This window comes from Pogoniulus pusillus, chromosome 19 (genome assembly GCF_015220805.1).
Source record: "Pogoniulus pusillus isolate bPogPus1 chromosome 19, bPogPus1.pri, whole genome shotgun sequence".
Classification (NCBI taxonomy): domain Eukaryota; kingdom Metazoa; phylum Chordata; class Aves; order Piciformes; family Lybiidae; genus Pogoniulus; species Pogoniulus pusillus.
Genome location: NC_087282.1, coordinates 3777122 through 3847425, shown reverse-complemented (window position 1 = coordinate 3847425; position 70304 = coordinate 3777122). Strand labels below are relative to the sequence as shown.

Here is a 70304-nt window from a genome sequence, read left to right as displayed (position 1 = left end):
CTGGCACAACTTGAGACTGTGTCCCCTTGTTCTGTTGTTGCTTGCCTGGCAGCAGAGCCCAACCCCACCTGGCTACAGCCTCCCTTCAGGTAGCTGCAGACAGCAACTGTGATTCCTTGAGTTCCATGTGGCTGCAGAGCTGAGACCCAGCAACTCCACAAAGCAGCAGCCTTCCTGCCCAGCTGTTAGACAGCAGGAGGAGGAATACCTGTGCTGCTTGTGACAGAGTATCCTGAGAAAACATCCAGGCTTCCAAACCATCACCACAAACATCTTGGGAATACCTGGGCTGTTTGATACTCTAAGCACAGGCTAAGTGAGTAAAACTCACTCTGGTGAGTTTTACTCACCAAAAGCATTCTGTTTGAAAGAGAATCCAGCCTGTTCTGTGTCTTGCTGCTTCACACGGGGCAAAAGAGGTGTGGTAAGCATTAACCTTTGCTGTACAGTGTGGTTGCCCCCCTCCCCCCCATATCTGGATGAAGAAGATGCTGTTAAATGTCTTAATTACCACTCAAACACACCAACACTTCTGCTGTCTCTGCCAACAGAATTCTCTCTCTGCAGAAGAGGTTGTTAGAAGAAAGCATTCTGCATAGACAGATCAAGTTTTTAAGTGGTGGTCAAAGCCAGCAACCTAACTGGATAAAGATCAGCTTTGCTCTAGGGTTGCTGCCAGCAATCCTGGGTTGGTTTTTTTTGCTGTCGTTGCTGTGGAGTCTCTCCTTTCTTCTGGCATTAATAAATCAAGGCACCTGCCACACAAATCAGCAGAAATCTGGGAAATCATTATCACTTCCATGTGGAAATGCTGCCCATCACAGAGGAACAAATAGGGTATGAAGCCTACATGGGACTTTAAAACAAAGGTTCTGTTTGTCAAATTACTAGAGGAGAAGCTGATCTTACTGTTATGGACTTATCCACTTCCAGGTCATATCAATTAGTTACAGCAGGCTCTGGGAGACTGGAACTAATTTACAACACTCCAATCCGGGCTGCCTGCTTCTCCTGCATGTTTCCAGTCAATGTTGGGGCTTCAGGCTGGTGCCTGGAGCTCAAAATTATCGCCAGCAACTGAAACAGAGCTCAGTGGTTCCACTCTTGACCCATTTCACAAGGACTGCAATAAGAACAGGGCGAAGTCTCTTGTGCAGAGGCTCCAGGATTACACAAAACAAATCTTTGGCAGGAGGAAAAGCCTCAAAACAAAGCACAAAGAAGGAAACTACAAAAATACTGAGAGTCTTTAAGGGCAGTTTGGAAATGTTTTACTCTCCCTGACAGCTCGTTTTGGCAGCAATTGATTGCAGCAAGGAATTGCAAATCAGACGGTGGGGAAATGAAGGGAAGCTGATGATTATCTTGTCAGATCCACCTATTAGCTGGAGTGTAATGTGGAGTGCTTCAGATTTCCACAACAACACTTTTCCCTCGGGATCAACAGGTTTAGCCCATCCTAAAGGAGGTGCACAAGCTTTTTGGTCAGCACATCACCTTTTAGATTAGGAATAGGTGATGTTTAAGGGCTCTCATTCTCCCAAATCACCCTTCTCTAGATGAGAACCTGCAAGCAGCCTCTCTGCTGCAAGGTGGTCTGGTTCTGGCTGTTTCTCATGGCACCCAGCACCCCTGGAAGACACTGGGAAGCTTTCCAAAGGTCCAGGGAGATCCTGTAGCCTGTTGATTTTCTCATAGTGTGGCCGGCAGGACCAGGGAAGTCCTTCTGCCCTGTACTGAGCACTGGGTAGGTTATACCTTGAGTGCTGTGTCCAGTTCTGGGCCCCTCAATCTAAGAGAGATTTTGAGGTGCTGGAAGGTGTCCAGAGAAGGGCAGCAAGGCTGGGGAGGGGCCTGGAGCACAGCCCTGTGAGGAGAGGCTGAGGGAGCTGGGGGTGTGCAGCCTGCAGCAGAGGAGGCTCAGGGCAGAGCTCATTGCTGTCTGCAGCTCTCTGAAGGGAGGTCGTAGCCAGCTGGGGTTGGGCTCTGCTGCCAGGCACCAGTGACAGAATTAGAGGACAGCCTCAAGCTATGCCCCAGGGCAGGCTCAGGCTGGATGTTCAGAGGAAGTTGTTGGCAGAGAGAGTGATTGGCATTGGAATAGGCTGCCTGGGGAGGTGGTGGAGTTGCCGTGCCTGGAGGTGGCTGGATGAGGCACTTAGTGCCATGGGTTAGTTAACTAGAAGGGTTAGGTGCTAGGTTGAACTGGATGATTTTAGAGGTCTTTTCCAACCTGGCTGATTCTGTGATTCTCCCTGGAAGCACAGATCACAGCTGATTCAGGATGACTTCCATAATGAAGAGTAGCAAAGGTGAGGAAAGAGGCTGCAAGGCTCACTCACCGCATCTTCACCCCCCTTAGCCCAGCTCCATTGGCACCTGAAATCAGTTGCAGGTTGCTCTCCTCAGCCTCTAGTGCAGTGGTAATGGAGAGAGCTGCTTCAGATACAAGCAAGGCCACTGACCCTGCTGAGGCTTGCCTTGGGAGAAAAACTTGTTTGGCAGGAGAAAGAAAAAACAAAACAGAGCACTGAGCAGTTAGGTCAAACCAAAAATCCCAAGCCCCCCCAAAAAAACCCAACCCAAATACCAACCAAAGACCCCCCAAAACCCAAACAAAATAAACCAGACACACACACAAAAAAGAAACAAAAAACCCAACCAAACATCCCCCCCAAAAAAACAACCCAAAAGTAAAGCAGTCAAATCAGAGGAGGCTGAGGGGAGACCTCATGGCTCTCTACAGCTGCCTGAAAGGAAGCTGGGGAGAGGTTGGTGCTCTTCTCACAGGTAATTAGTGATAGAACAAGGGGGAATGGCCTCAAGCTGCAACTGGCCATGTTTAGACTGGACATTAGGAAAAGCTTTTTCCCAGCAAGAGTGGTCAGGCACTGGAATGAGCTGCCCAGGGAGGTGGTGCAGTCACCAACCCTGGATGTGTGTAAAGGTCGATTGGGTGTGGTGCTTGGGGATATGGTTTAGGGTGAGCCTTGCAGAGTAGAGTTGGCTGTTGGACTTGGTGATCCTGAGGAGCTTTCCCAACCTGTTTCTGTGACTCTGTGAAATGTCCACGTGGGCAACACTGGCACTCAAAAAATGGTGTTCTCCATTAAAACTCATTTCCAGCAGTCCACAGACTGTGTTCCCTTCTGTATCACAGGTCCCAGGATGATGGCTAAAGAAAGCCAAGCTAAACACTAAACAACTTCCCATGAGTTTTAGGCACAAAATTGCTATCAGTAGTAGGAGACCTCCAAGACCCAAATTAACACCTCAAGACAGCAGTGTTTTGAAGTGGATTTAATGAAGATCTCTGGGTGCTGACCCCAAATTAGCTGTTGGTCCTGAACAAAGTGCTCCCAGAGGAGGATTCTTTTAGCCAAGTATCAAAGCCCTAACACAGATAAGAGCTACATGGCTTTGATACTGCTCAGAAACAAAGGTTCCACAGGACAGTTTCTCCAGCCAGCCAGAGAGGATTCTGAAAGCCCTCTTTATTTTAAGAATTCAGAAGGATAACTATTTGTGTAGGACCTACACAAAAACAAAGCAGGAGGCTCCCTCTGCTGGACCACAAACATGAGGGAAAACTAAAACTGGAAGGGTCTCAGGTCACAGAATCAGAATCACCCAATGTTAGGGGTTGGAAGGAACCCTGAAAGATTAGGGGCTGGAAGGGACCTTGAAAGATCTAATAGGGGTTGGAAGAGACCTTGAAAGACCTATTAGGGGTTGGGACCGGGAAAGATCTATTAGGGGTTGGAAGGGACTTTGAAAGATCTAGACCAACATCCCTGCCAGACCAGGGTCATGGAGAAGCTAAAGCTACTCAAACCCACACCATTCCCTGGCAGTTTCTTACCTGCCCCCACGTTGTACACAGAATCACAGAATGGGTTGGGTTGGAAGGCACCTTAAAGATCATTTAGTTGCAAGACCCTGCCATGGGCAGGGACAGCTGTATGACAAGGCAGAAAACCCTTTCAGCTGCTTAAGGATGAGGGACACACTTTGGCCTCCCTCCCACTCTAAGCATGAAAAACATAATTTAAAGAATTCTATTTAGTTAGCTTTGGGGCAGCAGTTCAGCAGTACTCACTTTGCTTTCTTCTTGTCTTCACAAAGGTTTCATGTTCTGGATGAGGCACTTGGTGCCATGGTCTAGTTGAGTGGATAGAGCTGGGTGATAGGTTGGACTGGATGATCTTAGAGGTCTCTTCCAACCTGGTTGATTCTCTGATTACCCTCTCCTGGGATGAGATCATGGCCCCTGCTCGTGTGTGCCCATGGAGTGAAGCCCCAGCAGGGCACAGGCAGGGAACCCAAGCACAGACCTGAGGCAAGTTGTCTGTACAGTTTTATTTACGATTACAGTTTCATTTACAAAGTGTCCCAGACATGTTCAGCAGCTTTCAAACGAGCTCTACTGCAGATACAAAAGTTACTCTCTTCTCTATACACATCACCAGCTTCAGAAGTTATTTCTGTACACAGTTGGTTAAACAAAACGTTACTGTTTCTTTTTGGCTCTGAAGATCTCCATAAAGGCAACTTGATCATTTTTATCCCATTGCAACCAAGGAAGTTAATGTTCATGTTTATCCCTCCCTCTCCTTTCATCTGAAGCTCTTCATGGCTTTCAAAGTTTGGAGTTCAAATGAAGACTAACACCACCATACAGCAGCAGTTTTAGCAACCAAGGGGGAAAAAACAGCAATGAAATAAAATATAGAATGAGCAAAACCATCCTGCAACATTTCAGGCAATGTTTCACTTTGGATGTGTCTGCTCAAGAGGCATAAATATTGAAGTATTATCTGGTAATAAGGTTTACAGAAGAGTACAAACAATTTATTTCACATGAAATGAACTACAAACACAACCAACTTACAAGAACCACGAGCGAGGAAGGAGTGGGGAGTTAGAACTGTTCAGAGCAAACACTTTGAGGAGAGCTTGGATGGAGAAACACATGAAACAAATACTGCTCTGCAAGTCACTTCCAGTGGCAAGCACTTCCAAAACACTCTAGAAAAATACACAGACATACAAAATGTAACTGGTAAAACTTCCTGAATGGCAGCTCACCAACAGATCTAAGAGAGGAAACCCTCTTTGCCCAGGAGAGGGCAGGAGATCCACACACAGAAGCAACCAACACAAAACCCTGGCCCTGTTGGAATGTAGAATCAGAGAATGTTCCATGAAGCAACTCTCAGCAGGGTTAAAATTCACTGTTTCAAACAGTTGTGTCTTCCTCCCAGTCAAGGAATGCTGCCTAGTTCTTTGCACCACAGTATCACACAGGTCACATTCATTACATCAACCAAGCTTTTAAATTCAGTTGTTAATTGCTTTTAAAAACGACACTGGAAATCTGGTTTTGGTGCCATGAACATGTTCAAGGCCATGGAATGGGCTGTGTGCAGTCAGCAGAACAAGCTTATTTAACAGCAATCCAGTTTCACCTCCCTGTATTTTAAACCTCTCCAGAGCCCCAAGGCTCACAGAAAATCAACCACACTGGAGCCTGAATTGCTGTCGCTCCCTCGGACGGGTAAAGAACTGCCAGGAACAGGCTGAAAGCATCATCACCTTCCACAACAAAATAAACCAGCCAAGCTCCTGAAGTTGCTATCAACTCTGAAAAGCTCAGTACTTGGTGGTACAGCTACATCAGCTACACAGTTAAACTCAGAGGTCCGTTTACCACACGACTAGGCTTCCAATCCTGTCACAACACAGAGTAACTGAGTATCAAAATGAAGTTCAGCAAGGCAAAGGCACACACACAAGCAGTTAACCACAGCTGTGGGTAACCTGGTTGCATAGATCCACACCAGTATGGTTATGTTGTTCAGAAGGAGCCAAAGGAAAGAAAAAAATAATGCAGCCTCCAGCCCCTTTTCCCAAGAGGTCTGAATAACAATGTCCAAAGATTATCTGAAGAGTGCAGCTGTGAGTACATGGGTTTGAAACCTCTCTCAACTTCTCCTGCATTTTAATGTGCTTCCAAGAAGCTGCACTGAAAATCCACATAAACAAGTTGAAAAGAGCATGTTTGAAACTGTTTTAGTTTAGGCTGCCAGCGGGAGAGAGATAATTCCACAACATTTTAGCTTGTTTTGTCTATCTTTTCTTTTTTTCCCAGTAGCCTGAAATACTGAAGTAGGTAACATCCTGCTAAACTTCCATCTAACACATTCAGAACATGGCTTGAAACTGCTCTGAAATGCCTCTTTGTTTTTTGCACTGTTTCACTGAAAAACTCCTGCTTGACTAAAAAGGTGAAGTATTTTTGCTCTTTAACATCACACTGGAACACCCTTGTGATCCTGAACACCAGTGAATTAAGAACCAATTCCTAATCTTTCACACTTTCCCACACCTCTACTGAGATGAAACCAAAAAAAGTAAGGCCAGAAAGGGAATGTTAACATCACTGTTGAGCACCACACATCACAAGGAGGTTCAGCTGCAAATTTCTACAACCATTTGCTTCACAACCTCGCTAAGTCTGAAGCTACTGAAAGCAGCTGGTAAATGCTCTTCCTGTGCAGAAAGAGATCACTAAACTTGTAATGTTATAACAAAGTGTGTTATTTATCTGCAGAGAGCAGCATCACACCTTTAAAAAGGAAAGTAGCTGTCCTTAATCCAACACAGCACCCTCTGACCCAGCTAGTCTGCACTACTCATCCACTTCTCATCTGCTGTATCCTCCTATGTGGAAGAACACTGAAGGGTGGAGGAAAAGATCACAAGACTTGCCCTTACCTATTACAAAGTGGCTAAATAAAAGCAAAGACAGAAGAATGTGTAAAAGCAGCTTCAGTTACTTCATATAGTTTCTTAGCTTGAATCTATAGATAGCCCTGATTAGCAGGAGCTAGATGTTGGTAGAACAGAGGAGTGAGTGACATTAACTGGCTGCATCCCAGGATACTGAGAAGAAAATAACAGGGAGAAGCTACAGCAGTCAACATTAAACAAGGAGCAAGCTGCAACACTCAACAGAACTGACAAAGAGTTGAAAAATAGATTTTATTCCTCCTGCACTAAGGTGGTGACACCATACAAGTTCCCAGTTATATGGAAACAGCTTTTGGTAACTCATGTTTTCAACTGCAAGTCTTGTGTCAACACAATTACTCTAAGCTGGAAAAGGCTAAAAACCTCAGATTGAAGTCCACTTCTTTAAGTCCATGAAGTCCACGCTGGCCACCTTTGCTTGTTCCAGGAGTTTGGCTGTGTCAGAAAGTTATCTACAACTACCACCTGAACTGAATACATCAGTTCTCCACCACAAACAGTTCTCATCATTAAAAAAAAAAGAAGAAATCACATCATAATTTAAAATTCCTATCAATGGCAACCTGCTTCTCCTTCAGCTAGAAGGCACCCCCCTTACTAGCTGACTTCAGAGGATCAACTCGATTTTGTGAACAAAAGCTTGCAAAAAAATATCTCAACTTCAAAATGTACAGAAAAGGGCATTGAAGAGATGATCTTTTGGGGGCACTTATAATGCATTTTAGAAAGAGTAGCAAGCTTGGAGTGAAGTACCCTACATTACAAATAGTCAGACACCAAAGCCATACTGGATACACTTTCTTAGTGTATTGAAGGGTTAGGTACAGAGAGGGCATGGTGAAAGCAGGTAGAGAGCGCCGCGGCCGTGTTAGACTTGATCACGCAGGCGCGCCAGTCGCTGGGACAGCTCATCCTGCAGGGGGTAGAGCACAAAGAAACCAGCTGTCAGCAACGTGGGCATGCAGCACTGCACAGGGCAAGCAATCCCACACCCAGCTGACAGGATACTATCTCAGGCAACATCATAGAATGGGTTGGAAGGGACCTCCAAAAGTCTCCTAGTCCAACTCCTCTGCGGTCGGAAGGGGCATCCTCAACTAGTTCGGGTTCTCCAGAGCCCTGTCAAGCCTCACCTTGAACATCTCCAGGGATGGATTCTCTTCACTTACAGCAAATATGGAATCATTTACATCAATCATAGAATGCTTTAGGTTGGAAAGGACCTCAAAGATCACCCAGACTCACTCCCCCACACCTTAGGCAGGGACACTTCCCATTAGAACAGGTTGCTCAAGGCCTCATCCAGCCTGGCCTTGAACACCTCCAGGGAAGGAGCAGCCACAACCTCCCTGGGCAACCTGTGCCAGTGTCTCACCACCCTCACTGCAAACAGCTTCTTCCTAACATGTAGTTTAAAACTCCCTTCTGCCAGTTTAAACCCATTCCTCCTTGTCATGTCATTATAAGGCCTTGTAAACAGTCCCTCCCCAGCCCTCCTGGAGCCCCCTTCGGATACTGCAAGGCTACTCCAAGGTCTCCTCAAAGCCTTCTCTTCTCCAGGCTGAAGAGCCCAAACTCTCTCAGCCTGTTCTCATAGCAGAGCAGCTGCAGCCCTCTTGAGCATCTTGGTAGCCTCCTCTGGACTGGCTCCAACAGTTCCATGTCCTGCTTGTGTTGGGGGCATCACAACTGCACACAGGACTTCAAACAATCCCAAAAGACCTTTCACACTTCAAAGGGGAAAAAAAACCCCAAAGGCCTTGTGTATGCTATGGCAGATGGCTGGACTCATATTTGGAGCAAACAGAGGAGCCAACCGTTTGGAACTGTGAAATAAGCATGCAAAAACACACCTGAAACATCTAAACTTTGTGGGTTTACTAAGCAAATATACTGTTAAAAAACATTTGGATTTCAAGGTGGCTTTAACTAATCCCTATTTCTCCTGGGCAGCTAAAAGCTAACTATGATTTAGCAAGTCAGTTTTGACTCAGTGAAGTATCAATTCTCAGACCACAAAACACTGATTTCAACTGAACCTAACATTTACCTGCTCTGCTGAGGCAACACTTGTACCAACAGAACCTGTCTGTCCTTGAGGTAGTTCCATGTTCAGATCAAGGCTGACAGGAGAAAACAAAACAAAAATCCAAGTCAGGCATACACAGGTAAATGAAGCAGCACAATAACTGTCAAGGAAACTTTTGCATCACCAAGAAGGGAAGTAAAATGCACTCAACTATTTCAGTAGATCTCCAAAAGCTTAAATGTGTTATGACAACTTGGTTTGTAACAGCCAGCTTGTGAGAGCAGAAGCACAGGAAGTTTTAATGCGGGGTAAGAAGGAAAAGTGTGGAGAAACACAGCTAGGATTACTAATCCCAGAGTTCCAGCATGGGGGGTTTGGAAGGGACCTGTGGAGATCATCTACTCTAACCCCCTTGCTAAACTAGGGTCATCCACAGCAGGCTGCCCAGGATCACAATCTCCAGGCAAGTTTGGAATCACCCTAGAGAAGAAGACTCCATAACCTCTCTGGGCAGCCTGCTCCAGGTCTCCAACACCCTCACAGCAAAGAAGTTTCATGTTCAGATGGAACTTCCTGGGTTCCATTTTGTACCTTGCTGCCCCTTGTTCTATCACTGGCTACCAGAGAAAAGAAATGCTAAAGGCAATCCAAGTAGATAATAAAATGCTTTCCTGACATGACAAGTGACATTATTTCAGGCTTCTCCACACAACCATCCTGCATCTTGATGTTCACAGCAGCTTTGAGTGAAAACAGAATGAAATAATGGCAACTAAGCTAATTATGAGAATGATGTCCAGAGGTGAAGGGAAACTGGTGATTCCTCTCTGCTTCCAAATGACAGACACAGGTAAAACAAGGGGATCTGACCTTAAAGTTAACCAGAAGAGGTTGTCAGAGCCAAGGTTTACATATCAAGAGACAGCCACTCAAAATATTACTTACCCTGCTTCATCTGCCATTTCCTGTAGGAGCATATCCACTTGATTCTGGGGCAAAGAAAACAAAACTGATTGTTGCACATTGTACTTTAGGATAGCCTCATCTGTTCAATCTTGAGAATAGAAATGAGTCAGACAGAAAAAATAATTAGCTAAATGCCTTGTCCAGGACATTTCTGTGCTTAACCACCAGAGGGCCCTGTAGGAGCTCAAAAATGCAGAGCAGAAGTGCTCAGCCTCTTAAAATCCATTAATTGGACTCTAGCTTCAGAAATAATGCTTTGAAAAAAGGGAGAGTGACCTGTGAAAACACCCACTTGACTGTTTCAGCTGTTGATTATTAGCTGCTAAAACACTGCCTTGCACAGGATGGAAAAAAAATGATGTCCAACAGATCTGGGTCAGTGGATTTGGGCTCAGGTTTGTTTATTTTATTGACAAAATAAATTCCTCTCTCAAACCTCCTGTCAGAATCAGATGTTTAGCTCCTTGTGGAATAACACCAGGGGATAGGTGCTAGGAATTCTTAACTATGCTAAATACTGTTTAAGGATTTGGTTCAGCAAACACACGTCCATAAATTGGAAGCAGGTAATTAACAACCTTCCCTTTGCATTTACTACTGAAGTGTGGTGGTGACTAATGTATTTTCTGTTAGCATCAGAGAGTTGGAATTATTGACCTCCTCACAGCATATTTGTGCTTTGATTATTAATGCTGCAGTGTGTTGTGCTTCACAAGTCTATGAAGAACTCATCAAAATGCTGCTTATTGAGTAGGAGGGTTAAAATTCAAGGTATAACATAAAATAAAGCCTGCTGTAAGACTGAAATAGATTAAAATGCAGAGATGTGATCTTCTGTACTTGTGACTATCATTTGAAATAGATTCTTCACCACAAAGAAGGAAAAAGGGGAAAGATTCCAGTTGCTGCTGTGTCTCAGAGGAGGTGGAAGGAAGAGAACTGGCTATTTCCACACAGTTTAGACACAGGTTGCCTTTTAAAGCAGATTGACTGTTCTTACCTGTGGCGTTGTTAGTGTGGTTGTGTTGCTCATTGTGTCTTCCATCTGTTGTGTCTGAACATCCAATGTTTCAAACTGATGCTCAAATTTATCCATTAGTGCAGAGATCTACAAAAAAAAATCGGAATCAAATCAATGATCTGCAAGATAAATTCCAGCTGGCAAAAAAATCAGCATCACAATACAAGGGCAAGCAGCTTCTGGAGATCAGAAACTTGTCTCCTTTCCCTGTGCCAACTTTTAAGTTGATTCTACACTGCAGCCCAAGCAGGTTGGTCAGGGCTGTGTCCAGTCAAGGTCTGACCATCTACATATAATGATGACATCACAACCACACTGGCCAACTAATCTCAGGCTCTACCAATCTCATCACAAAACCTTTTCTCTAGATGGGAATTTCCCTTTGTAAAATGTGCCCACTGCCCTTTTTTGCTTTTGATGTGCAGCAAGACCATTTTTGGACTTGATTTCAGAGGTCTTTTCCAACCTTACTTATTCTACAATTTACCTTTTCCAAGTTCATGCTCTTCAGTGTGGCATCCATAGACTTAACTACCCCTGCCATCGACTTTGTTACCTGAAATGAGGTAAAGGAAATTAGTACAAAGAAAGAAGAAAGAGCACGTTTTTACCAAAATCTCTTATCCAGAGAGAATAAGCTCTGGTTGAAGAGCAGTATGGTAGTGTACTTTAAACAACCCAAGCTGAAAAGGGCTTCTGGAGTCACAGGCCCTACTTTATGACAATGTAGGGAGAAGAACAATCTCTATGTGCCTAGTAACAAGTAACAGGACCAAGAGGAAAAGGCCTCAAGTTGCACCAGGGGAGGTTTAGGTTGGATATTAGAAGAAACTTCTTCACTGAAAGGGTCCTCCAACACTGGAAAAGGCTCTCCAAGAAGGTGGCTGAATCCCCATCCCTAGAGGTATTTAAAAGATGCAGGGATGTGGTGCTATGGAACAGGGTTTAGCACCAGACTTGGCAGAATTAGAGAATGATTGGACTCAATGATGTTAAAGGTCTTTTCCAACCAAAACAGTTCTATGATTCTATGATCTTTACAAAATAATCTCAAGCAGTAAAACACAGTGAGTAATAACAGCCAAGAGAAGTCACTAGCTACAAATCACAGCAAGCTATTACAAAAGAGCAGCTGCCAAGAGGATTCCAGCACTTGATTTACTATTGCTCTAGCTAAAATCCAGACTGAAGCCTTTCAGTTTGTTAGAGACAGAATTAAGTCACTTGTGAGAAGATCAGAGGTCTCACCCTTGTATCAGATCTGTGAAAACAGACTTACCTTGCCCATTGTCACTGCAGTCTGAACTCTTGCTGCCACAGCATCTACCCTGGCACTCATCCGCAAGAAGTTGATGGCTTGGTTCTTCTGGCGGATCGCGTTCTCCGCGTGGATCCGTGCCACCTCCATGTTACCCTTCTGAATTGCCTGGTGAAAGATGGAAAAGAACAAAGAAAATGCATTTCAACCCCCCCTGCTTTTGGAGACATGATTTCTGAATAGCCCATTTCATTTCTGAAACAAGCACAGGATCTTTTGTATCAAAAACCAAAATCAAAACCCATCCTTCCTCCCCCAGCAGTTCTTAAACTTCAAGATGCGAAGCCCTAGCTCCTTTCCAAGGGAGAGGCATGCAGCACATAACAAGTTCTTACTTGTTTTGTTTTACAGGAGCTCCAGAAACATTTTCTCATTCATAAACGTCTTTTCAGTATCAAGACTCAAACCCAGATACAGCTGGTATGCTTTTATCTCATGGACAAAAGCACAGACAAGAGAGTTTCATCTCTTTCCTACTTCAAGGACTCAAAAACTATTTTGAAGCTTCTCTTCATATAACATTTTAATACAAGATGATAAACATTAAATACTAAAAGTAAAAATATTCAATCTTAAAGGGCAACAAAGCTGCTGAAGGGTCTGGAGAAGAGGTCTTCTGATGAGTGGCTGAGGGAATGGGTGCTGTTTAGTCTGGAGAAAAGGAGGCTGAAGAGAGACCTTCTTAACTCTCTACAATTCCCTGAGAGGAAGCTGGAGTAAGGTAGGAGTGTTGGTCTGTTCTCCCTAGTAACAAGGGATAGGACAGAAAGAAATGGCCTCAAGCTGCACCAGGGAAGGTTTAGGTTGGATATTGGAAGAAACTCACTGAAAAGGCTCTCAAATACTCGAACAGGCTGCCCAGAGAGGCGATTGAATCATCATCCCTGGGGGTTAAGGCGCAGAGATGTGCTGCTGAGGGACATGGTTTAGCCCCAGGCTTGGTAACATGAAGAGAATGGTTGCACTCAATGATCTTAAAGGCTTTTTCTAACTGAAACAGTTCTAGGATTCTGTAACTCTGAGGACAAATCTCTAAGAAAGTACACACAAGACCATCTTCTCAGGAAGTGAATGCCACAAGAGCACACACAAGAATGTATTCCCACACTTACTAATGAGTATGGGCAGAGTTATAGTCAGGTATTTTAAGTCACAAGCATGTCTCATGCTATTACTAAGATGCATGCCAGGAAAGTGGAAGAAACACCAGCTATTTCCCTGCTGTAATGTGTAAGCAACAGACCCAATGCATTTGTTGCAGCCTCACTGCTTACCTTCTTAATTTTAGCTTTCTCAGCCTTTTCTTCTTTGTCACATTTTTTGGAGTTCCTGTTGAGTTCCTTTGCAGCAAACTTCAAATTAAAGAGGTGTTCTGCGGCACAAGTTAAGGCTTCAAGAACAGGGTCGATCCTTTCACTGCAGTTTCACACTCTCCCATTGTAAGTGCTACCAAACCCAGAGTATACTGTTCCCCTGTCAGTGAGATTCAACCTTGGAAAGTGCTCTTTAAGCAAACCCTTGAGTTTCACACAATGAGACCTACCTAGCTGCTCTACAGTTAAAATGCCACTGGGCTCCGGGTTACAATCACAGAATCATGGAATCAACCAGGTTGCAAGAGACCTTCAAGATCATCCAGTCCAACCTAGCACCCAGCCCTATCCAGTCAACTAGACCATGGCACCGAGTGCTTCATCCAGTCTTTTCTTGAAGACCTGGGTGGGTTCTAAAGTGTGAGGCCATAAAAAGTAAGTTCAGGTCCCAAACTGTCTCCACATAACATCAACCCCCCCCCCCAGCTAAAATATAGAATCATAGAATGGTTTAGGTTGGAAGAGACCTCAAAGCTCATCCAGTTCCAAACACCCACCATAGGCAGGGACATCTCCCACTAGAACAGGTCGCTCAAGGCCTCATCCAACGTGGTCCTGAACACCTCCACAACTCCTCTGGGCAACCTGTGCCAGTGTCTCACCACTCTCACTGTAAAGAATGCTTCCCTAACATCCAGTTTAAATCTCCCCTCTGCCTGTCATTACAAGACCTTGTAAATAGTCCCTCCCCAGCCTTCCTGTAGGCTCCTCTCAGATACTAGATGGCAACTATAGGGTCTCACAGTCTTCTCCAGGCTGTGGAGCCCCAGCTCTTGTAGCCTGTCATCACAGCAGAGGTGCTCCAGCCCTCTGAGCATCTGTACGGCAAACCAAACCTTTCCCATGAGGAACTGAAAAAGCCTTCCTCTGATAGCTACTTCCATTCACACCCCCTGACTCTCTAAAATGAAAGCAGTTTGCTGACCTGCTCAGAACCTTCTCACCTGAAAAGCAGCCGCTGAGGAAGAATAAATCAGATGAACAGTGCAACAGCAAACCTGCTTGGCTGACCATCCCCAGCTCCAAGCATGGAGGCAGAGCTGCCCTTTCAAGCCACAGCATATTCTTGGGTTTAAACTGCTCAAGCAGCTACTTCACAGAGAAGCCTTTCAGCCCTGGGCCATGTGAGGGTTCCCAGATGAGAGCTGCCACCGGACTTTTGGGGAAGGAATACTTAGCTCAGTGAGAGAAACTTTAATTTGCAAAATGTTCAAGTACTGCTTAAGCTGAGAGCTCCAAGACAAAAGCAGAACAAGCCTTCCAGGTGACTTAGGGTGACTGCTCTAAACTGTTACTGGCAGAGAACAACGTGCTGTACAAATGACAATTAAAACCCCATCCTCTTAAAATACTGCTGATGAAAGCCTTCAAACATTATCAGTCTTTCCCAAACAAAACAGAAGTACAAAGCTTTATAGGCTTCTTTGATGCCATCTTTTGATGTCCCAGGAAGAACATGAAGCAAGCACTAAGATGATGAATAGATAAGTGGAAACACAAAACTCTAAACATTAAGAGGTACTTGAGGTTTCTTTAATATTTCAAGTACATCAATTATTCCAGAATTGCTGCTTTAGCTTGGGGGTTTTTACCCCTCTTTTAAAGCTCCGCCATGCATCTTAGAGCTCTGACAGCAACCTGAAGAGGTTGGGAAGTCCTTGTTGTGTATCTGTTACCCTAGCCTATAAACACCACGAGCAGGCTATAGGCTGTGCCTATGCATTTAGGATGTTGTTCAAGGTAGCTACCAGAAACACCAAGATTTCTGCCTGCATTTATACTTCTGTGCTTAAAAAAACCCTGTCACCATCCCTTCCAGCAGCACCAAGTGTCTTGCACAGAGCCACAGATCAAGTTACCAAACAGGGAAACACTTTCAAGTCGTTGATTGCAGCATACTTTGGGTCAGAGACCAGAAGAACCAGATAAATCATGACACCATCACTTTACACCAACTGCACAGCAGCAGCATTTCAGAGCAGATTATTCTGAACTAACTTCCTCAGGTAATCACTTGAGGCATTCACCTTTGGTAGCAACTCACCCTGCCACCTCTGTAGTTCCTCCTCCCCACAAAGTGCACATCCTTTGCTCCTCCCTGGAAGTGCCTTTCTCAGCGTGCCACAATCCAAATGAAACCAAACTTCTAGCAGTAACTGTGACTCACAGTCACCTGCTCCAGCACTCTCATAACAACCATCAGCGCTGAGCCCTGCCAGTAGAGACCTCTGACGTTTGTAAAGCTTTTGGGTTTGCCCCTGTGCATTAAGTTTTATAAACCAAGGAGGTTTAAGTTTGCTCATAAGCGTTTTTTCAGTGTGTAACACCAAGAAACACAGCCCAGTCTGTCCAGCTGACAGTGGCCACTGTTAGGGGGGACAGCTGACAAGTCATCCTTGCTGACATCAATCCAGTCTATAAACAGTGCTGGATGTGTGGCATGTCAGATGCTCCAGTGACAATTTTCACTGCTCTATGCTTTAAATTGCTTTTTCTGTCTCAAGAAATGGGTCAGCCCTCCATATACCACAGCTCTTTGGAAGTGCGGATGGGATGCTGCCTTCCTTCTCCTGCTCCCCCAGCTGAGGTTCGCTGATCTTGCCCTGGAAAACGACACTGATCTTCCCATTCCCTTCTCCACCCACACGAGGAAGGCAGTCCCCAAATCCAGGCATCGGAGCCCCTGTCGGTGTCACACCGACACCGCCACCCAAACCCTGCTGCTGCACAAGGCTATCCGAACCAAAACAAAGCCGCCAGGCTGCTTCGCTGCCTCCCCCCTGACCACGTCGGTGAGGGAAGAACTTCACTTCCTCCTTCCCACCGCATCCCGTCGCGTCTCGGGGGCTCCTGCCGGGGCGGAGCAGCCCCACGCCCGCCCCACCCGCTCCAGCCCAGGCACCGGGCCCAGAGGCACCAGCTCCCCGCTCGGCTGGGCCCGCACCAAGCCCAGGCTCCGCGCCGCACACAGCCCAGGCCAGCCCAGGCCGCGATCCCCACCCCACAGGGCCTGACAGCCGCCGGGCCTCTGCCGCCAGCCCCGGTACACCCACAGCGGCCGGGATCGGCCGCGGTACCGAAGGCTGAGGGGCGCCACGGCAGGGCCACACGAACGGCACCCGGATCCGAGGATACTCTCCATGTTGGACATGGCGGCGGCTCCGCGGCGCTCGCTCCGGCCGGCCCGGCGGAGGGGAACGGCGAGGAGCGGAGCTGAGGGCCGGCGCTGAGCCCCTTCCCGGTGCTGCGGCGACTTCCGGCGGCCCCGCCCGGCTACGCGCACGGCCGCGGGCGGGGCGGGGCGGGAGCGCGCACAGGCCGCGCCGCTGGGGCGGACCCGGGGCCTCGGTCGCGGCCGTCCCTCGGCCGGCTGCGGCGGTTCGGTCCGGCCTCCTGCGCCAGCAGCGGCACCGGTGAGCGCTGCCAGCCGCAGGCCTGGCCGAGCAGGGAGGGCCCGGGCGCGGCCGCCTGCAGGGTGGCAGGGAAGGGCCTCCCTCGGCGGCAAGCCTGGCAGTGACCCTCGGGGGCCGCTTACTGTGTCTGGAGAGCAGCGGCAGGGGCTGCAGCGAGGTAGTGCACTCCACGCAGCGGGACCTCGGCAGGCGATAGGCGAAGAGTGACAGGGGTAGAATCACAGAAGGGGCTGGGATGCTGGCAGCCAGAGCAGGTTGCTCAGAGCCCCATCCAGCCAGGCCTGCAGTGGTGCCAGGGATGGGGAATCTGCCACCTCTGTGGGCAAGCTGGGGCAGCCTCTTACCATCCTCAGTGTGAAAATGGCTTCCTTATATCTAGAATACAATCATAGAATCACCCAGGTTGGAAGAGACCTCCAAGATACCCAGTGCAACTCAGCCCCATCCAGTCAACCAGACCATGGCACTAAGTGCCCCAGCCAGGCTTGGCTTCAACACCTCCAGGCACACAGACTCCACCACCTCCCTGGGCAGCCCATTCCAATGCCAATCACTCTCTCTGCCAACAACTTCCTCCTAACATCCAACCTAGACCTGCCCTGGCACAGCTTCACACTGTGTCCCCTTGTTCTGTTGCTGCTTGCCTGGCAGAAGAGCCCAACCCCACCTGGCTACAACCTCCCTTCAGGTAGTTGTAGCTAGCAATGAGCTCTGCCCTGAGCCTCCTCTGCTGCAGGCTGCACACCCCCAGCTCCCTCAGCCTCTCCTCACAGGGCTGTGCTCCAGGCCCCTCCCCAGCCTTGCTGCCCTAAATCTAGTCTCAATCTAGCTTATATCTAGCCTAAATCTCCCTCTTTCAGTTTAAAACCATCCTCCCCCACCCTGTAACAACAGGCCCTTCTGAGGCTATGATGTCAAGTTTCCTTCTCAGATACAATATGAATTTAAGGCTCATTTTTTAAGTGATAATGAATTTTACACCTGACAAGCAAATAACAAAATTCCAATGCTCTGAGGAGATGTTGAAAACTTGGACATAGAGTTTTTCCTCTGCTGCTTTTGTCTTCCAGTAGCAAAGGAAAGCAGTGGAGTGACTTTCCAAAGGAAGCTGAGTGTTATTCCATAAAGTTAACTAAATTCACTTGAAGCCTCACACACTTATTCCTATAGATTTGGTGTCCTTCCAGCAAAGAATTCCCTGCAGTTTGTCCCACCTGCAGCTGGGATAATGCAATCTCTGCTCTTCTCTTTGAAGCTGAACAGAATGGAGCTGGAGTAAGTTGCATGATTTTAATACATTGAGTAAAATAGAAATACCCTGGAGGGGAAAAATACTGATTTACCCCCCCTGGGGTTACTAGGAAAACTTTGTTGACTTGCAGTTAGTGGAAATTCTACAGGGATAAGGTCAATATGGTGAAGAACAAAGACCTTCATCTTCTTCTCCCAGGCAACCAGCAATAGAACAAGGGGACACAGTCTCAAGTTGTGGCAGGGTAGGTCTAGGCTGGATGTTAGGAGAAAGTTCTTCATGGAGAGAGTGATTGGCATTGGAATGGGCTGCCCAGGGAGGTGGTGGAGTTGCAGTGCCTGGAGGTGTTCAAGAAAAGACTGGATGAGGCCCTTGGTGCCACAGTTTAGTTGATTGGATAGGGCTGGGTGCTAGGTTGGACTGGCTGAGCTTGGAGGTCTCTTCCAACCTGGTTAATTCTATGATTCTATGATTCTTCAGAGCACCAAGGATGACCTATATAGAACTTTAATACAAAAAACTTTATTCTGAACAGTATTTTTATCAGCAAAAAGCTCCCAAATCCTACAGTTTGTTGCTCACATTTCAGCATCCCTATGTAGAAGATACCCCATAGAGCATGCAATGTTTCTCTTCAGGTCACTTGGGAAACAAAGATCAAATGTGAGTCGTGTTCACTGTAGAATCGCTGGAGGTGTTATTTTATGAGCTCGTGACAGATGTTTTAATAAGTAGTAATTCCTCCAGCAAGTTAAATAATTTTGAGTCACTTTGCTGAGTCACTCTGATGCCTTAAGATGCAGCTTTCCTTTCTTTCTGATACATCTTTCAGGCAGAATTGGTTAACCTGAATGCTGCAATGACTAATTGTTGAAAGACTTTGAACCAGCTAATGAGTTCTCTTATTTACTGTGTTTTATGTTGTAACAGGCTGTGTGGAAATGGCTGAGAGCAGCCCTGAGGAACAGGCCCTGAGGGTCTGGGCTGATGAAAAGCTCAACAGGAGCCTGCAGTGTGAGTGCAGCCCAGACACAGCCCTGTGCTGGGCTGCAGCAAGAGCAGTGTGGGCACAGGGCAAGGGAGGGGATTCTGCCCCTTGGCTCTGCTCTGCTCAAACCCCACCTGCAGTCCTGGGTGCAGTTCATAATAACTGCATGCCACCATCTAGCCAATTCCTTATCCAGCAGTGCTCCACCCATCAAATTCCCCTGTCCTCAGCCACACCTTGAGGATAGTGTTCAGTTCTGGGCCCCTCATTATGGGAAGGACATTGAGGGCTGGAATGTGTCCAGAGAAGGGCAACGAGGCTGGAGAAGGGCCTGGAGCACCTGGGATATGAGGATAGGCTGCAGGAGCTGGGGGTGTTCCATCTGGAGAAGAGGAGGCTGAGGGGAGATCTCATTGCTCTCTGCAACTACCTGCACCAGGGGAGGTTCAGGTTGGATGTTAGGAAATACTTCTTCACTGAAAGTGTTCTCAAAACACTGGAATGGTCTGCTCAGGGCAGTGCTGGAGTCACCATCCCTGGGAGTGTTCAAGCAGTCTGTGGACCTGGCACTTAAGGACATGGTTTAGTCTTGACTCTTCAGTACTGGGTTGAAGGTTGGACTGGATCATCTTTGATGTCTCTTCCAACCAGATGTATTCTGTGATTCTAGGACCAGAACATCCAGAAAGACATCCACAAGCATATGGTTAGCTGAAGGGCTTTTTTTCACTCTTCAAATGACTTTGAGAGGATGTATTTCGGAGTGCCTCCAGCTTTTAATTAAATTATACTGTTTCTTAACAGGATGGAGTAAATTAATACTTTTAGTAAAGAGGTTAGACATCCTTGTTAGATACAAAATACAGACCATATGTGCTAAAATGTATTTTTTTCCCTTTGCCTTTTGTTTCTTTAAATAAATGGAGCTCAAGACTCAACTGCCGGTGTTGCAGACAGCCTGTCAGCCATTTGCTGCCATGGAGGAGCTGGGCTCTGATCTTTTATGATACTAAAAGACCTCTGGAGTCAATTATTAACTTTCAGCTAACCATAAAATAAAATCTTCCAGTCTGTCACTGCCCCAGAAGAACACTGGGGTGGTTAATAATCCTCTCACTGTCATTCCCAGAAGCACAGCTGCCATTGCTGCTTCTTGACTCGCATCTCGTCCGGCTTGCTGCTGATTGAAAGTGAACCAGGGTTGACATCCCACATCTGAGAAGTGTCATGAGCTTAATTTCTGATAACACTTGACTTGTTCAAAACTGACAGCTACTCACTCTAAAAGCTAAAAGTATTGATAACTTGTACCAAATGTATCTGGCTCCCTCTTTTCAAACCTTAACTTTTTAATGACCAGACTTACACAGAGTATTACCATGGTGGGGATTGGAAGGGATGTCTGGAGATCATCTAATCCTACTCCCCTACTAAAGCAGGTTTACCTAGAGCAGCTTGCCCAGGATCACGATGTCCAGGTGGGTTTGGAATCTCTCTAGAGAGGGAAATTCCACAACCTCTCTGGGCAGGCTCCAGTACTCTCACAGGAAAGAAGTTTCTCCTCATGTTCAGGTAGAACTTTCTGTGTTCCAGTTTGCACCCATTGTCCCTTTACCTTTTACTGGGCACCACTGAAAAGAGTCTGACCCTATCCTCTTGCCCTGACCCTTCTCTGGAGACATTGCTATCCTGGGCAACCTGCTCTGGGTGACCTTGCTTTAGCAGGGAGTTTGGAGTAGATGATCTCCAGAGGTCCCTTCCAACTCCCACCATGATGGGATTCTAGGATTTTATGATCCTGAGACTTCTCTTCCCTTCTGAGTGAGCATGGTCTGGTTGATTGGCTAGGGCTGGGTGCTAGGTTGGAGTGGATGAGCTTGGAGGTCTCTTCCAACCTGGTTGATTCTATGATTCTATGACTCTACTAACAGTCATTATTCCAGGTTGTGTCTCAGGAGTGTGAATTCATAACGGTAAAGAATGGTGAATGCTGACTGTAGGTGTGGAATACCTGGTGGTGACAAGAGGGTTGAGGAGCAGCTGCACTGTCTAACAGTCCTCCTCAGGAGATGGGAAATGCCATGAGTATGGTGTGTGGTTCTTGGTACCTGATCCAAGTCAGAGGATGATTCTCAATGCCACCAGTGCTCAGAAGCAAGTATTGTTGAGTGGGGTTTGAAAACCAAATCTGTGGAGAGATGTAGCAGAGATCTGACATCTTTAATGGAGAACTAACTGTGAGCAGAGCTGCTCTGCATGAACAATCCAATTGAAATCAGCCTCCTAGAAGCTTGCTTAATAACTCTCATGAGTAATAGTTGCTTAAATGAGTAAGGTTTTCCAGGGTCAGAAATAGACACTAGATCATTGTCTGTCCACGTGGGGTTCTTTTCTATAGTATTACTGGAACTCATCAATTAGGCCATAATTTGGAGGTGGCATCAACATTAGATAGGAACTATTAGAGTGATCATCAGCTTTGGAAAAAAAATGTAAATGATTCATTTCAGTGATGTCAGAGAGAAGCAAAACTGACCTAATTATCCACAACAGTGCTGGAGAACAAAGCAGCGAGAGCTGCTCTGCAGTAGGAGCACACAGGGTTTCACCTCAATCAAACCTCAAGCAGTAGAAATCTGTTTCAGAGAACTGACACAGGAGGGAGCCAACTCAGCTACAACTTCTTCAGTGTTGCTCTGGATGAGCTGACAGTCAAATTAAAACTGAAATCCCTCCTCCCTTTGACTGCCTGATGGTGGTGGGCTCCTTTCTCTTTCCCACTTTCTTGGGAACACAAAGCTTCTGCAAAGCCCTGACTACAAACTGATGCAGGGCAAGTGCTCTCCCTCGTTTTCTATTAAGTTGCTGATGGCATTGGAGTTGAATCATAGAATCAACCACATTGAAAGAGATCCCCAAGCGCATCCAGTCCAATCTAGCACCCAGCCCTGTCCAATCAACCAGACCATGGCACTAAGTGCCCCAGACAGGCTTTGCTGGAACACCTTCAGGCACAGTGATTCCACCACCTCCCTGGGCAGCCCATTCCAATGCCAATCACTCTCTCTGGCAAGAGCTTCCTCCTAACATCCAGCCTAGACCTCCCCTGCCACAACTTCACACTGTGTCCCCTTGTTCTGTTGCTGGTTGCCTGGCAGCAGAGCCCAACCCCACCTGGCTACAGCCTCCCTTCAAGTAGTTGCAGACAGCAATGAGCTCTGCCCTGAGGCTCCTCTTCTGCAGGCTGCACACCCCCAGCTACCTCAGCCTCTCCTCACAGGGCTGTGCTCCAGGCTCCTCACCAGCTTCATTGCCCCTCTCTGGACACTTTCCAATACTTCAACATCTCTCTTGAATTGAGGAGCCCAGAACTGGACACAGGACTCAAGGACCAGTTTTAAGAGGAATGTCTGAGGAAACTGAGGTTGTTTACCCTGGAGAAAAGGGCAGTTGAGCAATCTTAAGAATAAGTTTGATGACTGATAACAGCAGAGGAGGTTCAGGTTGGATATTAGAAGAAACTTCTTCACTGAAAGGGTTCTCAAACACTGGAACAGGTTCCCAAGGGAGGTGGTCAAAACACCACCCCGGGAGGTGCTTTAAAGACACAGAGATGTGTTGCTGAGGGACATGGTTTAGCATCAGAGTTACATAATGCTTGGACTGGATGATCTTGTAGGTCTTTTCCAACTGAAACAATTCTATGATTTTCTAACACCTAGCAAAAAGCAGCAAATTGTTGCTTCTGCCTTCAGAGGGCAGCCCCTGGGGAAAGGAGCCTGCTTGGGCTTTTTTGAGTCCCGCTCTCATTTATCCAGTTTTTCTTGAAAAACCCTTTAAATGGCTGGGAGACTGCAAAGGCAATATTGGCAGTGAAACTCAGTCGTTGCCATGGCAGCAGGGTGGCTGTGTCACGAGGGGAGTAGCTGCGATTGCTTTGCAGTGACTTGGCCGTGTGTCAGCGCAGAGCCTGCGAAGGGCTCCTGTCCCTGCTGACTCAACGGGAGGGAGCTTTCGCCCCGAGAACCTCCTCCTCTCAGTGCAGTCATGCTCCAGTGCAGCCTGGAACTGCAACAGGCAGTGCTTTGGGTGTCCCTACTCCTTCACCCACCTCTTCATTTTGGTCCTAGCTGCAGATGGTGTGGCTGAGCCCTGTTGATTTTAAGAAGTTTAAACTGCAGAGAAGACAACACTGAGAGGAGATCTCAATTAAAGAGAGATGTTGAGGTGCTGGAAGGTGTCCAGAGAAGGGTAACAAAGCTGGGGAGGGTCCTGGAGCACAGCCCTGTGAGGAGAGGCTGAGGGAGCTGGGGGTGTGCAGCCTGCAGCAGAGGAGGCTCAGGGCAGAGCTCATTGCTGTCTACAGCTCCCTGCAGGGAGGCTGTAGCCAGGTGGGGTTGGGCTCTTCTGCCAGGCAAGCAGCAACAGAAGAAGGGGACACAGTGTGAAGTTGTGGCAGGGGAGGTCTAGGCTGGATGTGAGGAGGAAGTTGTTGTCAGAGAGAGTGATTGGCATTGGAATGGGCTGCCCAGGGAGGTGGTGGAATCACTGTGCCTGAAGGTGTTCCAGCAAAGCCTGTCTGGGGCACTTAGTGCCATGGTCTGGGTGGTTGGCCAGGGCTGGGTGCTAGGTTGGGCTGTGTGAGCTGTGGGTGGGAATGTCCTTGCTCACTGCAGGGGGGTTGGAGTAGATGACCAAGGTTTCTTCCAACTCAAACCAGGCTATGCTGTGTATTTGTTTTCTATACTGCAGGGCAAGCCATATCAATGGCCACATCTTACAATGGTGATCCTGCAGCTTAGAGGAACCTGCAGGTAAAGGGTCCAGTGCCATTACAGAATCACAGCATCACAGCGTGGAAGGGAGTTGCAGTACCAGGACAGAAGTGTGGTGCTGCTTTTCCAGATGAAAAGGTTGGAAGAAGCAAGAACATCTTAGATGTCCAAACTTCCTTGAAAGATCCTGTAAGCACAAAGCCTTCTAGTTGCACTTCCACTTTGATCCAGTTTACTCCCTCGGCACAGTCCCTTTCACTGCAGACTGCTGCAAGAAGACTCAACTTCTCCTTCATCCTCTTTCTCCTAGCAGCAACGCCCCTGGTGCCAGGAATACAGCTACATCCAGACTCGGAGAGCAGCACAGGTAGAAGAAGACAGCAGGGGTGCCTGCTTGGGAGATTTTCTCTCTGGGAAGCTGTCTTGGAATGCAAGAGGAGTGGCCCTGCTTTGGCAAGCTCCTACACAACATAAATGCCTTATATGTTACATACTGAAACAGAAATCCTGGGAACATTCCAGGGCAGGTTGGATGGGGCTCTGAGCAGCCTGATCTAGTGGAAGATGTCACTACTGACTGCTGGGGGAGGTTTCAAGTAGATGACCTTTAAATATTTCTTCCAACCCAATCTACTCTGTGATTCTGTGATTCCATCAGAGCACCTGTGTTGTGCAGCTGCTCTGCCTTTGAGCTCTTCCAGTTCAGCTCCATTGTAGAAACTTTGCAGCTGGCCAGAAGCTGTATTTTGAGGACAAAATGAGACATCACTTACACTGACCCCATGCTAAGACCCCCTAACCTGTCTTAACTAAGCAGCAATAGGGATCATTTTGACATTTGAGTCACAGAGGCCTGAATGACCTCCTCTTCAAAATGAAGCAAGCTGTTTACTAATCTCCAAACTATTGGTATAGACCTTCTGCCTCTGTAAAATGAGGTGAGGTTTGCTGTACTCTGTTTCTGAAAAAGGAAGATGTACTTGTTGGCCTTTCCAGGAAGAAACACTGCAAACAAGCTGGTTTATCTTACTTTGAACTACCCAGAGATTTCCAGTGCTGATTGTTTGCTTCTCATTAGGCTGAAATCACTCTGCACAGCCCTGCTTTCTGAACACTTTCCTCCTGCTTTTTTTTCATTTGGATTCTTGATGTGTGTCCATTTTAGAGCCTCACCCATCTCATACTCTTGAGCTACTAATTCTCAGTTCTCAAACCTTTTCCAAAAGAAGCAATCTGAAGTCTGCCTCCTGCTTCTTCCTCTAACCTCTCCTCCTACACAGTTTCATCTCATCACTGATGCAGCAAACATTTATTTTTTCCCTCATTTTTATTGAGTTGTGCATTATATGTTACTTCCTCCACAGCACTTTGGAGAAATAAAACTTACAAAGTAAACTGCAGAAGTTGGTGAGCTAGAAAAGAAGTAGGTGTCTGATCAAAAATCAGTGCTGAAGGACTACAGGAGAATTCAATTTCCAGACAGGACAAAATTATATGGGTTTGCCATTTTAATGCACACACTTACAGGTGGAGATGGCTTTTAGGGCAGGAGCAGGGAAATGAGATGTAAAATGTTCATTGCATAAAACTCTCCTTCTCTCATGGTGTTTCAGCTTAATCTTGCTCTTATTATTCCATCATGCCCCTTCTCTGTCTCTCTTTTTTCCCTTTCCTTAGTGCTTTAAAATGCAGGTGTAGACCCATACAGCAGTTTGTCACAGGTTGGTTGTTTCTGATGAGCTCATCAATGCAGCATGTTACTAGTGGTTTGCACAGAATCCCAGAGTCCCAGCATGGCTGCTAAACCATGGTCAGCAGTAGGTTGTCCAGGATTGCAATGTTCAGGCCAGTATGGAACCTCTCCAGAGAAGAGACTCCACAAACTCTCTGGGCAGCCTGGGTCAGGGCTCTGGCACCCTCACAGCAAATGTTTGTCCTCATGCTTAGGTGTAACCTCCTCTGTTCTACTTTGTTCCCAATGCCCCTTCTCCTGTCACTGGGACCTGCTGAAAAGAGTCTGGCCCCATCCTCTTGCCCCTACCCTTTAGCTATTGATAAGCATTGGTCAGATCCCCTCTCAGCCTGCTCTTCTCTAGGCTAAACGGACCCATGTCTCCTAGCCTTCCCCATCAGAGAGATTCTCAAGTCTCCTCAGCATCTTCATAGCCTCCACTGTACTCTTTCCAATAGTTCCTTGTCTCTCTTGAACTGGGGAGCCCAGAACTGGACACAGTACTCCAGACATGGCCTCAGTAGGGCAGAATAGAGGGGTAAAAGAACCTCCCTTGCCCTGCTGGCCACACTCTTTATGTACCCCAGGAGACTTTCTTGGCCACAAGAACATATCACTGGCTCATTTGTTTGATGGCTTTCAGCTAAGCACACTGCAGTAGGTGCTTCTCCATGTTTTGTAAGAGGAACCAAAGGCACATTATACTTTCATGATATCTGAGGTCCCTTATTGCATAAACCTCCCAAACATTGGCTCCTGCCCCAAAATGGCAAACCAAAACGTGTCTTTGCCACTCGGTATAAAGTCCATGAACACAACTTGCTCTTCATCCTGCTGATCAAACACTGCAACTTCAACACAGCAATAGTTCTGCTCTGCTCAGTGCAATTCTCACCACACGTCATGGTCGCAAGACCAAGCCAAATGAGCTCCTCTGCGTTTGCTGTGATGCCAGGAGTGTGTGGCAGCAAGGATCAATTTTAATCACAATAATTGATCTGTTCCCTTAGTCATTCTTGGTGTCAGACACACGTGATGAGCAAAAGGAAGGAGATGTTAAAAAGAAGTTCAGGGAACAGAACATCAGAACAAGTCACTCTAGGCATGGTACAACCACCACTGAGAACTTCAAAAGCATGCTGTTGGGGGACACTCTTGTAATTAAAATGCAGTTTTCTTGGGAGATGCCAAGGAAAAGCAATACAGGGATTTGACTTGCCTTGTATTTAAAGTCTGCGTGTAGCAGGGATTAAAGGGATCATGGCAGGAGGGAACGTGGGATAGTTGCTAGCCAATGCATTTATACATCTCTGAAGTCAACAGTTGGCCACGGAAGGCTGAGTGATGCTTGCTGCGGGGGTAAGCCAGGCAACTTGGCCTCCTCGCTCTTCTCTGATGGAGGAACACTGGCACAGGAACCTGCACACATTGCCCACTGTCTCCTCTGCTCTTCTTCTTGCAGCAGTATTCAGGACAGCAGATGGACCTTGAAGCAGTGAGAATTACAAATGGCCCAAAACTGCTGGTGACACACCAGATTTCCACTGAAATGGATGGCAACTACAGTGAGTCAAGCTCAGAGAAGTTCAATAAGGTTTTTGAGGTTCAGCAAGGCCAAGGCTCAACCAAAATGATTCTGTGATTCTGTGCCAGCCTCCTCATCCTTTCTGGCTCTCCTTTGAAGTGCCATTCTCTTCGTCAGAGTTCCATGGAAAGAAGTCTTCCAATATAGACATTATTTATATGAAGTAGCAGAGAGATTTCTCCTGTCTCTTCAGAGAACAGGAAAGAAAAACAGAGATGTAACAGCTCTGTAATTGGATGTACTGGTCAGGTGCTCAGATCCAGCCTGCCAGGATCTGAAAAGCAGGCATAAAAAATCAGTTTAATGAAACCATTTAGCTCTCCAATACTGGCATTGATTGTCTGACTCTCTACCTTTGAGCTCCACCAGAGCAATGCACTGGATTTGAAAATGAAAGTAGGTCACTCTGTGTAAGGCCTTGCCCTTCCCTGCCTTTACCTTCCCTTCCCTGCTTTCCCTGCTTTTCCCTTCCCTTCTCTGCCTTGCCTTTGCCTTCGCTGGCCTTGCCTTTCCCTGCCTTTGCCTTGCCGTGCCTTTCCTTGCCTTTCCCTTCCCTGCCTTGCCTTGCCTCTCCTTGCCTCTTTCCCTGAGCATGGGAAAGGTGTTTTCTCAGTGATGATCAAAACAAATCCTCACTCCCAGTGCAGTGTTTGTCAGAATGGTTTATTCTCTACAGGAATCACTTCTGCTCTGTATTTGTCATTCTTTCTGATCGCTACAATTCTGCACAACACAGTAAATAATATCAAGTTCCAATGCAGCTCTTTTCATACAAAGCTCTTCGTGCCCAAGAATACTTGCAAAGAGCCTTTGCTGCTTTGCTAGGCCCTTTCTGTGTTAAAAATCCCATGAAATGTGATCCAAGCTTTTCCCACTTGGTGCAGGTGGAATCCACGGCGGCTGTTCCTGTCTACCCGCGGCTGACTCATGCGCTGCTGGCGTCAGGCACCGCCGCAGCAGCTGAGCTCTGATCCAGCGCCTGCAGACCGGCTGCAACCCTGTCACCTCCCATCGACCGCCTGCTCCCTCACTGCTCTCTCACATCCTCACCTTGGCCTCTGCTCCGGGGCCAGGGCATGGGGTAACCCCCTGCCAAGGCTTTGCCCCGCTCCTGTGCTGCCTGCGGGGGGGGCTGAGAGAGGCATCTGGACTGGTTTGCAACTTTCAGTGCAAAGTCACTGTGAAGGACATGCACGAGCAGATCCTGACGGTTGGACTTGATGATCTCAAAGGCCTCTTCTCACAAATGGATTCCATGACCTTACACCAAATCGTCTTATAGCAGCAAATGTTTTCTTCCCATTCACTCACCAAATTCCTCTGTGTGCCTTCCTGTACTCCCTGCCTGCTTTCACCACTGCCTTTTTGCCCAGGTACCCTTGGGGACTCTATCTCATTCTCTTCCTCTGCCCCTGGCACAGAAAGAAAAGATTATGAGGCTGTTTGACTTCAGAGTCCAGAGCCCAAAGACCCTATGAAGTCAACATCACTGCTTCAGAAGTTGCAGTTCTTGATGTATTTTTTGAGACCTTTTGTCTTGCTCCTGATCTTTGTGGCAGAGGACAGACAAAAGCTGTATGGGGTGGTGCCCAAGGACCTTTCAGTGGATAATGTGAATTTACAGCCAGTTAATGCTGTTAAGACAGCACAGGCAAGCAGAGGATGCTACAAAATCTTCGAGATATGCAGCCAGGGGTGACAATATCTGGGGACATTTCCTGCCTTCAGCCTATAGCTGAAGTGCATGGTCCAGACTGCAGAAGGCTGTTCAGTGGAGAAGTCCCTGTGGAGGGAGTGGGATGCTGCTGTGCTTCATGTGGTCCTTTCAAGGGCTCTGAGGTGGCTGGAAAAGCCCTACAGCAGGAGATCATCTGGCTTTGAATGTGACCAGCATGAATTTCATGACATAGTTCAAGTGCTGATGCAGGAAAGCATTTCAGCAGTTTCTCTGCTCCTCTACTGTATTTAGGCAGGATTTCTTTCTCACCCCTCAGGTGCTGCAGAGTGCCCTACATGCACAATCAAATTATTTGAGCTTTACTAGGAGAGGAGATTGGATTAGCAGCTATGAGACAAAGCAGGTTATGCATATCTGTGCAGTTTGATTTTCTTCCTGCCACTACAGGAACATGTCTAGAGAGGTGCATATATAAACCCAGCAGCATTTGCCTTACAGGGAAACCTTCTTATAATGGCCACACATTGCTTAAGAGTAAACATTTTCATTTGGGATCAGCTAAAGTGCTCAGAGGTGAAGGGCACCCACAGAGCTTCTCTTTCCTTCTTATAGGCCAGGAAATAGTATTTTCCTGAGCTTCCCAGCTGTCTGTCAGTGACAAATTGCTGCTTGTTCCCATTTAGCCCAGCTTCAGCTGGTCTGAGCGTGTTCTATTTACAAGTGCCCTAAGATTAGTTCAGGTTGCTCCAGACTCCGGCGTGCTGACGTCGGAGGAGATGAACAGAAGTAATTTGCTGACTCACCATAACCATTTTCATAAAATATGAGTCAGGGTTTTCTTCTTCCATGCGGCGATGAAATTAGGTTAGCGTGCTTTGCTGAGCTCTGAGCTCTGCTCTTTGTGCTCCCAGGAGCAACTAATGTTCCTATGGGATATTTTTCCACATGTAACTAGGTTTATGAGGCTGCATCTCCAGTTTCCTTTGGCTCCTCAATAAACTGATGTACACTACTGCATCTCGAATTAGAAGCTGTTTTCTTCACTCCATTAAATAGCCACGGTACCAAGTGGCTTTTCTGCAACCTCTCAGCAGTTGGACTATTAAATCTCCATTTAAATGTTGTGCTTACATGAGTTTCTCCAAAGTGGGACAGCTAGAGCAACATTCACTGCTTGTCCAGGGATCCACACTCAAATCAGAGTAAGGAGACACATCTCTCCTTAGACTGCCCTTGGAGTAGGTCTCTTCTTCACATCCCTTTCACACGGAACTTTGCACATGCATTCAGCATGTCCCACTGTGTGTCTGCTGTTCAGAAAAAACCTGGATGGGGCACTTCGTGCCATGATCTGGTTGATTAGCCAATGCTGGGTGCTAGGTTGGACTGGATGAGCTTGGAGGTCTCTTCCAACCTGCTTGATGCTATGATTCTATGACTCCTCTCCTTAGGGTCCTGATGGTGCCTTTCTGGTTTCCCACAAAGAAGCTATTTCAGATTGAAGTAGTTACTGTAGAAGATGACATCAGCATTTAAGTAGATTTCCTGAGGAAATGTTTTAATGGTCATTTTACAGCTTATTTTGTGTTTTTTAACTTTTTTCTCTTTGGATAAAGGTCAAGAAATTATTTCAAACAGACCAGAGCTTGAGCACCACTACAGGAAAACAGCTAATTGTGACTAATTCCATGCTTTTACTGGTTTTGTTCATTTCCATTCTGAGCACCAACGGCAGAAGCAAAAGTGAGTTGCATTGTCTTCAGAGACACCTTTGGGGATGAATGGAAGCATTCTCCACTTGTAGGCTCAGGACAATAAATAAACTTAACAAGTCTCTTCACATTTAGGACTCCATAAAAGGTAGCAGAAGCTATAAAACCTCTGACCTCTGTGGATTTCTCTCCTTAAGAGAACTTCACACATATCACAGAATCGCCGAACCCCAGCATGATAGGGATTTGAAAGGACCTCTGGAGATCATCTAGTCCAAAGCCTCTGCTAAAACAGGGTCACCCACACCAGACTGCATTGTCCATGTGAGTTTGGACTCTCTCCTAAGAAGGAGACTCCACAATCTCTCTGGGCTCCATCACCCTCACAGGAAAGTTTTTTCTTATGTTTAGGTGGAACTTATGTTGCGATTTGTGCCCAGTTGCCCCTTCTCCTGTACTATTGAAGAGTCTGCCCCCATCCTCTTGCCCTCTACCCTTCAGGTACTGATGAGCACTGAGAAGATCCCTTCTCAGTCTTCTCTGCTCCAAGTTCAACAACCCCAGGTCTCTCTGCTTCAGTCCCCTCAGCATCTTCAGAGCCTCTGCTGGACTGCCTTCAGTAGTTCTCTGTCTCTCTTGAACTGGGTAGCCCAAGAACTGGATGCAGTACTCCAGGTGTGGCCTTGCTAGGTCAGAGCAGGGAGAATCTCCCGTGACCTGCTGGCCACACTCTTTTTAATCTTCCCCAGGGGACCATTTCCTTTTTGGCCATGAAGGCACCTTGCTGCCTCATAGGGAGCTTGTCCACCAACACTCTCATGTCCTTCTCCACAGTTCTCCATTCCAGCAGGTCAACCCCTAACCTGTACTGCTGAAGGTCTCCGTACTTGCCCTTGACACACTCCATGATGTTCCCCTCCACTCAACTCTCAACTCAAGTAGTTATCAGTAGTTGTACTGGGCAAGATCCAGTTTTCCCTGTATGTCTACTAAGCTGATAGAAGAGCCAGAGACAGTATGAATAACTTCCAAAATCTGACCTAGCTCTCAATTCAAGCTGCCTGATGAAGAGAGGAAGAGCTTACAGTGCTCTGACAGTCACATGTGCAATCTGCTGGCTTCAGTAGCAGGATGGAGAGGAAAAGTTCTTATGGCTGTGTTCCTCTTTCTGGCAAGTGAATGCCTAGCTGACCTGGAAAATGCACTGACCCCCTCATGTTGTCTCAGAAGCATGCACTTAAAATTAAGGCCATGGGGATTTTTTGTCTCAGGTGATTTCCTTTAAGAAAAGAATACACATCATTTATGACAGGAAATTCTGGAGTTTTATGAGGAAAACTTACTCCTGCAGTGGAATTTTCCAAAGGTAAAGATGATTTTCTTCCACCTGGCTGAACTGCAGAGCAGAGAGTGAAATTCACAGGATAGCTCAGACCTAAATACGCCTGAGAATTTGGGAAGTGTAGCTCAGGATCTGACCTTTACAGTTTCAAGCCTGGTAATCTTCAGCATTTTGCCACTGCCTTTATTGCTTCCACTTGTTCTGCACATCAAAATCCTTCTGAAATCTGACAACATCTGAAAGCAAGGCCGAGCCCTGTCGTCGCAGCTGAGGATTTAGGTTTTGTTATTCCAGCACAACGTGACCTTGCATTAGGCTGTCCACTGCATGCTCTGGACCTTGAGCTCTGCATTCATAAAATCCAACGGAGGGCACAGTTCCAGGCCTCTGGGAAAAACTGGCTGTGCTTCTAAAATTTTATTCAGCAAGAAAGCAACGCCGTGCGTCACTGGTCAAAAGATGACTAAGCTCTGGTTATAAATGATATCAGTGATAAGGATTTACAGCTCTATTATCACACTTTTTACTCCTATTGAAAAACATTGTCCTTCTTAACCAGTGAATTAGAGAGAAGTAAATCTTTAGGAGTTTAGTCAAGAGCTTTGCTGATGAGAACTGTATTCATGCATATGTTAAGTGTTTTCTTGATTTAAGGCCAAAGTAGGAGGAGGCAACAGGAGTTCAGGCTGTAGAGAGTGTTTGCTGCACACCACATCACCAGAGAAGACCTGATACAGGATCACAGGATCATAGGGGTTGGAAGTGACCTCTGGAGATCTTCAGGTCTGACCCCTCTGCCAGACCAGGACCATATCATCTAGCACAGGTCACACAGGAACCCATCCAGACAGGGCTTAAAAGTCTGCAGAGAAGGCAACTCCACAATGTCTCTGGGGAGCCTGTTCTAATGCTCTGTGATCCTTACAGTAAATAAGTTCTTCCTTGTGTTGAGGTGGAACTTCATGTGCCGTGGTTTCCATCCATTGCTCCTTGTTCTATCACAGGGCACAACTGAGAATCACCGAATCACAGAATTAAGCAGGTTGGAAAAGACCTCTAGGACCATTGAGTCCAACCCATCACCTAATCCTTCTAATTAACTAAACCATGGCACTAAGTGCCTCCTCCAGCCTCCTCTTCAACACCTTCAGGGATGGTGACTCCACCACCTCCCTGGGCAGCCCATCTCAATGCCAGTCATTCTTTCCATGATGAATTTCTTCCTAATGTCCAGCCTAAACCTGCCCTGGTGCAGTTTGAGACTGTGTCCCCTTGTTCTGTCACTGGGTATCTGGGAGAAGAAACCAACCCCACCTGGCTACAACCTCCTCTCAGGTAGTTGTAGATAGCAATGAGCTCTGCCCTGAGCCTCCTCCAGGCTGAACAACCCCAATTCCTTCAGCCTTTCCTCATAGGGCTTGGCCTCCCACCAGCCTTAAGAGGCTTCCTTCTTGACACTTAGCCCTCAGCTGTATCTGTCCTCAGAGGTTACCTTTAAAGTCCTTATTTCCAACACCAACTGCTCTGGGTGAAATCCCTCCTTTACTGAACTCAGGAGCAGAAGTCGCAAGCTGGCACTCTTGTCTCATTTATCCTTTCCAGCAGCGTGCTGCCCAGTCAGGGCCACTGGCTCCTGGCTCAGCTGTGTTGGCCAAGATCCAGGCAACCGGAAAGTACAACCACTGAATTGGTTTGAATTTGGGCTTCACGAAAGGTTTGGAAGTTACAGGAGTCTCATTACCTTTCTTTTTCTGCTTTGACATCTGGAACTATGAGTTGATATAACAATAAGTAATTAAGAAGACTAATGAGAACAAACTGATATGGTAATCTAAAAATATGAATGTTTTTCACAAACAGGTAAGGCAATAGAAACTAACTCAGTGTCTGTGCCATAAAATGATGTTGACTCATGAGTGAGAGTCTGTAATTACGAAGTGCTTTGTAATTGCTGCAGTTGCTTTACGGCTGGAGTCATAAAACTCTCCTCAAGAGCAAAGAGGCACTGAAGATGTTTTCAAGAGCCCTAAGGAGTAACAGCTGGTTTGGGGGATTTTTATGTTTCACATGGGTCATATTTCATTGCTGTGAATTTTTTAGAGATAAAAGGTTAAAACTCTTGCTTTGGCCTAGAAGTATCTGGGTGCTGTAAGCTAATGTACAGGCATGGCTATTTCAGGTTATTAAATATATTTGCCCATGATGAAATGCAGCTTAAAATACTTTCATGACCTTTTTTTTGGCCAAGATATGCTCATTGTTATGAGTCACCGTAGCACTAAAGCTGTGCTTTTTTTTTTTCCCCCAAACATAATCATGGTTTACCCATTTGGCATGGTTTTTTTTCTGGACAGTAAAGTAAATTATCTCTCATTTTAGTTCTGTGTAGTAGCAAAAAAAAAAAGAAAAGGGCAAAGCCAGAGACTGTACCACAGCAAATGTAAGGCATTTTCGTTTTACAGTGAAACAGAAATGACCAAAGAAGGCGCAAATGCCACCGACTTATCCCATGAAGGGATTTATTCCAGCTAGCCAGTTAAGTGGCTGGTCAGAGCAAATAAATTCCAGAAGCCCACAGCTGGAAAGCCTGATAAGGTAGAATTTAGGACACTGAGTGACCAGACTGCAGGTGATGGTGCTTGTGTCAGTGATGTCTTGCTAAATCATCTTAATCCTTCTGTTTGCATCCCTGAAACTTCACATTTGCTTGCTGAGGTTCCCTTGGCGACTTTATGTCCTCTTGCTATGCAGATATATTTGCATGTATGTATGCACGTTATAGGTATTTCTAGCTCCAGTGGATAACCAGGTGAGGGTTTTATGCATGAAGGGTCTTGAAACCAAGGAAGTTTTGTTCTGGCACTTCTCAAGCGACGTTCAGCTAGGACATTAGGAGCACTTCTCTGTTTTCTGCCCAGGACGGCGGTGGAGTTCTCACTCCTCAGGGCTTCCAAAGCCCTGCAGGTGTGGTGCTAAGGGATGCGGTGTAGTGGTGATCTGGCAGCGCTAATGGCTGGGCTGGAACTCAGAGGTCTCTTCCAGCCGAAACAATTCTGCCATTCTCTGGTTCATGTTTCTGCAGTGGGCTGAGAAATGAGTCGCTGGAGGGCGAAAGCCTCAGCCACCCAGGGAATGGGATCTTCCTGCCCTGCTCACAGGGGTGACAAGACCTCGTTCTCCCTGCCGGGCCGTCCTGGGTGGCTGTCTCGTCCCATCACTGCTGGGGAGACGGACAGGGGGATTCCCGGTGGCGAAGGGCCCCTGCCTCGGGAGTTGTGCCCCGCTCAGCTGTGGTAGGGAGCAGCCGGTTGTAAGGTCGGTGTGAGCCCATCCGATAAACAGAACGGGCCGGACGCAGTGTCTGTGCCCCGGGCCCTCCTCGCCCTCTCCTCAGCGGCCCTCGGGCCTGCGGGAGGCCCGGCAGGACCGGGGAAGGAGCGAGGACGGGCGCGCCGCCGGACCGTGGGTATGGCCGGGGGCGGCCTCGCACGCCGCGGGGCCCGGGGGGCTCTCCCCGAGGAGCAGCGGCCGGAGGCGGCGGCGCTCGGCCTCCCCCGTGAGGCGGCGGGCGGGAGCGCGGGCGGTCGGCGGGAGCCCCGGCGGCGGCAGGGCCCCCCCGGCCTGTGTGACGCGCGTTGCCATGGCCACTGGTTTACGGTACAAGGGCCGGCGGAGGCGGGCGACGGGGAGGGGCGGGACGCTTCAGCACCAAGGCGGCCGCGGACAGCAGCGGCGGCGGCCCCGGCTCGGCGGAGCCTCTCCCGAGCGGGAGCAGCGCCGGGGCCTGCGCTACCGGAGAGGTGTCGGCTGCACGGTGAGTCTGCCCTCGCTGCTTTCCGTGAGTGGGAGTTCGGGTCCCCACGACCCGGCCTCAGCGGCTGGCGGCCGGCGAGCTGCGCGGCGATTCCCGGCGGGCGGACGCGGGGGCAGTGGGGCGGCGGGAGAAGCTCCGGGGCAGGGCCAGCGGCCGCTGCAGGAGCTCAGCGGTGCTCTGCGGCTGCCCTCTCCGCCGAGCAGCCCCTGTTCGAGCTCGCCTGAGGCAGGATCCCCAGGCAGCCAGCGGCTGCGTGTGGCAGCTCCGTCCTTTCCAGGTCCGTGGGAGCCGTTTGCCTTAGTTAGAAAACTTTGGCAGGGCTGCAAACATTGCTTCAGGTTTGGCCTTTCTAAGGCGTTTTCTGTAAAAACTTTATCAACTTACAGAGAAGAAGAGTTTGGGAAAGGCTCGGGGAGGGGAGGGAGGTTCTCACTGCAGACGAGCTCTGCCGTACCGCCGATGTTCGCTTGCATGAACGCTGAAAACTTGCTGTGCTCTGGGCAAGAGCTGTCTCGCCGAATTCACAGCAGAAGTAGCAGAAATGTGTTCGTGTTCTGCTGCCCGTTTAGATGCTGGAAGCTCTGGCATCTCCTCTAGACGGCATAAAGCAGCCTCTCGTATCTGAGGTCCTTCCTGGATACTTAGCAAGGGCTGTCTGGGCAGGACAGAGCCCGGAGGTGAGGGGCAGACAGCGAGCTGCGACTCCCCGCCTGAGTGCAGAGCAAAACTGGTTTCCAGCATCTCTGAGCCAGGTTTCTGTGTGTTCCCAGCCAGGAAATCACTCTCCAGTGCTCCCTGCCTTCTGCCATCCACGAGCACGTTTCTGTGATAGATGTTAAGGCACTGCAGATCTCTAATCTGGTGTTTATTGTGCCATCAAAGAGAGCATGGTTGGCTACACGGCGTACACGTTGTCCTCCGCGTGCTGCGCTAGCAGAAACAGTTTGCTCATGGCTCCTATAAAAAGCAAGAAGATTGCTATGAATAATGCTGTGGAGCACTGTTAAAGGCCAGGAAATGAAAGTGAATGGAGAGCAGGGACTCTCCCACACTTTGTGTTCTTCTCAAACTATAGAGTCAGATGTGACGTGAGTGTCTCATTCAGAAACGCACAGCCCGTCCCCTTGTCCTTTCATCCTCCTGTGTGCCGTGGCTGCAGCATCCATGAATAAGGAATAAGGTCTTAATGTGTGGCAGGGAGGATGGAACAGTCTGGATTATAACTGCTGCTCTTCTACCTAAGCCCTCTTGCATTCCCACAGCTTAGTCTAAAGAAAGCAGTAATAATTGCTTTAATTTGCAGTTGCCGCAGACCTTTGACCTTGTGGCAGTGCTGCTTGCACACCCCCCTGCTCAGCTATGCATTAGAGGCATAACTTCGCAGTAAATTTACTTTTGTTGCCTCATTAGGCATCAGGCAGTAGTAAGGATTATGTGCTCTGTAATGATTCAGCTGCCAGAGAGATATGTCTAATGTCCACCCTTGTGAGCAAAAGCCTGGACCTAAATTCCCGCTCCAGAGAGCACAGCAGCAGCTCCTGCTCAAGTTCAGAACTGCTGATGCAGTAGAGTCTGATGATCTATGAATATGCTATAAATTAGGAAGACCTAAGTGGACCGAGTTCCCTGAGATAGCACATCGAAATCGCATTGAGATTGAGTTATTTTGGAGACTCAATGAAGCAGAGCTTTAGGCTGGCGGCGGAAGTTCATTCATTAATTAGCACTGCTTGAAGGAATGAAGTTCAACCCATTGTTTTCAGAATGCTGCTAATCTGGATTGCTTTCATGGCCTTCCAAATTCCAGGCTCTAATGATCAGACTACATTGTCAGCTGTAGCCCTGGGACTCCTGGCAGGGCTCCTCACCTCCAGAACAGGTTTGGTCCGTGCTGACAGTACTTGGCCGTAGGAAGGGGTGAAAAAGTTGGTGGCCATTGTTCTGTGTTGCTTCTTTCATTCATGATTAGTTGCTCTTGGTGGTTCACCCTGAGGTGCTTTATAGAATCATAGAATGGTTTAGGTTGGAAGGGACCTCAAAGCTCAGCCAATTCCAACCCTCTGCCATAGGCAGGGACACCTCCCACTAGAACAGGTCGCTCAAGGCCTCATCCAGCCTGGCCTTGAACACCTCCAGGGAGGTTGTGGATCCCAGAAGCACAGAATGTTTGATCACATTCTATGATTCTGTGATCCACAACCTCCCTGGGCAACCTATGTCAGTGTCTCACCTCCCTCACTGCCAAGAACTTCTTCCTTACATCCAGTTTAAATCTCCCCTCTGCCACTTTAAACCCATTCCTCCTCATCCTGTCATTACAAAACCTTGTCAATAGTCTCTCTCCAGCCCTCCTGTGGCTTCCTTCAGATCCTGGAGGGCCACTCCAAGTCTTCTCAAAGCCTTCTCTTCTCCAGGCTGCAGAGCCCCAGTTCTCGTAGCCTGTCTTCATAGCAGAGCTGCTGCTGCCACCCTCTGAGCATCTTGGTGGCCTCCTCTGCACTGGCTTCAACAGTTCCATGTCCTTCTTGTGTTGAGGGTTCCAGAACTGCTCACAGTACTCCAGATGGGCTCAGAGGAGAGCAGAGTAAAGGGGCAGAATCCTCTCCCTTGCTCTTGACAGTGTTTGTTGAGTTTCCAGTAGCTTGATAGTTATCTGCACATGGGGATACAGTTTGTCTTAGGAATTTAAGACATACATATTCATTACATGTCATATCTATATCTTATGTCATATCTATGTCTTACATGTCTGTGTTTAATTCCCACTGATTTGAAGTGTGCAGCTCATTGAACAGTTACAAGATTTGAAGGCCAATTCCAAGTCACATTGCACCAACATGGTAACAAGGAGTGAGGGATGATCCACTCAGAGTGGAACTTGGCTCATAATTTACCTCACTGAAGCCAGATCCCCAGAATCTGGGGTGATTCTGCTTCCGTTTAAATCAGATATTAGGAAGAAATTCTTCCTCTTGAGGGTTTGCTCAGACATGTTTTGGGCAAGAACACTTCCTGAATTTTGGGCAAGAGCTGTCCATCCTGCAAGTGTTAAAAAGCCAGGTTGGATGTGGCCTTGAGCAGCCTGGTCTAGTAGGAGGTGTCCATGCCCATGGCAGGCTGGGTTTGGAACTGAAGGATCTTTAAGTTGTCTTCCAACTCAAACTGTTTTGTGACTTGGAGAACCAAATTTATGCCATTAGGATTCAAATGTTCAAAAAAAGAACTCTCTTAGAAGTTAGAGCCTGTCTTTTCCCCTTTGCCACCATCATCTTCATGCAAAAATAGCTATTCAGAGCATCAGTACGGAACCTGAGATACCACAGGGAATCAGCCGCAGACCTGTTCTCTGCTGCCATCCAGAATTAAAGTGACATACATAAAGGGAGAACACAGATAGCTGTAAAACTGGAGGATAACATTGAGCATGGCAGAATTGCTCAGAGATAAATCATCATTCCAGGTTTTATCTAGCTGAGACATTTTTTTGTGGCTCTAAACCCTCTTTCTTTCAGTACATATTAGCAAAAGAATGGATTTCCTCCATAAACCGCTCCAGACTGCTGCAGCAGATGTCAGTTTCTGTCAACATCAGCTGATTTTCTTCTCCATTGCCTTTCGTGCTGGGTCTTTGCTTATCCAGCAGGTCCTGTCTTCTCCACATCCAGTGTCACGTCCGATGTTTTCCCCGTTTGGTGCTGGAGAGCTTGCTCCAGAACTGGTGCTGCCATCCGCCTGATGGTTGCTGTGCATTATTGATAGCAGGGGGAAGTCACGAATACCAATGGCACTGCTTCTCTTGCTTCTGCTTCAGCTGCTCCCTGCCCTGGAGTAATAATGTCAACTGAGGCAGTTAGAGTAGAATAGAATGGAATCAAGCAGATTGGTAGAGACCTCCAAGCTCTTCCAGTCCAACCTAGCTCTGTCCAATCAACCAGACCATGGCACTAAGTGCCCCAGCCACTCTTTTCTTGAACATCTCCAGGGGCACAGAGACTCCACCACCTCCCTGGGCAGCCCATTCCAATGCAAATCACTCTCTCTGACAACAACTTCCTCCTAACATCCAGCCTAGACCTCCCCTGGCACAACTTCACACTGTGTCTCCTTCTTCTGTTGCTGCTTGCCTGGCAGAAGAGCCCAACCCCACCTGGCTACAGCCTCCCTTCAGGTAGCTGCAGGCAGCAATGAGCTCTGCCCTGAGCCTCCTCTTCTGCAGGCTGCACACCCCCAGCTCCCTCAGCCTCTCCTCACAGGGCTGTGCTCCAGGACCCTCCCCAGCTTTGTTACTCTTCTCTGGACATGTTCCAGCACCTCAACATCTCTCTTGAATTGAGTGGCCCAGGACTTTTCATGTTGCCTTCACCATGAGAGAGTAGTAGCAGGACCCTGATGCTGCAGCCGGAAGCCTTTTCCCTGTTGTAGTTTGAGTGGAGTTATGCAGTTTTTCCACTTTGCTCAAAATAAAAATCAGTTGTCAAAAAGCTGTTTTCTTGGGGAATCCTAGAGTGAGGATGCAGAACTGTGAGCAAACTCTTTACAGCAAGTATGATTCAAGGGCTGGATCACCTCTTCTATGAGGACAGGCTGAGAGAGTTGGGATCATTCAGCCTGCAGAAGAGAAGGCTCCAGAGAGACCTCCTTGTGGCCTTGCATTACTTAAAGGGACATATAAGAAAGATGAGGACAGGCTTTTTAGAAGGGCCTGTTGTGACAGCACAAGGGTTGATGGTTTGAACTAAATAAGGGAGATTTAGACTACATATAAGGAAGACATTTCTGATACTGAGGGTGATGAGACAGTGTCCCAGATTGCCCAGAGAGGTGGTGGATGCCCCATGTTTGGAATCATTTCAGGTCAGGCTGTCTGGGGCTCTGAGTAACCTGCTCTAGTTGAAGATATCCCTGCTGACTGCAGGGGAGGTTGGACTAGAGGAGTATTAAATGTTCCTTTCAACCCAAAACATTCTGTGGTGACTCTGTGGTGCAGTACTTTTAAGTAAATAAATCATTTATATCTCATTGCCCCACTTTTAGAATGTAGCTAGGCAAAGAGCATTAAAAGAGAATCCCACTTCTGTGTTATATAGCCAGAGAATTAACTTTTCTAGTACAAAAATAGAAATTCATTTAAAACAGTCATGGTATGTTAAGATGCTAAACAGTAACACAGCAAGCAGAGGAAGACACAGTAATTCTTGAAGAGGACCTCAGCTCGTGAGACACATTTCTGTGGAGGGTGCCAGCCAAGCCTCATCCAGGACACAGAAGTCTTTTCCAACTCAATTTAAACTCACCACTTGCTGTAGCAGTCACCAAGAGCCTTTATTTGGAGAGATTCCAGGCTGCTCAACAAATCAGCCTGTGCCCAGGGTTCATGTCTTCTGCCATAAAATAATTCTGGAGTGAAACAGGATAATTGCTTGATAGCAAATGCTTAGAGCAGAGCAGGAGGGATGCACAGAGGGCTTTGTGGAACACGACTGCATTTGTCTTCAGCTTTGTGGCTCACCCTGAGGAAAACTCTCCAAATCCATTGTACTACTGCCTGTACTCTCAAAATCCACCCTCAGTCCTTCAGTGGCTCAGCTCTGATTCAGAAGTGGTGCAGGGTAGAGGGGAAGGCAGCGCAGCATTGATTGAACGAACTAAATGCAGTGTCCAGCTTTTCTAGGGTTTAATTATTGTCAGTGGGAGGGGGGGAAGGAATCCATTCAATTTAGTGTTTGTGTTGTGGAACCCTCTCAAATTGAGTTTTGGGATCCTCAGAACAAGAAGGAGATTGAGGTGCTGGAGTGTGTCCAGAGCACAGGTCCTGTGGGGAGCGATTGAAAGAACTGAGGGTGTTCAGCCTGGAGAAAAGGAGGCTGAGCAGAGAGACCTTCTCACTCTACAACTCCCTGAAAAGGAGGTTGGAGTGAGACAGGTCTTGATCTCTTCTCTGTAGTACCAAGTGATTGGAAGAGAAGAATTAGCCCCAAGTTATATCAGGAAAGGTTTGGGTTGGCTATTGGAAGAAGCTTCTTCACAGAAAGGGTTCTGAGACACTGAAGCAGGCTCCGCAAGGAGGTGATTGAATACCTGTCCCCAGACGTGCTTAAAAGAGGCAGAGATGTGGTGCTGAGGGACATGGGTTAGCCCCAGACTTGGTAGAACTAGAGAATGGTTGGACTCAGTGATCTGAGAGGCCTTTTCCAACTGAAACAATTCTGTTTCTGTGCTGCCATTAATCAGACACAGCTGCAAACCTGATGGGATTCTCTTGTGCTTCCATGACCAAGGCCATCTCACAAGGCAGCTTCTTGGGGACATTTTAGTAACTCAGCAAGTCTCCCTTAGTGTGAACGAGGGGAGGAAGCCACTGGAGAGCCTCGACTTTGTAACACATTTTATCCTCTGAGAACAAGCCAGAATTAGGACTGTAATGGCACGCTGGATGCCTCATCCCTCTTCTGGCTTTTGAAGAGGAGAGATAATTACGAAGATGGCTAATAGATGGCAAAGGAGGATTGTTTCATTCTTTACCTTGCCTGCTTTTGCTGCAGTTTAGTCATAATAATGAGAATTTTTGATAAGTGAGCTCCATGGGCTTGAGTCACTGGTATCTGGAGTACTTGAGCAAATAGCTTTTGGTATTAGTCTGAGGAGCTGAGTAGAGCAATCATGCACTGCTCTCGGAAGCTGGCAGGCAGCAGTAACCACAGACATCTCTGAAGAGGGGAGAGGATCCTTGGCTCTGGTTCTTGCTGATGCAGGGGAATCACCTTGAAATGCCCTGGGTCAGCTCAGAAAGTGGATGAGCAGCCTCTAGTCTCCTTGACACCCATGGAAGAGGCACCCTTGTATCTCCTGGTGGCACCCAGGGGTGGCAACACCCAAAACCAGTGACTAGCTGGGAGTGTGCTCCCACACAGTATTCGTGGCACAGCATGGCACAGGGGGAAACCCCAAGTGTTGTCACCTACACCCTGCTCATTCTCTTTCTCATTATGCACAGAGACACATGGGTAGAAGACTGTGAAATGAGTTTGTCAGTGTGTGGCATCACAATTCACATTTGAGTGCAGGAAGAGGAGAATATTCCTATTCTTCAAGGATATTCTTGGTCATTTTTATTTCCACTCCAGTTAGAATAATCCTGGCAACCTGGAGTGCAGAACAATGAACCAATGGACCTTTTGCTGTAGTGATGGTGGCTACTGAGAATAACATCTCCACAGCCAAAGCTCTTCATCAATCTCAGCTGCTGCTCCTCTGAACATCTCCTATTCTAATGAGTGTTCTTCAGCAAAAGAAAAACCCAAACAAACCCCAAAATTATAAATAATCCTTCCTCTAAATATCACCAGGGGAAGCCATTAATTCTAGTCTAGTGTTTATCTCTGCCATCATGGTGATATATCCATTAATGGCCAGCATAGATCCATTAAACCTTCCAGCCTTGCACAGCAAGGAATAATAGGAGTCCATTGTTAAAAAGACTAAATGATATATTTCTGTTTTAAAGTAGCTGATTATATGTTGGTCTGATTTGTTCTCCAGGAGGCCAGACTCCACATAGAAACATAGAAGAGATTGTAAAGATTATCTAGTTATAAATCCCCTGCCATGGCAGGGACACCTCCTACTAGACCAGCTTACCCAAGACCCTGTCCAACCTGGCTTTGTACACTTCCAGGGTTGGAGTCTCCACAGCTTCTCTGGCTAAGCTGTTCCAGTGCCTCACCACCATCATGGGGAAGGATTTCTTCCTAATGTCTAATCTAAATGGATCTTTTCCAGTCTGAAGCCATTGCTCCTCATCCTTTCACTACCTGTCTGTGTAAAAAGTCCCTCTCCAGCTCTCCTGTAGGCTGCCTTCAAGTCCTGGAAGGCTTCTGTAAGATCTCCCTGCAGCTTTCTCTTCTTCAGGCTAAACAACCCCAAACTCTCAGCCTGTCAGTCTCGCATGCTGAGACTGTTTTGTGTAAGCAACCCAGAACTCCTTTCCCTTGCCATTGAAGATGGTCACTCACTTTCAGACTAACCAGAGCTCGGCATTTGCCAGAGTTAATCCTTTCTCCCCAGCTGTAAACATGAGCCATCACAGCACGGATCTGGGGAGCAAGTCAAGGAACATGTATTCATTCAATTAGTAGCCCATCATGAGCTGGAAGGTAAATGAAAGCTGCAGTCAGGTTCTGGCACAGCAGATCGGTCCCCACAGAGTGAGGAAAGCAAGCACTGGGCTTTTGGCAGCAGTAAACTGGCATAGTAAGTGATAAAAATCTGCCTCCTGTGACATGAAGAAAAACCCCATAGTATTTCTAATGAAGTGAACAATACAGTCCTTGTCTCCTTGGGCCATCATTTCAGCTTTTCCTGCAGATTATGCATGCAGTTACACTCAAGGTGTAGTTGCAGCTCTACTTTCAGCACAGAAATCGAGATTGTGACCCTCTGCTCAGCAGCAAGGAGTAAATCCACGTGTACATCAAGTCAGACAGTGGGCAGGACCCTGCTCAGGGGAGTTAAGTAATCTGGCCTTGGTGCTGCGAACTCTGTAGGACAGGATGCCTTTGGAGAGATGCTCAGAAAAGGTCACCAAGCTGTCAGCACTGAAAAGAGACACAAAGATAAATCAGTGCCTTTATGCCAGCATTAGAATTGGTCCAGAGGAGGCCATGAAGATGGTCAGAGGGCTGAGAACCTTCCCTACAGGGACAGGTTGGGAGAGTTGGGGCTGTTCAGCCTGGAGAAGAGAAGGCTCTGGGGACACCTTTGGGTAGCTTTCCAGTACCTGAAGGGGGCCTACAAGAAGGGAGTTTTTTACAAAGGCTTGTAGTAATAGGATGAGAGGGAACAGCTATAAGACAGAGTAGGGCAGATTTAGACTGGATATTACTAAGACGTTATTTCCAGTGAGGGTGGTGAGACACTGGAACAGGTTGTCCAAGGAGGTGATGGAAGCTTCATCTCTGGAAGTGTTTTTTTGGCCAAGCTGGATGAGACTCTGAGCAACCTCTTTCCCCCCATCTTCTTCCTTTTATTTCCATGTCCTTCCTTTCCTCTCCATCTATGCACTTTCCCCCCATCTTCCTCCTTCCCTCTCCATCTTCCTCTTTTCAGCTCCATCTCCATCCTTCCTCTCCATCTCTCTCCTTTCAGCACCACTCCCCTTTCCCACTCCACACCAGATTTCCCCTTTCTCCACCCCCCCAAACCCAGAGCACCTGGGTCCTGTTAGAGTCTCCTCCCACCTCAGGTGTGACCACTTTGCCCTCCCTCCCCACTCCCCTTTATAATCAGCCCCAGGAAAGGCAAGCCCCAAGCTTGCCCATCTGGGCAGAGGGATCCTCCTCAGATCATCCCTGGTGAGTGCCCCTGGTGTGCACTGGGTGAATGGTGGAGGGGATCTAAAGGCCGGGGGGCCTGGTTGGCCCCCCGGCTAGCTAGGGCAGAAACTTGATGGTCACTGTAGCATCACCCACGGGTGCTGGCTTGGGCTGCACTCTTCTGATTCTGTGATCTACAACCTCCCTGGAGGTGTTCAAGGCCAGGCTGGATGAAACCTTGAGCAACCTGGGCTGATGGAAGGTGTCCCTGCCCATGGCTGAGGGGTGGAACTAGATAATCTTTTCCTACCCAAACCATTCTGGTTCTAGGATAAAAGCATTTGCAAACCCAGTTGTAACTGCTGTGTAAGCAGCCAAGGGGCCACTCATGGCAACTGCAACACCAGGCTGGACCTGCTCTTACTCTGAATCAACGAACTACCTTGTCTGCCAGGAAACAAAACCTTCCAGCCATGCACAGGCACTTGCAGAAAGAATTGAATCCACCACCCTATTTAATTTTGCTGAGTCCTTAGTAGTTCTATTTGTTTTAATGTGGTTCCTCTGTGTTCCTGCCTCTCTCTGAATAACATCCAATTCTTGTTCCAAATCCCACAGAGAAAGCAGTAAGTTTGTTAACATCCTTGCAGAGGATTAAATATGACCTGAAACCCACCATCTTCCTAAGCACTTCCACTGCTTTTACCTTCTCATTTCCAATTTAAAAGGCTATTGTTATGACTGCAGGACTGCCCAGGTGCAATGCATGATTGATGATGCACAGCAGGTGACTGGTAGTTAACATTTATCTCAAAATGAATGCTATTGTTTGTTGTTGGTTTGTTTTCTGCTTTTTTTTCCCCCTACAGCTTTCCCTGGGAGGTTCATGTCTTTGTCACTGAGGAGATGACAATTCATATTTTTGCTGAAGGATCCAGTGAGTCATCCCATTAACTGCACTGAAATACATGCTTGCCAGCCATCCTGCCACGGTAAGCCAGTGGGGTTCTTATTCTCCCTGCAAACGTTACTGAGGAGTCAGTCCATAGTATGCATTCAATACTGAAAACAGTCTTTACCTGAAGCAGTTACTTCTCAGTGGTGACCACAGCCCCAGACAGACTTAAGTATTACATCTCCCTGGCCCACCTTGAGTTAGAGCAGAGCTGATTCTGTTCAGGGATTTCACTTCCCAGCTCAGTCTCTTCTCAGCGTTGGCACTTCCTGGAGCTACAGGTGTGTTTTCATGGTGGCTGCTGCTAGCTGTGATGCTGCTGCTGATTAGAGTTGGTACCAAGAGGTGGGGTGCAGACCAAGGTCACTGTTAAATCTTGTGGATCATGTTGGGGTGCACAATAAGAGGCATCTCTTGTGAGGAGTGACCAATTCAGGTGACCCTGAAGTGACCAACAAAGGATTCAATCCCATCTACATCATATTCAGTATAAAGCTGAGGGATCCCCAGGGTCAAACCTGTTCTTCAATAGCCAGTGTCCAAGGAGAATCCTGCCTGCTCTGCTTTTGATCTGATGTGTTCCTGAACCTAATTCCATAATCCAGTTCCTATTTGCTGCTGAATCCAGTCTGGGACTTGCCCGGTACCTGCCCACAGCATCAGTGGCGACAGTGATGTCACTGCCACCAGAAGGTTGGGTTTGATACTGGTTTGTGTCTCTTTGTACTTCTTTCATGTTATCATTATTATTCTCAGTCAAGCTGGTTTAGTTTTCTTTCCCAACCCACCAGTTTCTCTCCTTGACTCCCTTTTCTCTGCTGTTTGGGAAGGGAAAGGACTTCATGCTGAGTAGCTGCCACTCATCTAGTGTCTGGCCCAGCTCTAACTTTGAACAGCTATTTTTAAAACCTTATGAATTTATTTTAGAACAAAGGAGAAGACTGAGTGCACCTCATACCATGCTCGTTTGAACTTGGATGCCTTGCAAGAAGGAACCTGGTGTGTTGTGGCAACTGATACAGAGGAATTATCTAGCTGGCCTTGAAAGTGCTGCCTAGTGAAGGGACCCACATGAAGCTGAGAATGAGTGTTCTGTGAGTCATGATGGAAAAACTCTAGATCCAAAAATCCCCAAATCTCCAGCATGACATAACATGGATTATGTATCCATTCTGGTTGCCTAAATTAAATTCCTTAGTTATTTTATCCCTCCTGAGAACTCCCAGCTCATCAAGCCAAGATCCTGGAACGTTCCAGCAGAGGTGTAGGCTGCTTGCTTCCTTTCCCAGCTTTGTGCTGTAGTAGAGTGGGACTGCCTTTGGATTTTCAGAGCAAGACAACCCTTTTCATCTAGAAGAAAGGCTGGTGCAGACTGGCATGTGGTTCTCTTTCTTTTCCCAGGTTCTTGGATTGGAGAACGTTTTTTTTATTGCTTTTAAAGTTTCTCCTCCTCCTCTGCTTAGTTCATCGCTTGAAGGTGATGTTCTGTGGTACAGTCCAAGCAGACTGCTTTCTGCTGCAGTGTGTTCTGCACACCATGCAGCCTTATCTCACAGGAAAGAAGCATATGGCCTGCAGTTATTATTTGTTATTTCAGGGTAACTAGATGGCAACTGTACTGAAAACTTATGGCAGCTCATGCGTTATCTCATGAGAACAGGATAAATAAACAGGATCTTCACTGCACACATTAGCATTAATGGAAGGAAAAACTCAGGAAAAACACTGTCAAAGCAGTTTAAATCTGTCCCTGTTAGAGGATGCCCCAGATGCTTTACTGCCTCTCCTTCTGTCATGTGTTAAGTGATGGCTGGGACTCCTTCCACGTTTGACATTCTCGCCTTCAGAGCTAGCACAGCTGCACTCCATGAGTCAGTGAGCATTCAGAATGCATTTCTCTATTAAGCTCTATTAAAGTATCTTTGAGCTGAAGGAAAGCTGTAGCAAGATCCTATAGAAATCGTTAGTGGTGTGCATGAACAAGAGCAATGCAGAGGTCTAACAGAGCTGCAGTTGTCACTCTGAGCCTCTCTGGGGCGGCCCCAGAAGGGAGGCACCTGCAGCAGCTTACAGGACACATTGCTTGATCTGTTTAGGGTCCCTTTGCAACTGAATTCAGGTGAAAACAGAATCACAGCAACATGCAGGCTGCCAAAGCCCCTCAGGATCACCAAGTCCAACCTTGAACCCTGCTCTACAAGATTCGCCTTAAACCATAGTCCTAAGCACCACATCCAAACCATCCTTAAACACACCCAGGGTGGGTGACTCCACCACCCCCCTGGGCAGCTCTTTCCAGTCCCTGACCACTCTCTCTGTGAAAAACCTTTTTCCTAATGTCCAATCTAAACCTCCCCAGCCTCAGCTTGAGGCCATTCCCCCTTGTTCTGTCTCCAACTACCTGTGAGAAGAGCCCAGCAGCAGCTTCTCAGCAACTTCCCTTCAGGTAGTTGTACACAGCAACAATGCCTTCATCAAGCAAAGACAATTAGAGCATTAAACTATCCCAAAGAATTGCAAACCAGACAAATAGGGGAGCAGATAAAAGCAGAGAATGGAACGAGGCTAACACAGCTGCACAAAACCTGCTTCTGATGTGTCCTGCTTCAGAATGCCAGCACATTGCATTGGAAATACACTGAAGCAACATAATAGAGTATATAAAAAGAGACTCTTAAACAATTTATTGCTAAATTAGATGAGACTGTCCTTTAGATTGTATCTGTTCCTATGAAGGTTGTGTGAAGCGTGAAAGCTATCATTAGCCTGGCTGATTTTCATCACTCATTTGCAAGACCAGATCTGCTTTTATTTTTTGGCTGAAGCTGATCTATGGCAGAGTGCTAAAAGGTGCTTAACTAAATCTTTTAGCATACTTGCACAGCCTAACTCGTCGTTGTTTGAGGCTGAACGAAATTAGAGCCTCTCATGTAAGTGGAAAAATAAATAATCAAAATTAGCAGAGCTGTGTTCAATGCTCCCACAGTAGCAAAACCTTTTCCCACACTGCAACCACATTATCAAGGGAGAATATGAGAGGAAATGACCTCAGGTTGTGCCAGGGGAGGGTTTGATTTGATATTAGGAGGAATTTCTTTCCTGAAGGAGTGGTTTAGCCATGGAACTGGCAATCCAACAAAGTAGTGGGATCACCTTCCCTGGAAGTGTTCAAAAATGTGTGGATGTGGTGCTGGGATGGGTTAGCAGTTGGATTTGGTAATCTTGGAGGTCTTCTCCAAACTTTGATCACAGGATCAGCTGAATGCAACCACTCAAAGACAAGCTGCAACTTGACTGAGGGAAGTATAAGGATAATATATCACAAAACCTGACTAGGTCTGAGCCATCTTATTCTGGGTATCTTACATGCACTGGCTGCAGAGGCACAGAAAACTGCTTTTACTCTTTGCTACATCTGGCAGAAAGATGTAATCAGGCAGGATTCAGGGTCCATTGCACTTTGTAGTGACATTTTAAATTCCATAAATTAAAAACAAAGACAAATCTCTAGGAGAGGCACTGGTGAGGCCACACCTTGAGAAGTGAGTTCTCTTCGGAGCCCGCGGTACAAGAGAGACACTGAGGTGCTGAAGTGCATCCAGAGAAGGGCAGCAAAGCTGGGGAAGGGTCTGGAGAACAGATCTTACGAGGAGTGACTGAGGGAACTGGGGTTGTTTCATCCCCAGGAGAGAGGGAGAAGAGGAGGCTGATAGGACACCTCACTCGCAGAGCTGTCTGAATGGGAGGTTGGAGAGAGGTGGGTGTTGAGCTTTTCTACCAGGTAACAAGTCATAGAACAAGGGGAAATGGCCTCAAGTCTCACCAGGGGAGATTGGGTTGGATATTAGAAGAAACTCCTTCACTGGAAGGGTTCTCAAACATGGGATGAATATCCCCAGGGCAGTGCTTGAATCCCTATCCCTGAAGGTGTTTAAAAACCACAGAGATGTGGTGCTGAGGGCCATGGTTTTGCCCCAGACCTGACAGAGTGAAATGGTAGTTGAACTTGATGATATTGAAAACCTTTTCCAACTGAAACAATTCTATGATTTTCCAGCCTCTCTTCCCATTAGCCAACCCAACCCCAGCACTTGCTTGTGTTTGGCTTCAGCTGGCTACCTGTGGTCTCATGCAGTGAGTTGCCTTCCTTTCACCTCTTGGTTTACACAACACTTTGACTAATTAGAGCTTCCATAGCACTGCTGATTTATCGTAACTGAGGCATTAGTAATAACTCCTGATGTTAGCTTGAGCACCTCAGTAAATAAATTTGCTACTGCTTTAAGAAATAAGGTTCCTAATGGCTACAATATCACCTGGACGTTGTTCTTGTTGCCAGAGAAGGGAAACAAAGGTGGTGAAGGATCTGGAGAATAGATCCTAGGAGGAAAAGAGTAAGAGGAAGTCCTTCTAGGAAATTTATTCTAGTCCTTCTGGTTCCAAACTATAAGCAAGCAGTTGTGGTGATGATAATAACAAAAAAGCTTGTCTATCTGAAATTTAATTACATCCTTGGCAACCTAATTCCTGTTTTTCCTATGATGCTTTCATTCTTGTCAAAGCTGAAGGCACAATTTCAGCACAGAATTCATAGTATTTATCCTAAGACAGTTCTCAGCTGTTAATGTTGAAGCTCTGAACTCACAAAGCAGCACTTATGAGAAATGACATTTTGAGATACGACTCTTCAACACAAAAGAGATATTTACCCTCGTTACCTTCTGCTGTCATTTTAGAATCTTAGTGTTATTGCAATAAAATCTGAAATGACTATAAATGTGTAGCAATAAAGGAAGGATTTCTCAGCTTGTTTAGGGATATTTCCATCTTCTGATTTTCAAAAGCTGTTTGAAGAGGGTCCCACTGCTCAGAATTTCAGCTTTCTCTAAGCCCTTTCTTCCACATCACAGCATCACCCTTGAGAAGCTCTCTCTGAGTTTTGCAATATCAACCAAATCACATAACAAAACCCACAACTTCTACAACATTTCTGACTGCTCTGTCTTTGCTGGTAGATCATGAGAGCTGCTTCACTGTCCTCAGTGCCACAGGTGGCAAACATGACAGCCAAAAGGTTTGTACAGTAGCCTCCTATCCAAACCTTCTTGTGCTGCCCGTGGCTGTGCTGCTACCAAAATTCAGAGTGGCTTTCTGGACGTTAGGAGGAAGTTCTTCACAGAGAGAGTGATTTCCCATTGGAATGGGCTGTCTAGGGAGGTGGTGGAGGCACTGTCCCTGGAGGTCTTCAAGAAGAGACTGGATGAGGCACTTGGTGCCATGGTCTAGTTGACTGGATAGGGCTGGGGGATAGGTTGGACTGGATGATCTTGGAGGTCTCTTCCAACCTGGTTGATTCTGTGATCTGGTTTTCATGATAAGCACAGACTGTAAAGGCTACAAAAGATGGGAGTTCTTTGTAGTGATAGTTTGCTGTAATAAAGAAAAGCATGGAATCATAACAATTAAAATCTAATGGTAAAGCCCTAAGCATGTAAAATAGGCAGTGCTGTGGTGGCTGTTTCTCTCTTTCAGTTCAAATGTCCTATCTCCCAAATGGCCTGCAGGAATATGAATTGCTGAGGATGTATGTAAACATGTATGTGTACTTACATGTGATGATGTCAAGGATTAGGGCTGGGCTGGCCACTAAACAAGTGGCAGAAGCTCTCTATGAACCCCTCTGCCTTCTGAAAGGGATGGGAAAGGGTATAAGAGAGAGAGGCTGCTGGGTTGGGAGAAGTAAACAAGGACAGCCTGAGTGACAAGAGTAGCAGCAACATGAAAAGGGTCCAAAGAGGAAAAAAAGCCTGGATGAGGCACTTAGTACCATGGTCTAGTTGATTGGCCAGGGCTGGGTGCTAGGTTGGACTGAATGAGCTTGGAGTTCTCTTCCAACCTGGCTGGTTCTACGATTCTATGAAACCAGTACCAAACCCAAGCCCTGATGACAGTGACTGTACTGTGGCAAAAATCCCAGACCAGACTCTGCAACAGAGAGAGAACCAGATTCAGGAGCTGGATACTGAAACTGGATTCAGGAACACACAGATCAGGATCAAAGGCAGAACTGCCAGAGTTCTCCTTGGACAATGGCCATTAAAGAGGTTTGAATTTGATGGTCCTTCAGCTTTATGCAGAATATGAGACACATGCAATGGAATCCCATCTGTATCATTTTAGGGTCACCTGAACTGCCAGCTCCTCCTCACAATGGAGGCCTTTTATTGTGCACCCCAATGTGATCGCAAAGATCAGTTCTGCTCCAACTCAAGCCAGGTTCTATGTGTATGGAGTTACACCTTACATAAACAACACCAGCAACTACACAGTTACACCAGAGCTGTAGAACTGAATCCAAGACTTTCACACTGTCATCTCTGTGACAATTAAACTCCCAGCTTTGGGCCTCCTTCAGCCAACTTTTAAAGCATGTGTTTAACTTCAAGCATATGCTTGGTTCCATTCTTTGTATGGAGGCCAGAAAGGTGATGGAAATGACACATGCTCTTGTTTAGCTTCCTTGGGAGTTGAAACTACAGTGGAAGTAAGTGAAAAATAGCTCCATAATACTCCCAAACCATTTGCCAGCTCCCAAGCTACTTGGAATGACTAAAATATTTCAGAATGTGGAATCCAAAGGCGACGGAAGGCAAATCTATGACAATGTGCATCTGTAGGCACTGCTGGTGAAGCAACAACAGCGTAGACGTTTTTGGAAGGGTTATTACTCAGTAGGATTTGACTTTGTTCTTCAGCTTGAGCTGAAAAAAAATATGGTTTAGCCATCTGTCTGCACAAACATTTCTGGATGTTTCAGTAGCACATTTGCAGTGTTGGCAGGTAGCCGAAAGTCACGCATCTGAGGGGGAAGCAGGATTGTGTTTGTGCAGAGAGAAGAGAGCCCTTTCAGTAAGCAAAGTTGTTTTCAGTGTCTGTACTTCTGTCTGCAAACTGTCTGAGCAGCAGCTTCCCATGGGTTGTGGATATCAACATCCCACTCTGGAGAGTAAAGAGTTGCCCCACATAACTGTATGACTAAAGAATTGTTGCTCTCTCGAGTGATGAAGAAAGGTCCCAGTATGTCCGTAATGGTTCTTTCCATTCACCTGATGAGGAAGCTGGTGGAGAAGCAAACACAGCTTCAGACTTGGCACCCTCAGGCACAGCAGCCATGCCCTGGGGTTAAGCAGAAAATTCTCAGTAAATCACAATAACTGAATGTGAGTTGCTGTAGGAATTAGGACAATTGGTGTGACAGGATTCAGCAGTAAACCTTCCTGATGAATCATCTGAGCACTGACTACCCTCAAGGAAACAAGAAGGCAGAAGGGGACACAGCATGAGATGATGCCTGTGGGTTCTGAAAGATTTTTGGCCCTCTGCACTGTTTCTGGGGGGATTCAAGAAAGCAGGGCCAGGCTTTTTTCGTGATGCTCAGTAATGGGACAAGAGGCAACAGGCACAAAGCAGAACTCGAGGGGTTCCCTCCAAACACAAGGGAAACCTTCTTTCTTGTGAGGGTGCCAGAGCACTGAGCTAGGCTGCCCAGAGCTCATAGAATCAACTAGGTTGGAAGAGACCTCCAAGCTCATCCAGTCCAACCTAGCACCCAGCCCTATCCAGTCAATCAGACTATGGCACTAAGTGCCTCATCCAGTCTTTTCTTGAAGACCTCCAGGCATGGTGACTCCACCACCTCCCTGGGCAGCCTATGGAGTCTGCTACTCAAACCCACCTTGACATTGCAATCCTGGGTGAATCTGCTCTGGCAAGGGGGAGTTGAACTGAATAATCTCCAGGATGCCTTCCAACCGTGCTGGACATCTGTGATACTGCAAAACACTGAGAATGTTGCATCATTCCAGACTTTTGACAAAACTTCCTGGTCTTTCAGTAGTCACTGGAAATAAAGGGAGATTTCTAGGCAAGACAGAACAAATTTGCTCATTTTGCTCATTTTAGTTCTTCACAATGAAATTTATTTAGAGTTCCATTACAATCACTGAGTATTTAATGTTATTAACCTTTGAAGAGTTTTAAATGAAGTCTATATGGTTTACTGCCTTTGCTTTGAGTCATGGATTATACAATAACACAATGGCTCCTCAGCAGGATTCAAACCCCAGAACATTAAAATTCAATTAAAAGCCTGTGACAAGTGCAGTGGTTGACTCAGACAGTTAGCTAGGCTTGTGTCTCTGTAACGGGAACTGCTTTGTCACTGCACCCAGGAAGGCAGGCACACGTTGGTTACAACAGCAAAATGTCAGGCCCTCTTACTCCTTCAGTACTATGTTCAGTACTGGCCCCTCAATTCAAGGGAGATGTTGAGGTACTGGAAGGTGTCCAGAGATGGACAGCAAGGTTGGTGAGGGGCCTGGAGCACAGCCCTGTGAGGAGAGGCTGAGGGAGCTGGGGGTGTGCAGCCTGGAGAAGAGGAGGCTCAGGGCAGAGCTCATTGCTGTCTGCAACTCCCTGCAGGGAGGCTGTAGCCAGGTGGGGTTGGTCTCTTCTCTCAGGCAGGACAGAGTCTCAAGTTGTGCCAGGGGAGGTCTAGGTTGGATGTTAGGAAGAAGTTGTTGACAGAGAGAGTGATTGGCATTGGAATGGGCTGCCCAGGGAGGTGGTGGAGTCTCTGTGCCTGGAGGTGTTGAAGCCAAGCCTGGCTGGGGCACTTAGTGCCATGGTCTGGTAGATTGGCCAGGGCTGGGTGCTAGGTTGGACTGGCTGAGCTTGGAGGTCTCTTCCAACCTGGTTGATTCTGTGATTCGAAGATCAAGTTCTAACACCTGTCTCTTAATTGCTGTTTCTCCCTAGTCAGCCAACCAGCACCACGATGACTGAGGACTTAGACCACAGATTCAGCAGTCTCACCTGGGATCAGATTAAAATCCTAGATCAAGTTTTAGCCGAGGCCATCCCTATTCACGGGAGAGGCAATTTTCCAACGCTGGATGTGAAGCCCAAGGATATCATCCACATGGTAAAGGAGCAGCTGATTGAAAAGGAAATCAACGTGCGAGACGTGCGCCTGAACGGCTCCACAGCCAGCCACATCCTGGTAGAGCAGAATGGAACCAGCTACAAGGACCTGGACATCATTTTTGGGGTGGAGCTTCCAAGCGAGCTGGAGTTCCAGGTGGTTAAAGAAGCAGTTCTTCATTGCCTCTTGGACTTCCTGCCAAAATGTGTTAACAAGGAAAAAATCACTGCTCAGACCATGAAAGATGCCTACGTGCAGAAGATGGTCAAAGTCTCCACCGACCATGATCGCTGGAGCCTCATCTCGCTGTCAAACAACAGCGGCAAGAACGTGGAGCTGAAGTTTGTCAACTCGCTCAGGCGGCAGTTCGAGTTCAGCGTGGACTCCTTCCAGATCGTTCTGGACTCCATTTTGGGTGTTTACAGAGCCACAGACTGCAAACTGGCAGAAGACTCTCACCCCACTGTTATCGCTGAGAGCATGTACGGAGACTTCGACGAAGCGATGGACCACTTAAAATACAAACTGATTTCCACCAGGAACCCGGAGGAAATCAGAGGAGGTGGCCTCCTGAAGTACAGCAACCTCCTGGTTCGTGACTTTAAGCCAGCAGACCAGGCTGAAATTAAATCTCTGGAACGTTACATGTGCTCCAGGTTCTTCATTGATTTTCCAGATGTTGCCGAGCAGCAGAGGAAAATCGAGTCCTACCTACGCAACCACTTCATCGGGGAGGAGAAGAGCAAGTACGACTACCTGATGACCCTGCGCCGCGTCGTCAACGAGAGCACAGTCTGCCTCATGGGGCACGAACGCAGGCAGACTCTGAACATGATCACAATCCTGGCACTAAAAGTCCTGGGAGAACAAAACATCATCCCAAACGCAGCCAACGTCACCTGCTATTACCAGCCTGCTCCCTACATGAGTGACAGAAACTTCAGCAGTTACTACATCGCTCACGGACAGCCACCCATCATCTACCAGCCCTACCCGTTTCACATACAGGTGCAAAGCAGCATGGTTTAGGGCCTCCAGAATCCCCTCAGCACTTAGACTCTTCTCTTTCCAGTTCTCTCCGTAATAAAGGCCTCGTTACAGCAAGTTCTAGCATCACTTTTTGATTTAAGGACATCTTTTTCTCGTGCAAGTTGCCAAAGTTCTTTGATTGCTCAGTGTCTAAACCACCGTTAAACAGGTTGTAGAGTAAGTGAAATGGCTGTAATTCATCAAGTATTTATTCTTCTGTGTGTGTTTGGGCTCTATTTTTGTGTGTGTGTTTTCAATGAAAAGAGAAGGATATAAATGATTCTAATTTTGTAAAATGAAATGCACTAAGTTCTGGGCTCTAAACAAATTCTTAAGTAACATTCAGAGTGAAAAATCAAGCTCATAAAATACCTCTCAGTAGAGATAGCATTCTGGGTATGCTAAAGCAGGTCATCCATCAGCGTGGTTCCAGCCACATTTATTTGCAGCACTTTCTGGCAATCAGTGTGGATGGTTTGCCTCTCGGTGATTTGAGCTCTGGCTTGATCGCTCTTCAGGTGCGAGTAGAAACGTGAGGTCACTCTCCTCAGCAGAGCACTGTGCATTAAATGGGTAGTAGGAAACATCCCCACCAAGAGCAGGCTCAGCATTTCTGTGTGTCCAGAACTTCCACTGCTCCAAGTGAGAGGTGTAGCTGTGTGAGTTATGCAGCATTGGACCCCCCCTCCCCAGCTTCCCAGCTCTGCTTCACAGATAATGGAAGCTGTAAAAGATGCAACTCCTCTGGTTAAATTGCTCTTGGAAAAGAAGGCAATAGAATGAGATGGAAGGTGGAAGTGAGCACACAGGGCTGGCTTTCTATTGTTAATTTGTTATTGATCAGAGATGTTTAATGTTGAATAAGAGTCAAGGAGAAAAGAAAAAGAGAAGTAAATTTAAGGAAAAACAAAGAGGAAAAAAAAGGGAGGGTGGGGGAAGAAAGGTGGGGGAAGGAAGAAAAAAAATAAGCCCAGGACTGCATCATTTGTAGGTGAATTAAAACAAGCCCTTGCCAGTGGCATTGAAAAACTATTTTATACTTGCAGTGTGTGATTTGATGACTATTAGTAGCAAACAAGGGTTTCTCTGCTGATCAGGAAGTAAAACCTTAGTTCCAAGTTGGTGTGTGTGTATGTGTGTTTACCAAAGAGCAGTTTTAAACATGTCACATAAGTGCCTCGCCGTGCCAGTTGCACCGTGAAGGTTGTATCGCTGCTGGCAAGCATGCCAGAGAGCTCCTGAGTTAGGCAAAGGGACAGGCAGCCCCTTAGGACTCAAAGTCAGGGGTGTGCACCATCAGCCTCAGCAGAGACAGGTGTGGGAGAGAGGGAGCTAAGGTGTTCTCACCAAAACTCCTCCAAGTTTAGCTGCTGATGGCTGTGCAAGAGGGAATTGTGTAGAAGGGAGATTCAGAGTGGGTGCAGTTGTCAAACTGGAGCAGCCAACTGGAGGTGCAAGAATAGAGTTTCCTACATCTGATGCTCACCATGTCACTGTGTGGTCCTCTGAGTTCATTCTGGGTACATCACTGTGCGCCCTTATCCTCCTCGTGTTTGAAAACAGGGACTGCATTTTATCTGTTTACTGCAGGGCTCAGGTCTTAGGAATGTCTTCTACTCATGAAAGAGCTTTGGATTTGTTTCACACTCAAGTGTGCTACATACCATTTAAACCAACCCCTTCTCAAGTTTCTAAGGTCTGTGAAGTCCTGTTTGCCAGTGAAATGTGGCTCCTTTTCCTCTTTGTGTGTCTGTACAGGAGAACAAAGACAACTTTGCTGACCATCATCACTGAAGTCAACTCCTTTCTGTGAAACACAGTGCAAAAACCTAATCTTTCTGGAACATAAGCAGGGTACACATCTACTTGGAAGCTGATCTCTTCTGTGATGTCTTTCAGGAATATAGTACTACTGTTTTTTCCAGTATGTCCAATTCCATGTCTTAAATCACATTTGAGTTCTCTTCCACTAGGATCTTCCCACTGAGTTCAGTATATTTAACAGAGTTTAATTCTCCTTGCTCCGTTATCAGATGTGCTGATGCTCTGTTTGCATGTATCACCTCTAGGCAGTTCCCCCTGTCAGAAGCAAAACAGAATGAGACCTTTTGGGGGTTTTATTTTTAACTGAGCTGTTCAGACTACAAAGAAGACCTTTAAATTGGGGGTGGTGTTTGACAAATTCGGTAGCACTGTGACATTCTGTAAGAGCCTTACGTAGGTGGCATCCCTGCTAGCGCTTGTGCTTCAGCACTCAGCTGAAGAGCCAAAAGCTGGACTGAGCACAGCCAGGACTGTCTGGTGAATCTGAGGGAGTTAGCCAACCACCTGCCTTGGGTTTCAGGAGGAACTGGGCTCCTAAATGCCCTCAAGTTGTTTGAAAATCTCAGTCCAGCCAAACTGACCTTCATGTAATGTAGCCACGTCAACTTGCTCTTCCTCCACTCATGGTTTCCTGGCTCGCTGGGTGGAGAAATGGGTTGATGACTCAAGAAGCAGGGAACAGATCAGCCAAGAAGGGGCATTTTCAACATGTGTAGCAAATGGTCTATTACCTGCAGAAATACTTCCAAAAGTTGTTTTTTAGCCAAGTAGAAAAATACATTGCCCTGGACAAAGGACTCTAATTCTTTCTTGAGTCAGACATTGTGAAAAGCATCAGCAGTGGTGACTTAGCTCTGGGTTTGTGTAGATCAGCCTCTCTGCTTGTTTGTTAGGAAACATTTCTTCTCTGAAAGGGTTCTCAAACTTTGGAATGGTCTGCCCAGGGCAGTGCTGGATTCACCAACCCCAGAGGTGTTCCACCGTGTGTGGCCCTGTTTTAATGTTGACCCTTCAGTGCTGTGTTGAAGGTTGGACTGGTTGATCTTGAAGGTCTCTTCCAACCAGATATATTCTGTGATTCTGATTCTATGTCAAGCCCAGAATCTCAGCCTGGAGGGCATTAAAAGGAACCTCTAGACATCATCTAGTCAAACTCTACTACTAAAGCAGGGTCACCCACAGCAGGCTGCCTAGGATCATGTCTGGGTGGGTTTGGAATCACTCCAAAGCAGCAGGTTTCCAACCTCTCTGGGCAGCCTGCTCCAGGGCTGTGGCACCCTCAAAGCATATACCAATAAATATGTTAATTTCATTATGCATCCAGATTAGATAAGGAAGGACTCAACCAAAGTCCATGGAGTTAGTGGGGAGAATCCACCAAACTCTGGTAGGCTTTGTGTGAGACTCTGGAAAAGAGATAAGCAACTTAGAGGAGTACTTGGAAGTAAAGGTGCAAAGACATCAATATGCAAAAATGTCTCAGGTATAAATAAACCCTTTAAATTCACTGGGAAAGGGTCTTGTGTTTCTTACCTAGAGGTAGTCCCATTCTGAAGGTAAAGTGAGGTTGATGAGTTTCTCTACCCTTAGATATGTGGGCAACTAACAGAATCAGATGGCTTTAAAGACTTCCTTCCAAACGTTTTGGCACCTGGCAGCAGTATTTGACCTGGGGAGGTTTTTTCCTTTCCAAGGTAGCAGTGAGTCTGTAAGCTGACATTAAGCAGGGGATGGTGTTGTATAGATGCTGCTTGCAAAACACTGACATCAACACGTGAGGTGAAATGCTGTGACCTCTGCTCCAGCTGCTGCTGACGTCGTTATGTGCAGATACAAATCTACCACGAATTGAGAGAGTGTTCTCAGTCCCAGTCCTCTGAGCTTCACGTTTACATCACAGTTCTATCTTGTTCCAATCTGTTGAGTAATTCTAACACCTGGAAGTTGTAAATGCTGGTTTGATATAATCACATGAAACCTAAAGTTTACAGCCTGAGGTTACCTAATGTTGTCAGGACCTAAGTGTTAAAAGTTCTAAGTGCTTTCCTAACCAAATGTCATTGGAATTTTGTGTTATGTTGTAAAAGGTCTCTTTGAAGCATTTACTTTATGGTGGTTCCTTTAAAATGCCATTTGTGAGCTTTTACACTCGATGCATCACAAAGGGGGTTGCAGTGGACAAGTGTCCAGCTGTCCTCAGGCCAGATGTTGCCTGTGTTTTGCTGAGCCTGCGGGTCTGTGAGCGCCAGATTTGATCTACCACCACCACGCTGCTTTGAATCTCTGGCTGTGTAATTTGGTGTTAGAGGACCTACATCAATGTAAGTTTGGAGTTCCAGAGGGGTGGATCCTGTGTGGTTTGCAGACCTATCTGGAGAGAGGACAGCAGAGAGGTTGGTGGCTCAGCACGCTCCTTATTGCTCCGGATTTGTTCGCTCTGTCTTTCTGTCAGGCTAAAACCATGGAAGGGTATGCAAGGCAGAGCTGTGGTGGGTGAAGGAAGAAGTATTTCACTTCGTGTGCCATTTGAAGCTGCTGGGGAAAAAAAACCACCCCAAACCTATTGTAATGCTGAAAGTGTGTATTAATCACAGCAATGTGTAGGTCATTAGTCCACGGTGTTGACTAGTGCCTTTGGGGGGAGCAATCATTAAAAGAACCTTCTTGTTTAATGGATGGACTGCTTGGACTACCTTCATTGGTCTGGTTGGACATCATGCAGCCATGCTGGATTTTATTGGAAGGAGTGCTAAAGACTGGGTGGCAGCTTGTTAGGTCAGTAAACCAGAACCCAGAGTTACCATGGATCTGCTGTCAGGCCCACACCGCAGGTCACAGAGTGACCTCACTGAGCATCATGACTACCTTTGGTACATTTCAATGGCTCTGTGCTACTTCTCAAACAGGCTTGTGTCAAACATCCACGTTTTAAGTGCCTGTATATATATATATTTATATAAATAAATCCATGACTGTCTGCTGGGTCAATAAAATTCATACTTAACCTGACAAATGATTTGACTTTACATATGCCTGCAAATCCACTTTACCCTTGCTGAATGCACACTGCCATTAATCTGACACCACCTTTTGGATTCAGGCTGCAGGATTTCTGTTGACTCTGAACACAACCAATGCCTCACAGCTTGGACCAAGGGCAGGGAAACTCCTACCAAACAGTTTGCAGCTGAATGGCACAGCCATGGTCATCACAGGTTTTTGGTTGCTCACTTGGATCTTCTGGGGTTTGGGGGTTGTGGTGGGGGGGTTAAGCCTGGGATTTTTTTTTTTACCTCATGTCCTGTACTCAGCACTGCTCAGGCCACACCTTGAGTACTGTGTTCAGTTCTGGGCTCCTCCATTCAAGAGAGATGTTGAGGTGCTGGAAGGTGTCCAGAGAAAGGCAACAAGGCTGGGGAGGGGCCTGGAGCACAGCCCTGTGAGGAGAGGCTGAGGGAGCTGGGGGTGTGCAGCCTGCAGCAGAGGAGGCTCAGGGCAGAGCTCATTGCTGTCTGCAACTACCTGAAGGGAGGCTGTAGCCAGGTGGGGTTGGGCTCTGCTGCCAGGCAAGCAGCAACAGAACAAGGGGACACAGTCTTGAGTTGTGCCAGGGCAGGTCTAGGCTGGATGTTAGGAGGAAGTTGTTGTCAGAGAGAGTGATTGGCATTGGAATGGGCTGCCCAGGGAGGTGGTGGAGTCTCTGTGCCTGGAGGTGTTGAAGAAAAGACTGGATGAGGCACTTAGTGCCATGGTCTGGTTGATTGGCCAGGGCTGGGTGCTAGGTTGGGCTGGCTGAGCTTGGAGCTCTCTTCCAAACCTGCTTGATTCTATGATTCTGAGTTTTGGACTTTGGCTGGACTATGGACTCCAGGGCTTCATCAAGAGGAGTGTGACCAGCAGGGCCAGAGAGGGGATTCTGCCCTTTTACTCTGCTCTGATGAGACCCCCACCTCAAATACTGCATCCAATTCTGGTCTCCCCAGGGCAAGAATGGTTCTCAGCTGTGCACCTCTCTGGGTGCAGGAGGACACTGAGACACCCCCAGCCTGGGGAAGACTTACTTCCTATTTATTTCCCTAACAGTGCTCTTTCACCTCTTTCTTTCAGAGTGGAATGGATACATTTTACTAAAAGACCTTTTATTTTAAGCCAGTAGTAACCATTTCACCCTAATTTCCTTTCCCCAGTGTTTCTGTCCCTTTGTACAGCCAGCATTTTAACAGTCTGCCTCCTAATAAAACAGCAAGTGGGGAAATGGGAAGGCAACCCACGCAGGAGTGGGGGTTTCCCTTCCTTATATGTTCACCAGATACTTCCCTGAGGAAATACATGGAGGCAGGGGAAGGCTGTTTGCTTTTCTAGGTCCTGCCACCCACCCACTCACCCCCCACCCCCCCCTTTTTTTTTTTCATTCCATCAGTCTGGATCATTAAATACTATTTCATAAGCAAGTGATTTTCTCCTTGCCAGCTGCTTCCACATTCAGCTCCATTTCATCCTGTACCGTTGCAGAACCTGTGCTGCTGAAATCACAATTAGTTACCATGGAAAGCGACTCAATGCCGCAATAAACACACTCGAAGGCAGCTCGCTCAGCCATGGGTTAGGAAACAGCACTGAAATAAAGTCCTTCAGAGACCTGGATCCTGATCACCTGCATGCCTGCTCAGGGGCAAGCACGTGCTTGTAGGTGCCAGGTTAATGCCATTTCCCATTCTCTTTTCCCCATGTGCCAAGCCCAGCGAGGTGCAGTCCTGCTGCTCGCAAGCGCTGCCCACACAGGTGGTCCTTAACTGCTGGCTCGAAAGCTCCAAGGCACATCCAGAGGACAGTTTGATATTGTCACCAGCAATCTGCATCACTGATGCACTGAGAGGAGTGAGTCACACACAGGGATGGGACAGTGGCTGTGGTGTAACATGGGCATGGTGGCAATCACAGGAGCACAGGATATTAGGGGTTAGAAGGGACCCAGAGAGATCCTCCAGTCCAACCCCCCTGCCACAGCAGGACCATACAGTCTAGCTCAGGGCACACAGCAACACATCCAGACAGGCCTGGAAAGGCTCCAGAGAAGGAGACCTTCCAGTCAAGAAGTTCCCCCTTGTGCTGAGCTGGAACCTCCTGTGCTGCAGCTTCCATCCATTGCTGCTTGTCCTATCCCAGGGAGCAGTGAGCAGAGCCTGTCCCACTCTCCCAACCCCCAGCCCTCAGATGTTTATAGGCATTGATTCAATCCCCTCTCAGCCTTCTCTTCTCCAGACTAAGCAGCCCCAGGTCCCTCAGCCTCTCCTCACCAGGAAGTGTTCCAGTCTCCTAATTATCCTCTTTGCCCTCCACTGGAGCCTCTCCAGCAGATCCCTGTCCCTCTTCAACTGGGGAGCCCAAAACTGCAGTGCTCAAGACGAGGTCTCATCAGGGCAGAGTAGAAGCCCTCCATGGCAGCTTTTCTCCCCACCCTCTATTTCATTCCACCTCTCATGGAGAGAGACTGTTTGAAGAGGCCTTCAGTGACAGGACCAGGGGCAATGGTTTGGGGTGAGAGCAGAGCAGATTTAGATTGGATGTCAGGAACAGGTTCTGCACTGTGAGGGTGGTGGAACACTGTAATAGGTAGCTCAGGGAGGTGGTTGAGGCCCCATCACTGGACATAGTCAAGATGAGGCTTGACAGAGCTCTGGGCAACCTGACCTAGTTGCTAAGTGCAGAGGGGGTTGGAGTGGATGACATTTGGAAGTCCCTTCCAACTCAGACCATCCTGTGATTTTCCTGTAGACATTTTCATCCTGTTGTTGACAGGAGTTGATTTCACACTCGTTCTGTTTTGCTTTCTGGAGTAGACAGGGACATGCTGCTGCCCATATGTTCCTGGATTTGTGCACACACGCAACTGGTGGCATTTCAGGCTCCTCAGCAGCTGCCCAGGGCTGGCTTCGTCATCCAGGCTGCTCCACGGAGCAGAGGCGGTGGTGGGAGCATGACAAGTCTCAGCTCGAGATGCTGATGCAGCCCCCAGGTCCTCTCACCATTTATGCCAATGATTTCTTCAGCATTTTACCAACTCCTGACATTTTTCAGACAATAGGCTGAAATTGCAGCTCACAGCATTGGCTAGAGGACAGAAATGGATGCTGAAACACATCTCTTTTGATTGTATTGCCTGCTTATCCACAGCAGTTCCCAGGGGGTGACACTTTTCTTTTCGAGGCTCTGAATTCATGACCTGACTCAAAGGGCTTATGCAGCCCAGCAGGTGACAAGAAAGAGCTGTGCACTTCTTATGTTCAGGTACAAACAACTCGTTGTAGAAGAATCTCCATGGCTGGATTAGATCTCTGGATCTCCTCCCTGGAGGTGTTCAAGGCCAGGTTGGATGAAGCCCTGAGCGACTTGCTCTAGTGGGAGGTGTCCCTGCCTATGGCAGGAGGTTGGAACTGGCTGAGCTTTGAGGTCCCTTCCAACCTAACCCATTCTAGGATTGTTTGGAAGTTGCTAAATCTCCAAACTCCAGCCCAAAGGCTCAGTCCTGTTCTTGGCTGAGAGGCAGAGAGATGACTGCAAGAGACAGCGTCAGAGTTGTCGGATTTAATCGCCTGGGACAAGCACAGCTGGGCTGATAGTCAGCTTTAAATAATTGATTGCATCGATTAGCACTGTCATTAAATAATGCATTCGCTCAATGAATTCCTCAGCCCTCGTTAAAGGCAACAAGAGCGTCAGGAGCTGTTGCAGCCCCTGTGTGAGCCAGGCGCAGGCTTCCCGCGGCTTCCACGGGGACTACAGCAGAGCAGCATCCAGGTGCGTCGCTGTGTGCCCCTCTGAGCTGACCTGGGATGCTTTCCTCCTGCTGTCTGAGTGAGGTCCTACAAGACAAGAGGTTGTGGTACAAAAACTGAAGGAAAGCTGAGCTCACCATGAGCCAGCAGTGCTGCCCAGGGAGCAAATCCGATCCTAGGCTGCATCCAGGGGAGTGTGGCCAGCAGGACAAGAGAGGGGATTGTGCTCCCTGACTCTGCTCTGCTGAGACCCAACCTCCAATGCTATACCCACGTCTGGTGCTGCCAGCTTAAGAAGGGCACAGGGCTGTTGGAGGGCTGGAGCAGCTCTGCCATGAGGATAGGCTGAAAGAGCTGGGGTTGTTCAGCCTGGAGAGAAGATTCTGGGGAGACCTTAGAGCTGCCTTCAGTAGCTGAAAGGATCCTACAGGAAGGCTGCAGATGGACTTCTCATGAGGGTGTGTAGAGACAGGACAAGGGGGAATGGTTTGAATCTGAGGAAGAGCAGGGTTAGACTGGAGCTTAGAATCATGGAACCACAGAATCAAGCAGGTTAGAAGAGACCTTCAAGATCATTCAGAGCTCCAGCCTAGCACCCAGCCCTATCTGGCCAACCAGACCATGGCACTAAATGCCCCAGCCAGGCTTGGCTTCAACACTTCCAGGCACAGCCACTCCACCACCTCCCTGGGCAGCCCATTCCAATGCCAATCACTCTCTCTGCCAACAACTTCCTCCTCACATCCAGCCTAGACCTCCCCTGGCACAGCTTGAGACTCTGTCCTCTTGACCAACCCCACCTGACTAGAGCCTCCCTTCAGGTAGTTGTAGGCAGCAATGAGGTCTGCCCTGAGCCTCCTCTCTTTTCTTAGGAAGAAGTTTTTCAGCACAAGGGTGGTGAGACTGGAACAGGCTGCTCAGGGAGACTGTGGCTGTCTCCTTCCTGGGGATGTTCAAGGCCAGGCTGGATGAGGTCTTGAGCAGCTGAGTCTAGTTGAGAGGTGCCCCTGCCCGTGGCAGCAGGTTGGAGCAGATGAACTCTAAGATCACCTCCAAGCTAAGGCATCCTGTGATTCTGCGGGAGAAGTGTGTTTTAGGCGAAGGTTTGTCTCCTCTAGGGCTCAACAGGGTTATTAAGTGAAACTACAAAGCAAAGCTACAAAAAAACATAACAAACCTGAAAATATTTAAAACTGGGAAGTGGTTTAGTCCTTCAAGTTTAAAAACTGAGTGATTTGTCTTGATTGAAACCTGCTTTTAACATCCTTACATTAAAACCTCTTTTTACTCACTTCTCACTTTGTTTCTGGGGCTTTCTTTCCCCCTCCCTGCTTTAGCTTCCTGTTCTGCCTCTTCTTTTGTTCTGGGCTATTCTTATAGCTTAAAGTACCGAGCAGAGTGTCTAAACACAGCTGATGTAGACATCTGGGCTGAAGGTTTTGCAGGGACAATACCACGGAGAGCTCTGTCACATCAAATAGAGTTGGCTTGAGACACTTCTGCTAGTGATGTTAAGTAGTGGATGCCTGAGCTCCTGTGCCCACACAGCAAGCTGCCAAGGAGGTGGTTCTCCAGCAGACACCTTTGGCTGAAGCAGATTAAAGCCACAGAATCCTGGAAGAGACTTTTAAAAATCATTCAGCAGCGCTGGTACCACTAAGCCGTGTCCCTCAGCACCACATCTTCACAGCTTTTCAACCCCTCCAGGGATAGGGACCGCATCGCTGCCCTGTGCAGCCTGTTCCAGGGCTTGGCAACCCTTTCAAGGATGGGTTTTTTCCTGATGTCCAGCCTAAACCTCTTCTGGCACAGCTTGAGGCTGTTTTCTTTCACCCTGTGACCTACTACTTGAGAGAAGAGACTGGCACATTCTTTACCCTTTGGACAACTCAGTCTCCATCTCCTCCCTGTCAGCTTCAGGGAGGGCTGGAGGCAAGAACTGAGGTTTGAGCTCTTGCTCATGAGTTTTATAGAATGATAGAATCAGTCAGGGATGGAGTGGACCAAAAGGCTCCAACCCCCCTGCCATGAGCAGGGACACCTCACCCTGGATCAGCCTGGCCTTAAACACCTCCAGGGATGAGGCTTCCACCGCATCCCTGGGCAACCCACTCCAGGCTCTCACCACCCTCATGCTGAACAACTTCTTCCTAACATCCAGTCTCAACCTACCCATTTCCAGCTTTGTTCCATCCCCCCCAGTCCTATCCCTAACTGACAGCCTAAAAAGTCCCTCCCCAGCTTTCTTGTAGCCTCCTTAAGATCCTGAAAGGCCACAAGAAGGTCACCAGGGAGCCTTCCCCTCCCCATACTGAACAGCCCCAACTCCCTCAGCCTCTCCTCATAGCAGAGCAGCTCCAGCATCAGTGACCAAATTCATCACCAGCTACCCGTGGAAAACCAAAGCAGAAGGAGCCCAGCGTGGAGCTGCTCCCTTTGGCAGGCTGAGATTCGGCGGCCTTGGCTTTGCCAGTTCGGGAGGCAGAAAAGAAGCCTTCGACTTGTCCATCTCCTGCCCGCTGACCACGACGGAGCCTCTGCCGCGCTCCTGCCGGGGCCAGCGGCTCTATGGAAACGCTGCCGGACATCATTATTTACGGTGCTTCAGTCACCCTGGAAACAAAGTAGCTGCTACCAGCCGCGACTTTTAACACAGTTAATTGTATCATTAGTGTCAGTGCCACTTAACAACCGGCAGATCCCTTCCCCGGGCCAGCGCGGGCAGTGTTGCCATGGGAGTGACCCAGGCGCACCGCGGAGGGGCTGTGCGCAGGATGCAGCAGGGCAGCGCCGAGCTGGGAGAGCTTTCTGCTGCTCGCCCTGCCGCGGCTTTGCTGGCTGGGTTAGAATCACGGAACCAGTCAGGGTTGGACGGGGCCACAGGGAGCAGCCAGTTCCAACCCCCTGCCATGCCCAGGGACACCCTACCCTAGAGCAGGCTGCACACAGCCTCAGCCAGCCTGGCCTCAAACACCTCCAGCCATGGGGCCTCAACCACCTCCCTGGACAACCCATTCCAGCCTCTCACCACTCTCATGCTGAGAGCCAGCAGATCAAGACAGATTTCTTCTCCTCCTCTACCCTGCCCTACTTAGGCCACATCTGGAGTACTGGGGCATAAGAGAGACAGGGAGCAGGGATGATGAGGGCACTGGAGCAGTGCCTGGTGAGGAGAGGCTGAGGGACCTGGGGCTGCTTAGTCTGGAGAAGAGAAGGCTGAGAGGGGATTGAATCAATGCCTATAAACATCTGAGGGCTGGGGGTCAGGGGGGGGGACAGGCTCTGCTCACTGCTCCCTGGGATAGGACAAGCAGCAATGGATGGAAGCTGCAGCACAGAAGGTTCCAGCTCAATACAGGGAGGAACTTCTTGACTGGAAGGGTCCCAGAGCCCTGGCACAGGCTGCCCAGAGAGGTTGTGGAGTCTCCTTCTGTGGAGCCTTTCCAGGCCTGTCTGGATGTGTTGCTGTGTGCCCTGAGCTAGATTGTATGGTCCTGCTGTGGCAGGGGGGCTGGACTGGATGATCTCTTTGGGTCTCTTCCAACCCCTAACATCCTGTGAGCCTGTGAACTAACTACTGGAGAGAGTCCAATGGAGGCTACAAAGATGCTGGGGGGCTTGGAACATTCCTGTGATGAGGAAAGGAAAGGCTGAGAGCCCTGTGGCTGTTTGGCCTGGAGAGGAGCAGCTTGAGAGGGGATCTGATAATTGTTGATCAACTGCTAAAGGGCAGAGGTCTAAAGGATGCAGCCAGACTCTTCAGTGACAGAGCAAGGGACAAAGGGCACAAACTGGAGAACAGGAGGTTTCATCTGGACATAATGAAAGCATTTCTCCTTCTGAGGGTGGCAGAGCCCTGGAGCAGACTGCCCAGAGAGGCTGTAGAGTCTCCTTTGGGGAAATTCCAAACCCACCTGGACATTACACTCCTGAGCAAGCTGCTGGGGGTGACCCTGCTTTAGCTGTGGGCAGGGACAGCTCTCACCCTGAATCGGCTGCTCATGGCCTCATCCAGCCAGACCTTCAACAAGCCCAGGGAGGAGGCACCCACAGCCTCCCTGGGCAACCTAATCCAGAGTTTCATCATCCTCCTGCTGAAGAACTTCATCCCAAGATCCAGACTAACTCTACTCTCCCTCAGCTTCAAACCGTTCCCCCTTGTGCTGTCCCCAGACACCCTTACAAGTCCCTCTGCAGCCTTCCTGTAGGATGCCTTCGGCTATCGGAGGGCAGCTCTAAGGTCTAAAAGCAGTAGAAGGTAAATCTGGGGTCTTGGTGGTGGTGTCAATCCAAAGGCACATTACTGAAGCAGCTCTGCTGCCCACCACAACCTCCCAGCAAATATATAAACAAGCTGGGGGTGTGCAGCCTGCAGAAGAGGAGGCTCAGGGCAGAGCTCATTGCTGTCTGCAACTACCTGAAGGGAGGCTGTAGCCAGGTGGGGTTGGGCTCTGCTGCCAGGCAAGCAGCAACAGAACAAGGGGACACAGTGTGAAGTTGTGGCAGGGGAGGTCTAGGCTGGATGTTAGAAGTTGTTGTCAGAGAGAGTGATTGGCATTGGAATGAGCTGCCCAGGGAGGTGGTGGAGTCTCTGTGCCTGGAAGTGTTGCAGCCAAGCCTGGCTGGGGCACTTAGTGCCATGGTCTGGTTGCTTGGCCAGGGCTGGGTGCTAGGTTGGGCTGGCTGAGCTTGGAGGTCTCTTCCATCCTGCTTGATTCTATGATCCTATATCCCCACCGTGTCTGTTATGTCCACAGCGACTCCAGACACAGAGCACCTGCTCATAAACAGCCCCAAATCCCCCACATCCTGCTTACCTCATTCCCCTGTTCTTTGGAGGGGGAGCAGAGAACATCAGCAAAGCACTGACTCACCGGGGCTTATTTCTCCAATTTCATGCAGGTTTTGAGTTTCCCTTCTCCAGGAGGCTCCTTCCTCTTCTCACCCTTTGTTACAGCGGAGGAGGAGCTCAGGCAGACCCCGAGCAGCTCTCGGATTGATAAATACAGAGCAATGGATGTATTTTATTTGGCAATTATTGCTGCAAACAAGCAGCCCATTGCAGCGGTGCTCGAATGTGCTCTGTAAGTAATGCCTCTCATTGTCCTTTAATTGCGTGGATTTGGCAAACGAGCTGCTAAAGGCTCTGTTAGTATTCATTAGGCAGCCACTACCCTGGCGTTGGGGTTTTTTTTTTACCCTGCGAAATTAATAAACCAGAGCTGTTTCCTCTGACCATGACGTAGCTGAGTGGCTGCCAATGTGCTTTTATGACAAGTATCTGTTACTGCTCCTTCCCAAAAGAAGGTTAGGAAGGTTGCAAAGTGCCTATTTTTAGTGAATGGTTGTGTAATGAGCAGAGGTCCAGGCGCTTAGCAAGCTTCTTGTGATTTCCAGGCTACAGTCCACTACTGAGCTGGGAAAAAAAAGAAGTCTTGACATACAACTTGCTCTTGGAGCCAGGACCATGGAATTCCAGAGTCCCAGCATGATAGGGGTTGGAAAGGACCTCTGGAGATCATCCAGTCCAACCTCCCTGTTGAAGCAGGGTCACTCACAGCAGCCTGCCCAGGATTGCAATGTCCAGATGGGTTTGGATTCTGTCCACAGAAGCA

General features: G+C 47.7%; 2 protein-coding genes and 1 long non-coding RNA gene across 5 annotated transcripts; 2 read left to right on the top strand and 1 right to left on the bottom strand.

The window, feature by feature from the left end:
• Positions 1-4344: 4344 nt before the first annotated feature.
• CHMP1B (charged multivesicular body protein 1B) lies at positions 4345-16787 on the bottom strand. Its single transcript, XM_064158983.1, has 8 exons — positions 16656-16787; positions 13422-13519; positions 12109-12255; positions 11317-11385; positions 10809-10916; positions 9788-9831; positions 8864-8936; positions 4345-7726 (listed from the first exon to the last, which is right to left on the bottom strand). Exons 1-8 carry the CDS (start codon positions 16669-16671, stop codon positions 7682-7684), a joined length of 600 nt encoding a protein of 199 aa, XP_064015053.1. The 5' UTR covers positions 16672-16787; the 3' UTR covers positions 4345-7681.
• A 101-nt stretch (positions 16788-16888) lies between these two features.
• Positions 16889-24724, top strand: LOC135183654 (uncharacterized). The gene is made up of 3 exons (XR_010305635.1): positions 16889-17090; positions 23926-24137; positions 24262-24724. It is a non-coding gene; the product is annotated as an uncharacterized LOC135183654 (long non-coding RNA).
• A 10984-nt stretch (positions 24725-35708) lies between these two features.
• On the top strand, positions 35709-60589 carry TENT5D (terminal nucleotidyltransferase 5D). 3 transcript variants are annotated; one of them, XM_064158982.1, is made up of 3 exons: positions 35709-35811; positions 45992-46114; positions 54895-60589. In XM_064158982.1, exon 3 carries the CDS (start codon positions 54914-54916, stop codon positions 56087-56089), a length of 1176 nt encoding a protein of 391 aa, XP_064015052.1. In that variant the 5' UTR covers positions 35709-35811; positions 45992-46114; positions 54895-54913; the 3' UTR covers positions 56090-60589. The 3 variants fall into 3 exon arrangements, 2 of the variants coding, with proteins under 2 accessions (XP_064015052.1, XP_064015051.1); XR_010305718.1 differs by lacking the exons at positions 35709-35811; positions 54895-60589 and adding exons at positions 45105-45161; positions 47005-47487; XM_064158981.1 differs by lacking the exon at positions 35709-35811 and adding an exon at positions 45106-45161.
• The last annotated feature ends 9715 nt before the right edge of the window (positions 60590-70304 follow it).

Bases quoted from the DNA above. Each gene is read 5' to 3' on its own strand.
- CHMP1B (XM_064158983.1), bottom strand. The intron at 11,386-12,108 runs GTAAGTCTGTTT...ACCTCATTTCAG, and splicing joins CTGCAGTGACAATGGGCAAG to GTAACAAAGTCGATGGCAGG. The intron at 7,727-8,863 runs GTAAATGTTAGG...TACCCCCTGCAG, and splicing joins GTGTTGCCTCAGCAGAGCAG to GATGAGCTGTCCCAGCGACT.
- TENT5D (XM_064158982.1), top strand. From the start codon at position 54,914: ATGACTGAGGACTTAGACCACAGATTCAGCAGTCTCACCTGGGATCAG.